We start from the raw sequence: 67806 nt of genomic DNA, 5'->3' as shown, positions 1-67806 counted from the left end.
ACCGCCGGCACCGGGCTCGGGGTGGCCAGCCCCCCAACCGCCCCACACTCCAGCTGGCTTCGCAGGGCAGGGGTAGGTGGCTGGCCCTTGCCTTTGTTGGAGGAGCCGCAGGTGCCGGGGGGCCTCCGTCGCTGCCGGGAGGGAGTGGAGTCGGGAAGGCCGGTTCCTCCTTTGAGGCGGTTTGTGTGAGCACAGTGGGGATGCACTGAGGCATAGCACCAGGCGAGAGGGGACAAGGGTTCCTCTCTCATCTGATGTCTGGCTGCAGTCCTCATCCTTTTCCAAACTCTTTGTCAGGTAGCTCACATCTCTGCCGGACTGGCAGATGCTAAAAATAATTTGAGTGACAAACAGGTATTTATTTATTTTTTCGCTTAGCAGCCAGCATTTCTGTATCTTGCTTCCGGCACTCTCACTGAAAGTCAAAGAATCAGAAAATGCTCAGAGAGCAGAGCCGTAGCTTGGGCACACTGTTGTAACTCAAATGGCTTCTCTTCCACGGGCTTTGCTGCCTGCCTTGATTTATAGCTGCGTTTATGGCTGAAGTTATAAAAAAGCTGTGATATCACTGCTGCAGGGGGACAGTAACCACAGCAAACTCACTGTACTCTTTAAAAATGAGAATGCAAGGAGGTGATCAGCCAGATTGCAACTCTGCTGTATTCAGCAGGCTTTTGTTTGCTCTGTGCTTAAACTGCGCTCTGTGGACTCTGTATGTACCTGAAAAGCTCAAGTCTTTCTGCTGTTGCCAGGCTATTTTTGTGCCCTCCCTGGACCAGTATGTTGGTTTTCCACTGGACCTGTCCAGTTAACATGGTGCAGAGGAGGTATGATGAGCCAACGGTAGCATTTCTTGCCTCAGGGATGGATGGACAACTAACAGGCATAGCTGGGTTCTGTAGTAACGGTATTTTTCTCTTTGTTTTTCTATACCACAGTCCCTGAGAGCTACAGGTCTCTGAACTCTGTGTAAAATGATGCTGCAGGTGCTGCAGAGATTGTGTTTTGTAAAGCAGCTGGCCAAATCCTTATCTCCTTACTCAATCTGTACTCATTTCTCACTTGAGCAAATCTCCTTCTGAAGTCCTGAGGAAGTAAATGAGTGCTGTGTTGAGTAAGGGATTCAGGAATTTGTCCAGGAAGAGGTGGGTGAGCGGGATGGAGAGGCAGCTCATAAGAAGTAGCACGTATTCTGGGGATTAGGCATTGCTACACCCATGAAGGTGATTTAGGCCTGTAAAATTCACTCCACCCCTCAAGTTACTGCAATTAAAATCTGGCATACCAGGAAGCACTGCAAAATAATCAGGTTAGAGAGCAGAGAGACAACTCAGCTGCAGACTTGAGTCAGTTCTTGATGCTGAATGTCCACCATGCCTGTGACAAATGTGAATATGAGGCTTTCTTCTGCCCTCTCTGAATAGATGTTCAGATTGTCACTCACTCAGTACCAACCACCGAGACCAGTTTTCCAAAAAAAGAGCTGAGCTACTCTTCCAGCACTTCAGTAACATCCATATTTTCAAAGGAGAGCTGCTAGGGTAAAATTTCGGGATGTGTTCCTTAAAGTGCAACGTGTATGCAAGCCAGGAAGAGAGATCCAGCTGTGCTGGCGGAAGAGATTAATGCCCTCGCTTGCTCATCAGTGCCAGAGATCTCATCCATCTGCCACTGGAACAGTTCGTGTAAGCACTCCCTTAATCTTTAGCTTTAAACCATTTAAATTGTCGGTCTGAACTGACCTAGTTTGTTTTGCCTTTAACATATTAGGAAGTGCTCACGCAAACCACTGCACCAGCAGATTGAGTCTGGCCCCAGCTCCTACCTGCTGTTGGAAAAGGTCCTGGTGAGGGCTAGTCTTGCCTTTCAGGTCTCGGGTCTGCACCCCGTGGCCAGGTCCCAGGTGGGACACGTCTTGCCTGACATTCAGACCCCTCCCTAGGACGGCCCTTTTGTATCTGGAAAATATCACTGTTCTGAAGGGTGAGTGTAAAAAGAGTAATTCTGGGAAAATATCTTCTGCTTATTGAATCTCTCTCTGTGAACATAACTGTTTTTCTAGCATGGAGGGCTTGTAGTCTCTTCCCATGGAATCATTTTAATTCTCTGATTCTAAGATGGAAACCAGCCCTTATTTTATATGAGTATGGCTTTTGCTTCCTTCTTATGGCTGCCTTCTTTGTAGGAGCTGCAATTTTTTTTTTTTATTTACACTTGTCTTTTAGAGCCGGCTTGTGCTTTGTTTTGTGTTATATAAGAAAAGTTAAATGTTGTAATTTATGTAGAATGACTTTTGAACAGCATGATTCAGCGTTGGGATACCCCAGAACCTGTAAAGATAACGTTACTGTTTTACGTGTGTGCAGTAACCCTGGTCCTTAAAGGGACAGATGTGTTAATGATCCTTCTGCTTACGTGAGCTCTGCAGTACATTGTCTTCATTTCGGGCACCTCTGACTAACAGAACCGAGCACTTCTGCACCTCAGAGAGAATTGATCCCAATCTTTTATGGCCAGGTCTGAAAGATTGTTCCTAATGGCCGTCTGGTCCTGAACAGCCTGTGAAGAGGGGCAACCCTCTGATTCCCCAAGCGAATCCCACAGCATCCGCAAAGGCCGGTGTGACTTCATGTCTGAAAGACTCAGGAGATTTTCAGTTATGGTCAAGAGCAAGTCTACAGATAGTCCTGTTGGTCCTGGGGTAGAATAGAATGAAAATGTCATTTCTCTGTATTTTTACTTTTGTTTTGGCACAGTAAGTAGGCAGACCTGTTTTCTAAGGAGGTTAAAACTCTCTGAGTGCAAGGTGCAGGAAAGCGTTTCACTTACAAGTAGAGTCAGGGTGCAGGGTGGATTGCACTCCACTTTTTTGTGGTGGTACCATTTGACAGACCGAGACAGTTGTAACCTCTCAATTCTCATCTCCTGAGAAGGTAAGATCTTCCTTGAGCAGGCAGAGTGCTGCTCAAGTCGGTACTAATTTACACCAGCTGAAGATGAGAGTCCTTTACTTCCATTGAACTACATCCCGAATGCGTACATTCCTGGGTGTGTACAACCCAGGAATGGTGGGCTCCAGTGCCTGAACAGGCAGACTCTCTGGGTGGTACTGTGGCACAAACAGTAAGCTATAATTGAGTATAACCATAAACTTCTATTACAAAAAGCCAGGAATTGACAAAAAGCCAGGATAAAAGCTAATCCCTCAGCCCTACAGGTTCTTCCTTCCAGCCAGAGTCCAGGTCTTTTTGGCAGGGCCACGCAGGGAACCGTGCACTCCGCCTGCTGGCTCGGCAGCACAAGAAAAGACTCTGGTCTTCAGGGCTGCGTGCCCAGCTGCCTGCCTGCACGCTGAATTCACACGCGCTGTCTGAGAGCGAACTACTCATGCAAAGCAGAGAAAGGCCCACATTTCAGAAAGCGTTGATTTCGGGTGTCTTTAAAAGGGTGGCAGTCTCTGGGGTCAAGGTCTGGGTGCAGTGGAATGCCTATTGTCAAACCTAAAGACCAAAGCGAACACTACATATTGTGGACCCGAATGCAGCTGGCACAAACCAAAAATGTGCATGTGAGTGCCTTTCTAAGTACCCAGTAATCCTCCAGGGCAAAATGAGGATTAGGTCTCTCTCACAGACAAAGAGGGAGTTCATTTTCTCAAAGATCCCTTGGCCAATACCAAATGAAGTGAGGAACCCAAATGAATGCGAATACTTCTTTCAGATCTCTGCTTGCAAACAGGTACGGCGCCGAAGCAGCTTGTTTGTGCGTTTGTGTGGGTCTGTGCAAACATAGTACAGCCAGATTGTGGGATTGAGGTCAGGTCAAATAAAACCCATCCAATCTCAGAGGAAAGGGAAAGCCAGAAAAACACTGGACAAGTGGGACTAGACGGTATTGCACAGTCAAAATGCGGTCTCCTTTCTGCAGATTTTTTCTTGGTGGACCTGAAGGTCAGTGCTCATTGAAGTTGTTTAAGTTGGAGTTGCCTAAGTGAAGAGCCCTCCTAGTAGGAAAGCTGTGAGTCTGAATTAATTCCAAGTGACTTCTCGGCCTCTGTGTTTCTTTGCCCTGAAATACCACGTGCTTGGCATGACCACGTAGGAGCCCTTAGATTGAAAGTGATGGGTGCTTGAATGTGAGATGTATCCATCTAAAATTTGCCATTCCAGCACAGCTCTGTGATTTCTTAGCCCTTTAATTTGCCTTCAAGCAGTGGCCTGTGCATTTAGAAAAGCACAAGCCACGTCTGCTCTGTTCCTGGAAAATTTCTTCTTTTCCCTTTTGGTGATTGGCTTATGGCACAAAGATCCGCTCTAGTAATCCTGTCTTAACAGACATCAACGTGCATGTGCCTGTGATGCATACAAAAAAATTTGTATTAAATAGTCCTGTTTCTTAGAAGCAGCAGCCAGCAGCACTCTGAATGGTTTTGAGTTGTGTGGGTTTTTTCCCTGAGCTTTACTGACCCATCTGAATCCAAGACATGATATTATTGTTTCTACTCGAGACTTGGATCTTGCTGCAGAACTCTGGGAAGAATACCTAATTCAGTCCCAAAATTCATGTGCTCAATGAGGCTTATTGAGATTTCAAAACCTGTCTTGCTCTGCATTAGGATGAAAAAGTCCTTCCAGGGGCTTTCACAGAGCCTGTTGCGTTTTGAGGTGTCCATGAAAGGGCCTTGAACTCCTTACCTGCCTCATTAGACTGTGCACTTGAACCTGACTCTTCCCCATCTCAGGTGAGTGTCCTAAGTGGCAGGCTGGAGATTTTACCCAGGAACTGAGAGACTTTTTCCAGCAAAAGCCTTAGCCCAAACTGCATGCCCTCCGGGGAGAAGTTTCAGTACAATTTATGAGAATTTTTCTGATGAAAAAATTGTTTTGTCCACATATTTCCAGCTGGTCCTGGCTCTTTTTCTGGCTTGGGGGTCCCATGAGCACAGACTAACAAACCCGAGCAGACGTTGCCACTACCAGCTAAGACCCGCATGTGCTCTGACCAGGAGAGGACCTGGGCCTTTGTGCTCTGGGCACAGGGCACTTCCACTTCAGCTAAAGGAGATTCTGTGAGCGTGACAGATAGGTGGATTACAGGCTATTTCTGGACCAGCCACAGGAGGTAACAAAATAAGAAATACGTAAGCAATCCGGTCTTTTCACTTCAGGCGGAGCGGGAGGATCTGCAAAACAGCATGCCCACTGGCGAGTACAAGGTCGGTGCCCAGGATGAGCGTGGTCTCTCTCCCCTTCTGCAGCCCTGCTCGGGGGATCCCTCTCCTTAACAGCGTGGAGGAGGCAGGAAGGCTTGCTGTTTGCCGAGAGATGGGGAACTGTTGTGGAGGCGGCATTTTCATTCACAAGGAGACATAATTCCAGCTCATCAGCTACTGAGAGCTTGCCTGTAGCCTGCAGGATGAGGATAGCCAGAGGTGAAGCTGCCGAACTGTCCTTATGTCACTTGGCTGAGCTGGGGATCTCAGGACGCCCTGTGACATTGTGTAATGTGGGGTGCTATAAGGATAAAACAGCAGCCTTAACTCCTTCGTCTCCTTCCTTGCAGGGTTGACTGAGCCGAGTTCTGCTTTGTTGCTGTTTCTCCTTATTTTTGTGTCTGTGCTGTGCTGTTGGCTGTTTCTGTAGTGGAGGAGGGTTGCCTCTTACGTTCTGATTTAAGACAAAGGGAAAAAATACCAGCAAATGCCTACAAATCACTGTAGAACTCGGAAGACGAGTTCCTTGCTCTAATCTCAATTTCAGAAGCATGAGTGTGTGAGCAGTTATTTTTCTAGGAAAGCTTTTAATTCTGATAGTGGTTATAAACCCTCCTGTTGATCCTGAATGATTTAAAAATGAGAATTTAAGCTCCATCCTCTCTTCTAGGAATAACACTGGGCTTAGAGGTAATGAGACATTAAAAATTACTAAACCTATTAACATTTGGGGGTTTGATCCTCTGGGACTTAGGTTTTCTATTACCGTGGCAGCAAACCTGGCATTAGTTTAGAATAAGTAATCGTGACTCCAAGAGGTGGAACCATTAGAAAAATACCCGTTTCGAAAAATTTAAAAAAACCTTTAATCATTTTTAAACATCGTTCCAGGTGCTGTTTATGGATGGTCTCAGCCGTATCCTACCTGGAACTACAGACAGCTAAGCAGAAAAGCAGACTATGGGATGGTAGTGCAGACAGAAGAATTGTAAGGCTGATGTGCTGGAGAACAAATGCTATGAGCAGACAAAACTTCAGAAGCTTGGTTTTGTACAGCTTCCCTGTGTAAAATCTCTCTCCTCTTTGGGAATTGTAGCCAGGCAGCTGAGATCACACGGCAGCGTTTCCTTGATGAGAGCAATGATTTATGCTACTTCCATTACTCAGGGAACTATTTTTATGAAACATGAAGTTTAGTTCATTGAGAATAATATCTCTGCAGACCCTGGCTGAAATTGGTCAGCTGGTTCAGACATAATTGTTGGGGGATCTGCTGGGCAGAGGCACGCACCCCCACTTACTGTCTAGGCTTGATTTAGGAAACCAATCTGTCCTGGAATGTGGAGATTATAAATAAGGATAAGGAAGACCAAAGAAAGTGAGAAAGAAGAGCCAAGAGCCCAAAAGGTTAAGATAAATGGTATGAAACGTTTCAAGTATGCAGGTAATGGGAGGTCAGCGCAGGAGGCAGATAAGACGGCCAGAGGAGGTCAGAGTCGTGTATGGTCAGAAGCAAAGGATCTCCCTAAAACACCAAAGGAGTTCTGCAGGGATTATGGCAGCTTGGGAAGGACATGAAACATCGGATGGCAGCAACAGGCAAACCAGTCTTGTAGGGAGCTGATTAATGTAAAATAAGGCCACCCGTGCTTTCTTGTAGAGCTCTGAAACGGGTGGTAAAAACTAGGGGAACCTTTCGCAGATGTCTGCTTCAGAAAAGGCAGTGCTGGATGTGCAGAGGAGATACTGCTGCGTAGGTTAAGAGGTGCTGCCTCTTTCTTCTGGCGGCTGGTGCTCTCTGCACAAGGCAGAGGCAACCAAGCTGTGGGGCAATAAAACTTCTGAGGAGAAGGCTTTTCTTTAAAAAAGGCTTAAATCTGTACTACTGTATTCTTTCACTGTTTGTTGAGCAAGCGTCAAGAAAAAAATCCTAGCAGGCCATATTTTTAGATGAGGGAAAAGCTGAGCAGAGTGTCTTTGTACAGCTACTCATTAACATGTGTGGTATTAAATACCAAAGGCACCATGGAAGCAGCAAGTATAAATAACAATTCATAATTAAACATGAACTTTGCAGAAAAGGAAGGATTTCAGAGGCAGCTGCCAGCCTCAGGTGGGAGGTAAAGGAGTTTTAAATAGACTGCGCTAGGTTTCCTGTCTCCCGCTTGCGAGCTTTAGAAACAACGTGATAACAAAAAGAACAACTGCAGGCCACTCCTTGCCGGGGATACTTTTTAGCTATGCAATTGTGAGGAGGCACTTTGCAACATCCCGGAATAAAATGCAGCCCCAGCCTTAAAGAGCATCCCAGCGGGCTGGGTGCTGTTGCAGAGAGCCGGCACGCGGCACCGTCGGGGGGCAGCTCGGGCTTTAGGAGAACGGTCACCCTAAGGAGAAGGCTTGAGTGGCGACAGTCAAGACGCAAGGTAGGCCCTCAGCGTCTTTGCGCGAGGGTGGCTGTTTCCACGTTACGGTTGAAGAAGTATCTTTATAGAGATTAGCACACTCCTGATCGGTAGATTGAGCTGCCTTAGAAAATGATTTAGAAATTACTTAGAATATCTTCCGGGATAAGCAGTCAGATCGCTTGACTGAATATGAGGCAGAAAGCTGCAAGGGGAAGAAAGGTGCTGGGTTTTTGGGTCCTGGTCGGAGGAGGTCTCCACCTCTGCAGCTGCAGCCCTGATGCTGGCCTCAGGTGTTTTCCCTGCTCAGCCAGCTGTGCTCGCTGGAGGCACCCCTGCATGGGTGTCGTCCTCTCTGGCAAAGCACCCGGCGGTGGCCACTGCTGCAGGGCTGCTGTGCTCCATCCCTGATGTGTGTGTGCTTCACTGGTGGAAGGATCCTCACCTCTTGTGTTCCCCACTGGGCTTGATTAATGGTGTTTTTTATAGACTGGCTGATTAGTTTTCAATGTCTTACTGAGCCCGCCGTTCCACACAGAGCTCAGTAATTATAGTTTTTTAAGAGGCTCGGGAAAAACTCAGTTGCATTTCCTTCTTACCCCCGAACAACAACCCCAGAGCCCATGCAGACACTAATTAACGTTTCTTTGTCTCTGTGAGGTAAACCCCAAAGTTATGCATGCTGGCAAGCACGGGTTTCTCACTGTGCGAGGGGGAACACCCAAGCTGCTTACCCTCCCGCTGCTTGTAGCCACTGATTGTGAGGGTCGGATCTGTGTGGAACCACATGGGAACGCTTGGAAGTGACTTATACTTAGAAAGCTCTGCTCGCAGCAGAGTTTAGGGTCTGTGTTGTCTCTTGCTTTCTTCACATGTTTTGAAAGCTGTTTTTTAAAAAAAAAAAAGACCCTAAGTGCTGAAAGTTCACTAGGCTCTGGTGATGGGGAAGCCGTAGGCACTTACTCCTTTATATCAGTTTCTCAGGCTGCTTACTCTTTTTTTCTGTATTTGGCACAGGGACAATTTCCCAGTCTTAAATATTGTTATTGGCTACTTCGGAGATAGCTGACCAGAGAGAAGACATGAGCAGCTTTACTCACTGCAGGAGTACAGCTATTGTCTAGCCTGGGAGAGCCAAAGTCTGCTATTTAGGAAACGAATAGGGAGGTTACGACCGAGCACTGCCAGAGGTGTGTTAGGCAAGTTCATTGCTGATCCAAGGCATCTCCTATGAACATTGGGCAAAGATCATCTTCTACTGTGTCAGTATCTCCTTTCAAATAGGTTGAAACAGCACTCTTAAGAATTGTCTCAAAGAAATCGCCTTGACTTTGTACGTGTTTCGGTGGTGCAATGAGGTTTATAGCGCTGTGGCAGTTGGCGACGCTTTGGGACATCCAGATGCACTTTCCAAAAGGGCTCAGCACCTGCATCGCCCCTTAAAATCAGCAGGAGGAGCCACAGGTATCGGCACTTCTGCAAATACAGCTGCTGGGCCAGCCTCCAATTTTGACCCACCAGTTCTGACTCATGCAAGGGTTACCCCGAATCAATGAGGCAGGTACTTGGCACAGCCAAGTGCTTGTTCTCTCCTTTAAACTAAGGTCGTGTCACCCCAACATGGTACTGTCTGTGAAGGATCTTCAGGTAAACGCTATCTTCTCTTCATGGCCCCGTTAGCAAACCAGGGAGGTGTAAGGGCTGGTAGTTCCCTGCGTGGGAAATGAGGCCTGAGTAGGGAGGTCAGGATTTACCCCGGAGTTAAGACAAGTGCCTCTGCTGAGATCCTTTCCCCTCTAATGGGATCCTGCCATGACGCTGTCAGCGAGACACCTCATTAGGCTTCAGCACGATACGCAGCAGCCTTGCCATGAATTTGAGCTGTGCTTAAACGCTCCCAGGGGCTTTGTGGGGCCCCTCATCACAGAATTCTCTCAGCAGCAGTGTTGTAGGGACGGAAGTGCAGTTCTTTGTGGCTGGGACCATCTCTCCGGTGTTTCCATACAAAGTCTTAAACGGGGGACTTTGTCCTCTAAACACTACAGCCGTAAATATATTTTGCTTACAAAATTTTATACCTCTTTGTATATATAAAATGTTTATGTACAATCTTTTAAATCCTAATGGGTAGCAGGCCTTCTGTCCTTTCTCTATCTTGCAGTGAAATCGCCTCTAAAAATCAGTAATTTTTCATGGCAAACTCGGTAAGCAAAGAGAATTAGAGCAGTTAACGGTATTGGCACTTCACAGGGCTGCAGTAAAGGAGTATATAGCAAGGCTGGGACAGGAGCAGGGAGAGAGATCTTTCTAGTTTGATGAGAGGCTTGACATCGTCTCAGAGGAGAGGGGTGGCAGAGACAAAGCAGAACGGGATTTGGCACACGGAAAGAAAAGGCAGCTAAGGCAGGATTTGGGGTAAAATTTGGATGAAGATAAGCAGGACAAGCAAAAAGGCCGTTCCGGACCAGTCGCTTTCCCTAATCTAGGTGAAAGTGCTGCTGCGCTTCCCTGGTATATCTCATCCGCAATGTGAGGCTTAACATTCCTGCCTGGCACGTGGGGGCTTGGGGAGGGAGTGTGGGGGAGGACCCAGCCGGACACAAAGACGGCTGCCCTCTCACCGGAATGGCATCCAAGCCATCTCAGCTATCCAAAGCCCCAGATGCCGGCATGTGCGCTCAGCCTGCAGCCCGCTAAGCACACAACAAGAGGCAATTACAGCGCACCTCGGGCCACGGCCCGCTGCGGGCCGAGGGAGGCACGGAGGGGGTCCTTTCAGACGCGCTTTTATTCAGCGTGGGGGTTCCTTGAACAAGCAGAAATTTCAAATCTCTCCCGCGTTTCAGTGCTAAAAATGGAAGCAAGTGGGAATACTGACTCGTTTCAGGCTCTCCTGTGCCTGGGGGAAGGAAGGAGCTGAAGTGATGGTTACACGATGTTTGTGTGACTTCTGCATGCGTGTGATGAAGCGGGGTAAATATTTGTTTGCTAACTTTGTGGAAATATCAGTAAAGGGGGGGATAGGCTTCTCTTTCTGGCTCTCACTGTGTGGACCTTTCTCTTAGCTTTTCTCTTGTGTGTTCAGAGCGTTCCCTGAGCTCTCGTAAGGTGGTTAGGTGTGGAAAGGGCATATCCCACAGTGGAACCCCTGAACTCCACACTTAGGGATTTAGAGTCCCAAAATGAAGATGTAGGATAATGAGTTTTGTGCTGTGGATGCTGGAGCTGATCTCTCTCCTGCGTGCCGAGAAGCGGTGCTGCGGTATTGTGCAGCTCCTCCAAAATGGTTGTGAGGGGCACCCGCAGGGGCTGAGCACTGCCTAGGTATAAAGGAGAGCAAAATCTCACTCTTATAGCCCGCCTGGACAAAAACATAGAGAAGAAAAGGGATACATGTGGCTTTCTGTGACACTTTTTAAAAACTAGACTGATGCCCCTGCCTTGCCCCTGGGTCTGTGTATTGCCTTCTTTCCTAAAATCCTTATTAAATGTAGGATACAAGGTCTGAGTTTTTTGTGTGTTGATGTTGACGTGGCCTTGGTTTCTTTTGACAGGGACACACATGCAGCAAAGGGATGCACCGACCTGTCTCCCAACCAACTCAGTCCGGACTGCGTGACCACTGACTTTCAGCCCATCAAAACCACGTGGTCAGGAGGAGTTAAGTTACGGCTGAAGACCAGGTGAGAATGCATGTATCTGTGTCCCTGTCTGCTGTGTGTGTCTTGTGGCTGCTGCTCTTGGAGAGCGGCTGGCAAACTCCACTTCCCTCTTGTGGGAGTGAGGGCAGCAGTAATGCTGGAGCAGAGCAGTGTGAATCCCCAGCGCCTGCAGCGTTAGGTGGTGGAGGAGGTCCAGGACAGTTTCTTAACCTCCTGCCCACCTTTTCCCAAGGCTTCCTTGCCCTCAGCATGGTGCCAGGGAAGTGAATTCACCTTTTGGGCCTTGAGTCAAGCATCAACGTTGCTGGATGTCAGTAATATCTACATAGGGCTGGGTGTAAAATAGTTACTGCGTTGGCTGCCAGTATGCCTGAGGGTGACTCACTGAGAAGGAGTCCTGGAGGAGGTGTCCTTTCTTCTCAAAAACTTTTGTCAGCGGTGGTAAAGGTCATCAGAGGTGCCGGACCAAAATATCTCCACAGAAGTGGTGTAAGCCTGCTGTGGCTCCCCAGCTTTAGGTGCCTGGCTTTCCAAAATCACCTGGCTTCTTCCGAGTCTGTGAGTTTCAGTGGGAGTTTGGCATTCATGACAACCCTGCTGAGTGCCTATCTGCATTTTTAAATGATTAAATGTCTTCAGAAGTCAATTTCCTGAATTGCTCTGGATCGGCCAGTGTTGTGGCAGAGCCTGCTTTCCTGCCTTTGTCCATGCAGTTTAGGACCAAATCCTACAGCATTTACTCAGGCAAAGCTTTTGCTGGCATTAAAAGAGCCTCTTACATCAGTCAGATGGTAATCTGGATGACCTCATAGGTTTTTGTGTCTCAGTCTCCTGAGATTTGCACCATGAAGTCAAAGCAGTGACTTTTATTGGCTACATTGCATTCAGGCTAGACCTTGACTTATTTGAAGTCGAGAAGCTACACTGATTTCCTTATAGCTGAAGGAAATGTGGCCCAGTGCCTGTTAGTGAGCAGCTGAGAAGGGAATGTGACATGTGAAATCACGTTCTGATCTTATCAGCAAGGATGCACTTCTGGAGCAAACTCACTGACCTTAGTGGAGTTGCTCCAGCTTTTAGCCACTGCAAACAGTTACGGATGCTGACCCTGCACAGCCTGGGTGGCTGCAAAAGGAGGAGAAAGGGCTCAGCTCTTCTGCCAGTGTTCATATGTGTAACCTCACTAAATTTGTGTTGCTTTCCTCCCGATGAGGATTTGCACCGTAAATGATATCTCTCTTGGATGGAGCAGATTTTAGAGGCTGAAATCTCTCTTCAAGCTAGTTTTATCAGGGAGAGATTTACCTCTGACTGGGATGTGGGACTCTGCAGTTCCTGAGGTATGTGACCCACAGAGAATTTGGGAAAGGAGCTCCCATACATCCACCACCTTCCTATAGCAATGAGTTATTCAGCATACGCCCTCTGTAAATCCCTCTAGTAGCAGATCTTTGCAGAAGCTCCAAAGTTTAGCGTTTCACTTGGATTAATTTCTCTTTGGATGCAGAGCCAATGTTTTGCTTTACTTTTCCGGCAATGTCGGAGACTGTGTCTGCATATCTCAGTTTAACTCGGGCTGAAGCTTTGGTTACAAACAGGAAGTTGCTTTAATGTATAAGAATTTGAGTGTGGGAGCGTATTTCAGACTCAGCAGCCTTTGCTTTGGCCATAGCACCGGGTGCAATTCCCCTGCTTGTTTACTTTCCGCAGACTCACCCTAGGCGATGAAGGCGATGGGCTGTCAGCAGTCCCGATCAGTTTCTGAAATTTGGGGTGATGAATGAATGTCCTTACTCAAAGGGGACATCCAGAGCTCAGGACCAGTTTCTCAGGTGTTGCAATTGAGCATCTATGGAAAGGAGCAGCAGAGCACCAGTCTGCAGTTCACCCTCCCGAGTGTACACGCAACGATTACTCACTGAAGCTTGCCTCATTTCCTCCGCTGCGCAAAATAAACAAGGCCAGGGTGGTATTGCCAGCCAGTGCAGCCGTGTTACTACAGCTCTACCCGTCGGTAAAGGGCAATCTGAGGTGAGAAGGAGGGAAGATTTAGGTCTAGAAATTTAGATGCAGGGGTGTCTTTCACCAAAAAAATGTTTATTACCAAAGTGATTAAAAGTTTCCCTGAGGGAGAGGACAGGTTCGTTAGCTGTTCTGTGGCTTGAGTTGTGTTAGATCACTGCAGATTTGCTATTTCACTCACCCCACTGGTGTAAGTCCCAGTGATAGACTCAAGGATGGCCACCTATCCCACCTGCTCCCTGCAGGAACAGCGGGAAGGTGAATTCCCAGCTGGGAGTAAATCAGGAGTTCACCTGACTAGCTAAAAGTTTAAACTCCCCTTGGTACCCTTTGCCTTTTTTTCTCCTTGCAGTACCTCAGCAAGCAGTCTGTTTGCGAACAGATCTCCCCTCCCCCCCCCAAGTGTGTGTATACATGTACATAGATTCAGTGCACGCACCTAAAGGACCTTCTTCTTCTCTTCCGTTCGTCATTTCTACATTAGCACTTTGGTGTTGAGTTTACTAGCGTTGCTTGTGATTTGTAACCCCGTAACTCAGAGGAGAACCCAGCTACTGTCTGAAACGCTTGCCCTCAAAATCCCCTTGGTTACCTGCCGTGACTCATTGTCCACGTTACGTTTGGATAATCAGGCTCACAGGGCAGCGTTTCTGCTGCCAGCCACCGAGTTCCTCCTAAGCACTGAACGAGACTAGGAAAACACATTCCTTCCATTGTTTCTAAGTCTCTCCTGTTGCAAGTTGCTGTGTGTTTGATATCAGGGTGCGAAAGAATCTAAACTATGCTTGTTTTTCTGTCTTTTTAACTAATTTACTGACTGGAGAAGAATGGGGAAAAATTATTTGAATTAAGCCCGTTGGGCCAATTCATCAATACGGATAAATCAATGCAGCTCTGTGACTTCTGCAAAGCCACGGGCAGGGGAAGCCACTGTAGGGTCTGGCTGCTGAGATTTTCTGCCTGTGCTCTGAGAGATGATGTGAACGCATGGAGAAGATAGGAAATAATAGGGTCCTTCTCAAAGACTGTAAGTTAGTCAGCTGTCTCTTTTCCATATCTGTTTTTTCTTCCTCTTTTTCCAGCAAAGGAAACAGAGTAAAATTGTAGCAAGAAGAGGAATGTTGCAGAGGGTCTTCAATCCAGTGCTCACCAGCTCCTCATTCCAGCCTACACATGTTCTAAGTACCAGGCAGGAGGCTGTCTTGGCTTCCACGTGTCTAAGCCACAGTCCTGTGCGAACGGCGCAGATGGACTATCCTGGCGGGCAGTACTTTCTCAAAATAGAGATCTGAAATACTCTTTATTTTGCAATTTAAATCATACTTACCGTGTTGCTTGGTAATGCTTTCTTTAAAAAAGAAAGCTGTCAGAAGATCCCAGTAGGACAAAGTCCATGAATCCAGTAATCAACCAGAATGAAGCTTGTATACATCACCTCTCACACTAATAACCAAAGCCCCGCTGTTCCTATTCAAGTCTGTTGTCTGGTTAGTGTCAGAGAATGTCAGTGGCACCCTTTCTTTCTGTAGGGCAAAGTCTTCAATCTAAATATTGGCTGTCAGACATATGCTTGGGCAAAGGGAAAATGAAGCAGCAGTGCACGGCCCAGTTCCTAGCAGTGCGCTCTGCGGTAGGCCCGTTGGGTGATTTTGTGTAAGTCACTTCACCTCTCGAGGCCTTTGTTTCCTTTTCTGGAAAATGGATAAATACCCCTTTCTTGGATAAGACAGCCTGGGGGTTACCAAAGAAATGTGATAACACAGAGGTGTGACGTGCAAGACCAATAATCATTAATTACAATGTTTGACTGTTCCTGAGTTCAACTAAGGAGTGACCGTTGCTCACAGCTGCCATCACCTCTGAGCGATCCCAGCACTTCCTTCTGCAGCCTGGGGTGGAGAGCGTTTCTTTCAAGAAAAGCCATCTTTGGTCTCCTGCAAACTCTGGCAAATTTTGCTGCAGCACTTGACGCTTTCAAGTATCCTCGGCCATCCACCCCTTGCCCCTTACCAGAGGCAGCGTGATGAACATTGCTGTGCCCTTGGTCATTCCCATCCACGAAATAATCTTTCTGCACCATTTTTCTCTGCCTGCTTTTGGTGCCAGGGAGAGAAGAGGAGGAAGAGAGACAGGCTGTTTCCTGCATGTGGAGTTGAGAAGAATGGTAGAAAAAATCTGTAGGTACATCCACATACATGGTTGTCATCTCTGCTTTCACACAGAGCTTTTCTTTCCAGTGGTATGGTGGGGAGTTCTTCCCGAAGAGTTGGCGATGGTAATGGTAGGAAATCTGAGCAGAAGCCTCTGATTCTCTGCTTCCTCGCCGCAGAGAGACTTTAGGGAGCTCGGTACCTGTCTCCCAGTTCTGACGTGGCACTCAGGGCCTGGTCTGATGCAACCCAGACATCCCAAGTGATGCTCATCAAAGGGGAAAAACAGCACCTGACACGTCAACTGACACTCAGGGCCTGGTCTGATGCAACCCAGATATCCCAAGTGGTGCTCATCAAAGGGGAAAAACAGCATCTGACACGTCAGCTGGAAACAACACACAGGCATGACATCTGCCTATGCCACTGGGAGAGGGACCAGAGAGAGAAATGAGGCCAGACTGGTCTGGGGTAGAGCCCTGAACTTCGCTGGGGTATTTTTCTCAAGGTTTTTTCTTTTTTTTTTTTCGAAGACTGAGACTGCTAAAAACTGAGAGATACTCTGAAGGGATTCACTGGTTGGGGAGTTGTCCTCTAGAAGTTGCAGAGATTAACATATTGTGGAATAGAAGGTTGTGTACTGTTATGAGAATATTCACACGTTTCACCTAAGTGTTCTGAAGTGAGGGGGTTTTTAGTGTGTTTTTTACTTGGGGAAAGTTTTAATCTGAGCATAGAGAGGGGTGGGGGGGTGCGACTCTCCTTTCCTTTATAGGTGAGGAGACACTCTTGCCCAAGATCCGTGACAGGAAATATCATTTCATATTCTTCAGGTCTTTCTAACGAGCTCTGCTTCTTTTTAGTCAAAATTGTGAAGGAACAGAGCTCACTCCAGATCTCTCCTGCCCCAGAATTTACCAGAACGGCTCTGTGAGCCTAAAAAGACAGATTCAATGAAAGACACATCAAGCTGACGCCATTATGGTCCGACTTTTTTCTAATTGGCCTCGTCTGTTATGCTTATTTTTAGAACCATGACTGAACCTTAATTAAGAGCGACATTGCTTTGAGTAGATTGTGGCCTCGCTCTGTCGAAATCCTAATAGGCTTCTGAGTGCTTTAATTTTCCCTTCATCTCATGCTTAATAGCTAGGCATAGGGACTGCAGCAACGCTTTAGGATGTCTGTAGAACGCATGCTTGTTATGCTAGCACTCCTTTTAGATGTCGCCATCTTGGAGACAGGTCCGCACCAGTGAAAATTCACATCGTTGTTTATGCTTTGTGTTGATGCAGGTACTCAGTCACCCTGGGAGGGTACACATGAATTGCTATGATCAGGATCTCTCCATATAGAAAGAGCCTACTGCACCGTGCATCAGGGTGCGGCTCAGGTCATACTATCCCTGCCATATACTTTTTGTTAGGTTAGAAATATCACTAGGTTGAAATCTTAACCACTGCGAGGATGACATGGTAAAGACGGCCAGCTGCCTTCTTGGCTTTCTCTCTTGTGACTCAGTGCCTGGGATCGGATCTGAGAGGCACAAACTTTGCACTTGCATCCAAATCTTTCTTCTCTTCTACAGGAGGAGGGTCTCCGCTGCAGGGCCCCCGTCCTTTCCTACCTCCCCAGATGAACAGGCCAGGCCATGGCTATTCCTTCCAGCTCCGGGAACCTCCCACATAGCCACCTGGACCACACGGCTGCTGGGGGAAAGCACATCCACAGGGATTGCGGTGGCACAGAGTGACCCTCTTGGCCTTAGGTCTCTTCTCTATGTCTTCCCATCTTTTTTGGGCCCATTAACACCAGCAGCTAGTCAAAACCATCCCTGCAGATCATGGAGAATGTGTCCCAGTGACTGCTGCTCCCGCCTGGAACCGCAGATGGATTCTGCTCCTTGGGGAGAGATGCTTTTCTTGAAAGGTTTTGCTGCCTTTATCTTCAGCGTTACCCGTCTCTGCTGAGGAGGATTTTTGAAGCTTGCTGGGGCAGAGAAGAAATGAGCACAAGGTCAGTGGTAAAAGAAGAATTGTTCACAAATGGTCTCTATTCAGCCATCTTGGATAATGTGTTCGACAGACGTGAGACTGATGAAAACTTAACTCCCCGCAAGCTCTGTGGGTGTGTTGCAGTAGAAATAGATCAGTTTATTGGGGCATTGATGACTCTGAGTTGCTAATTGATCAGCCACAACATCCCCTCCCCGGCTTTCACTCATTAGCTTTCTAAAAGTCTGAGTTACAGCCTGCTATTGTCTGCGAGGATAAAATTCAGTCTGTGTTTCCTAAGAGAAGGTGCTTTCCATGTGAAATCCTTCTCTTCTAGCTTCAGCAGCTTGCTTTGATACTCTCACGCTATGTCTAATCTGCACAGCAAGTACCTCCTATGATGTGCCCCAGGATCCTGCTCCGTGAAAGACCAGGATATGGCATGTGAGGGGAGGGAACTGCTTCCTTCCTGCTTCTCATCCCAACATAGAAACCAGTCCCATAAATTGGGCATAACGACAGTCATCCTTCCGCAGTTCTTGTCGTGGCAGCAGCGGTCGGTATTGCTGTATTGCTGTGCTCCTCAGCCAAAGCGTGCCGCTGGTTGCTGGCAACCTGGAGGCTGCTGTCGGAAACCTGGAGCAGAGGAGTCTGCACGGGTTATTTGAACGTCTTTTTCTCTTTTTCTTTTCTTTTTTTTTTTCCCCCCCAAAACTGGTCCATTTGGAAGTTTAATTAAAGGGAAACTTTTCTAGGCAAATATAGAAAAAATGAAAATGGCAATTTGAAGAAGCTAGGTTGTTTGCTTTGGTTAAAGACGGGCCTTTTTACACAGAAGTATCTGTACGCTCTTGGAGGACACTGGGCTGGAGTACATTTGAATTGCAAAGCACTCAGGTTGTGCATGTACTCTGGCATCAGTGAGAACAGTATGTAAAGAATGGAAATTAGACCGAATACATTGTTCTGGGAAACACTTTAGTTTGTAACCTTGGGAAAAAGATAAATCAACCTTTCAGTTATACTGTGAAGAAAGCTTCAGGTGGCTGTTCTTTAGATGCTGATTCATTTGTAGAGTTAGTGCCAAGGTATCTTTATAAAGTTCCATTACTGTTTTGCATACAAAGCATAAAAATAATCTACAGAGAAGAACACGCTCAGCTCTTCCTAATAAGAGAGAGCTAAAGAGCTATTAATGGTAAAGGGCCTCAGAAATGTCAGTATGGTACTCGCAGCCCAGACTGCATCAAGCCTTTGCCAGACTGCGTTAGAGGAGACTGCTAATGTGCCGGTCACGTTTCTGTCTGAAAATGCTGTGACTAGTATAGCAACAAGGAGCACCCAGATAACAGCAGCTGGACAAGATTAAAGACTATTCTTTTCCCTTTGCTTTTCCAGTTTACGATGTGAATTTGGCAGTATCTGGTACGTAATCAGTGTTACAGCTGCCGTGGAGCCTATTTAGATGCCAGCATGGCAGCAAGGTCCACTGGCTTCTCTGGTATCTTGCTCTGAGGCATTTGTCATGGTGCCAACCTGAGCTGGATGCCCAGGTTATCTGATCACTGGAGGTGTCCATGAGGAACCGGGATTCTCTTTTCCAGCCTTGGCATTTACAACAGAGGGATCACTTTCTCCGTTTTCTGAAGTGGAGAATTTTTCAGTAATAAGATTGTCCAGATGCTTTCGCGACTATGGTACAGGTGCAGCCCTTGAGGAACTAGTGTAAAGGATAAGGGGATGAGGTCATTTTGTTATTGTTGTTATTGTTGTTGTTATTATTATTATTACAGTCTTGCATTTGGAAATCCTACAACCTCCTGGAACAAAGTGTCAGCTGTTGCCCCTGGTTTTGTTGAAGGCTGAGCTACTGAGCTACACCAAATTTGTACCAGTTAAAGATCTAATGATTTATTTGTCTTTACTCAAGTCAGGAATTAGCTGCTGCATTTGCAAGTTTTATCACTCAGCCAGTTTGTCTGGGATGAATCAGGATCTGACGTTGTGGGCTTTACAAAAACAGTTCTGCCCCACTTGCCAAAAAGAGTTTAATCTTGCACTGGTTTTTATTGCTTCCCTATTGTGCTCTGCAGTAAAATAAGTGTAACCAAAAGCTGTTGCAAAATTGGCAGATTAAACATGTCCAGCTCCCCCTCCATCTGTAACAGGAGACAGCTGTTCTCCTTTAGACACTGTGGTGCTCACTGTCATATCGCACTCCAGTTCCAGTCCTTTTCCCTAATAATAATTATAAACTAAGCTTAAGGAAGTAGGGTGAAGAAAGGTGCTACTTTCAGGTGTTACAGAAGGCTGAAGCTAGGAACTTCTTGGTGTTCCCCGAACACCCACACACAGGCAGTGGCAGCATCGGCTGTGCCTTTCTTTTACAACCTCCGCGCTCCATCTCAAGGAGAGTCTTTCAGTTGATTCAGTGGAGACTGGATCAGGCCCCCTGTTCTCTGCCTTTCGGTGCACGCGTGTGCGCAGAGATCCTCCATACTTCCATCCTGCCGCCTCCTTGGAGATCACCTGCGTGAGTCTGCAACATTAGCTGGAGATCATGTGTACCGCAACGCTTCCTCTCTTGGCTTAAGCTCGGCTAAGATTCGGTTACCCTTAATCCACATTTCCAGGATCAGGTAGGTGTGGAAACAATGCAAGGTTATCCTGCACTGAGCTGGTACGGCATGTCTTCTGACTTAAATTCATAGCTTTGCTGTCCACGTGTTGTATTATTACAAGGATGTCGACCAAAAGGGTTTAAAATACCTGTGGCTCGGAAGATTGGCTACGCAGCTCCCTTGCAGCTTTTTACGGATCAAATCAAGGGATAACGTGTTTTGCTTGTGATCATTCAGTGTGCTTTCCCAAGCAAAAAAATAGTGCTGGGGGCTCGTACTACTTGAAAATACAAAGAAAGTCTTTAAATCTCTGCAACGGAAAAGGCAAGAATGCGGGTTATTCTTAATAAACAGTTTTGTCAACTTCCCATCCGGCAGCGTTCAGCTTCCTTGTTTCTCTGGGCAAGGAACTTAACAAAAGAGCTCTGTTTTAAACACATCTACACATGTAATGGTAAAACGGTGCTCGGTTCAGCTCGCCCTCTGTAAACCTCCAGTTCAGATTTCCTTAAGACAATCCTGTCACAACAAATGTTAAAAGGAAAAGAATGTCCCTTTTTCTTTCTTCCTTTAGCTGGTGATGAGAGAATGACCTGTGCTTCTGAAATCTGTATGGAAAACCTACTGGTGAAATGGTTCTACCTCTCACTTTCTGCCAGTGCTTTTCCGTGTTGTAGAACATCAGCTGGTGCCAGTGATAACTTGTGCTAATAAAGGATCTGACCCTAACAATCATTTTTTTTACTTTCTACATTTTCCTGTATCGTTTCCTTTCACAGTCTTAGGCAGTACTAGGAGAGTCCCCTTTTGGTCTCTGGTTTACATCTGCAGAGAGCATTTTAATCTATTTACTGAGTTGTTCAGGACGTGCTGTGCTGTGAAATTTTCAGTGAGACAAAGACTTTAAAGATGCATCATATCCTCCTTTCGCATTTATGCTTTATAGGTAGTCAAGGTTGTCCTGCAGGCGTCTTCAGCGGTACACAGGTCCAGTGCTGCTCCTTGTTCTCACAGGAGGAGTTAGAAACTGCGGAGATGAGTGCTGGAGCAGGGGGAGAGATGCCCCTTGGAAAGCAGAGGGAGGATTAAGGACAAGCCCAAAGACTGGGGCGAAGGACAGTCTGTGTGGCATGTTCAGGGTACTTGATCGCTAATCCCCTGCTTTGACTTTCCATTGCACCATTATATGCTTTAAATAAGGTTGTAAGTGTGTTTTTTTTCTCCTAAGAGCTGACGGAGGCCTTCCTTAGCGTTGGTGACTGAAGCAACCGAAGGCCAGCCGTGCCGTGCCTGGGGACGCACCCAGGCTCACATGCTGCAGGGGGACAGCTGGCCGGCTGCAAGGCCCTGGGGGATGCGAAGGACGCACATTGCTGGCACTTGGTTGTCACGTCTCTTCCTGCATTTTTATCAGCACTGAGGAGAGATCAAAACAGCATTGTGCGGGCTTCCACCCCCTCATGGTACTTGATTCTTTAGATGACTTTGCCAGCCGTCACTTTAAAATGAAGGGAACCTTTTGAGAAAAGCGTTCCTTCAGCATCTGTAAGAATCACACGCAGCCGCCCCGCTTGGTGCATCGTGTGGGAGTCCACACGCAGCCCAGCCTGTAAAGTGATCCCTGTGAATGGGCCCCCAGGCTCGTCCCTGAGGGGTAAGGCTTCTGGCTGGGAGGTAGAGGGGAAGACCCCCCGCATTCAGCGATAACCCGCTTGTCTGCCCATGCCTGTTGCCTTGCAGATATGAGGGGGAGCGTGTTGTGTGAATGTCAGGAACTGTGCATGATTACTTCTTGATTTGCTTGGAAGAGACAAGAACATAGCAGCGAAACAGAAGTGAGCACGAGCAATTTTAAATGTGGCTTTTGGTGTTACTTCACATTCATCTTCCTTGGAAGAGCTGACCTATTGCTGATGTGCAAAATCCTTCTGCTTTTACCTAGGCGGAGTGAAACTCCAGGCCGACCTCACTCCTGGCATTCGAGCAAACTTGCGGAGAACCAACCCGATCCCAGCATGATGCAAATATCTCAGGGTATGCTTGGCACCCCTTGGCATCAGTCCTACCACTCCAGGTAAGCGCTACACAGCTGTGGTCCTATGCTGCGTCAGCAGAGATATAAAGCAGTGTCCATTTTGGATTTAGTATCATTTGCCTTGTTTTGATACATCTCGCACGGGTGCAGAAATCAGGCTCCCAAGCTAGCACGCCTTTAAACTAGTCCCCCAGTCCTATGTCCTTCCTTGTTTCCAGTGTCATGCTAGCTTCAGGAAGGCTCTGCGTCATGCCCAAGGATGTGCCTTGATGGTACTGACTACAAGATCAGGGCCTAAATCGAGAGCACAGGAGTGAAGGAAAGGGACAAAAGATGTGGTGGAAAAATGTTAGCAGTCGCCTCCGTACAGTTGAACAGGTTTACAAACAGCCAGGGTTAGGATTAGAGTTAGGAAGGCTTCGGTTCCTATTTGGTTACCCAGATAAAGTGGCTGTGTTTTCCTCTTTTAAATGCCCTGTGAGGTGATTAACAGCTAGGAAATGAATTGCTTTAAAAATCCCTCTTCCTACCAAATGGGAGCCCGCTGTCAGGACATGAACGCAGCTTTCTGTGGCCCTGGATGCAGGAACTGGAGTCCTGCTCTGCATCCTGCGGCTTGCCCCCATGTAGAAACACAGCCTGGTTGTTTCCCCAGCAAAGGAAAAGAAATCCAAAGTCAAAATTAGCCTATTAAAAAAAAAATAAGGAAGAAAAGGGTGTAGGTAGCAGGGCAACTGTGCCCATCAGCATAACTGAGCCACTCTCAGGAGTAGCTGATAGTAGTGCGTCACCAACGATACTCCCAGGGTAAGAAATTCAGCAAGGGATTTCCTGGTTTTGGCAATCGCTTTCTGCAGAGGTCAGCTTTATCATAGGTGTATGTGCATGGCTGTTTCTCTAAGAAGTTAGTGCAGCGGTTTATCAGTCCCCAAAGGCTAAACTGTGTGCTGTTAAAAGAAGGCAGTATGAGGCACCTCTGATTTTGGCTCTGGACCGTGGCAGATTGGAAGCAGTGATGCGGTCCCAGTGAGTTGGGCCTGTTTCCGTGAGGCCAGGCAGTGTGGTGAGTACGGGGAGGAGAGCTGCCTAGGGCAGACATACCTCTCAGCTACCCTGAGCAGCCCCTTGGTGGTAAGCCCTGGGGCAGCTTGAGGGGGGACAAGTTTAAATTCTGCCCGTGGAGGATTTTCCCTGGAAAGGCAGAAGCGTTTCAGGAGCAGGAAACTCTCCTTATAGCCACTGGGGTTTAAACATTTCTTCTATAGGCGAGACTGAGCCTTGGCAGAGGGGAGAAAAAAGAAAACAGAGCATTAAAAAAAGTGAGGAGATGGCTGCAGGAAAAATGTATGTTCATCTCTGTCCTTCAGCACAGATCATGCTGTAGCATATTCATTTCCCACCGAGGGGCTTTGCTTCCCAGCCACAGCTCCTGGCAGAGCCTTTGGCAGCGCAGCTCTGTCTCCTGAGTGCTTGAAGAGGAGCACGGGGAACATCTAGTGGCCAGCTGGCCAGGGCTGCGCTGGGCATTGCCAGGGAGATATTTATTTCAAACTAAAATAGAGTGGTGCATTTAAATGAGTAAACCAGCTTTATCCTGAGATTTGCCATATCTCTTTCTGCCTGTCTCTGTGTTCCTCTGCAGAGCTGCTGCTTTTTCCCGTCGCAGGCAGGATTCTTTCTGCCTTTCCTCGTCCTTAGCAGCCTTCTCCCCCTGGTCTGTCCTTTGGGCTTGAGGGTGTTAATCCAGCAGAGTGGAAATGACTGCGGCTGGAATATGATCTGGAGCAAGCCTAGGCTCTTCAGCAGACACTTGTTAGGGAGGGGGCTATTACCAAACACACCTGCTGCCTCCTTGATTCCCAGGGTTGCTGTGCATCCCCAGCTCGCCCGCTGCGTGGAGCAGGTTTAGTTTTGTTATCCCAGTGGAGCAAAGCATGCAGATATGGAGCTTGCCTTTCCCTGTGCCAGTTGAGGCTGCAGCTTGCGCCCTGGCAAACCCGGGCTCCTCTCCTTTCCTGCTTCCAGCTCTGAGCCTTGTCTTGCCGCCCTTCGCGTGGGACAGCAGTCTTTCCTTTACTGGTGCTTTCTTGTGGCTCTGCCAGGACAGCGTGTGTAGCCGCACAGGGAACTAGAGGAAGCGATATCTAAGGGAGGGGAGCTGGGAACAGAGGGAAGGAAAGTGAAATCCTCGGGCTACACTCCCCAGTCCTCAGTGTATTTGTTTGAATCTGGGAGGAGAGATTAGCCAGGGGAAGCTCCGCATAAATTTGTGATATCCCCGTGTGAGGTGTAAAAAGAACTGTGGCTGGCACAAGGAGCTCCCTTCCCACTTACAGAAAGATCTCTGAATATCCTTCTTTTTGAACATATCTCTGGCGGCCACGAGTCCTTTTTTGACACACGTGTTTCTCAGAGCAGGTGCCAAGGTGTACCTGCTGAGCTGCATGAGGAGGTGGCTGTGAAGACTTCCTGCGGCATCCTCAAACTGTTGCTATTGTTGCACCCCCACTTGCCTCCACGCACAAACACATGCATCTCTTCTCTGTCTTGTCAGTTTAGTTTTCTTGCAGCAAACAAACTATCCTTGGGACAGCTGAATTTCCAGGAAGCCTGCCAGGGCATAGCCTTCATCTCCATAAAAAGAAATGAAATGGGAAAAAAAGAAAGATATTAGTTTCCCCCCAGAACGCCTCTCGTGCTCCTCTCCTCCTCCTCGGTGGCGTCGGTGCTCATTCAGCTTTCCAAGTGCTTTGGATAGGTTTGGTGGGTGGGGTTGATCCTCCCTGGCTCCAGAGATGCACTGTCTTTCTGTCTGCATTTCCCTCCCACCCTTCTGTGGTAAATAAGAGCCATGTGTTGCAATGTCAAGCAGTTCCTCTTTGTGAACTGGGATGACTGCAAACAGGGGATGGAGTAAGGCCCAAATATGGGTTTTCATCTGCACTTCTGAAAACTAAACATCTTGCTTCTGAGCTCACTTATAAGTTGTGCCTCTCCTCTGCTGACAGTGGGTTTTTACTCTTCTCTCGCTCTTCCTCAGCTCCTCAACCAGCGATCTCTCTGGCTATGAGCATGGCTATCTGAGGAGAAGTCCTGACCAGTACAGTTCCCGGGGCAGCATGGAGAGCTTGGACCACTCCTCCCCTGGCTACCACCCTTGTCACCTGTCCCCGGCCAAATCCACCAACAGCATCGACCAGCTGTCCCACCTCCACAGCAAGAGAGACTCTGCCTACAGCTCCTTCTCCACCAACTCTAGCATCCCCGAGTATCCCACTCCTCCATTCAGCAAGGAGCACTCCTGCTCCACGGACAGCATGCAGTCCCGAGGGGGCCTGCAGGAGGGGATGAGGCAAGCTGACATCAGGTATGTCAAGACAGTCTACAACGCCCAGCGAGGGATCTCCGAGGAGTATGAGGTGAAGTCCTCCGCCTTGCTTCCGAGCTGCGAGGCCCGGGCCTCACTGGACAGTCGCGGCCACAGCAGGCTCCACGGCTTCAGCCGGCACAACGCAGCTCCCTCCTGGGCGCAGCCAGGCCAGGGCTCCTCGGACAGCAAGAGCCAGCCCCCCAAGGGACCTCCCTTGCCTCCCACTCGCAGCGACAGCTACGCAGCCATCAGGCATCACGAGAGGCCCAGCTCATGTGCTGGCCTTGATCCGAACAAGCCTGGTCGAACCCAGCCGAAAGGAACGTGGCCTCCGCTTGTCAGCACCCTATCCCAGGGACCGCTGCTGAAAACCCCCTTTGGAGAAGGACATCTGCACACCGTGGTGGAGAAGAGCCCAGAGAGCAGCCCCACCGTGAAGCCCAAGCAGAGCTATTCCCAGCCAGCCCAGCCGGGGCAGCCCCTGCTGCCTACTGGTGTCTACCCAGTACCTTCCCCGGAGCCGCACTACGCCCAGGTGCCCCAGCCTTCTGCAAGCAATAATGGGACGCTTTATCCAGCTCTGGCCAAAGAAAGTGGGTACTCTCCACCTCTTCCAGTCTCTTACGACAAGGCCATAGCCAGCAGCACCCTGGGCTTTGATGAGAATGGAAACCAAAGCACTACAAACAGATCAACCATCTTCTACCAGCCCCCAGCAGCTGAGAGAAAGCACGATGCTGCAGCAAAACTTCTCCAGCAAAAGCCTCCGGGCACGGCAGGCCCAGAAGAGTGCCTGACCACGTCAAGAAAGGAGGAGGTGTTACCCCCTTACAAGGTAGCACACAGCAACCGAGAGACCGCAAGTACTGCACAGGCTTCCAAACAGAATTTTCAAGCCCAGCAGCCCCAGCCGAGGGATGCCAGTGAGAGAAAACCCCATTACCAGCCCAAAGAGGACTGGTCGGCTGAATCCCAGGAGGACAAAAATGGCAACGCACAGATAAACGAGAGAAACGCTGCTGCTAACCACCAGTGGGGTCACAGCAAGGCCAAGCAGTATGGTTTCTCCTCCTTGCAGAACATCCCAGAGAGCTCCAGGAGGCAAAGCAGCTCTGAGCTAAAAGAGATACAACCGGGCGAGGGTTATTCCAACACCAAACTGTCCTTCTTGAGCAGCAGCAGTAAGGAGGAGAAGGATCACAGGGGACAGGGGCACAAACAGTGGAGTGATGTGGACCCACAGGCCTTTGCAAGGCAGGAGGAGGAGGGCACGAGCGTGACTCCGCTCCACGCTGCCGAACCCAAGTGCGAAGAGCTCCCTTCTCCACAGCACCCAAAGACCTCTGATTTTGGGAGGAGCCGGCTCAGCTCTAGCAGCACCCAAAGCTTTCCCTATGGCAAACCAGACGCCAGCAAGCCCCGCTGCTCGGTGCTGGAGAAGGTCAGCAAGTTTGAGCAGCGAGAGCAAAGCACTCACCGGCCCCAGAGTGCTGGCGTTCCCAGCTTCGGCCAGCACTATGGGCCGAGCAGGACGAACCAGCCCTCCAGCACGAGGTGTTCTCTGCACAGCCTGGAGGACATGCGGAGCAAGCTCCGTGAGCCTGGCCAGCTGCCCAGTGAGCCGGGCAAGGTCTCCAGCCCCTCCGTCAGGAACGGGAAACTGGAAGATGCTGACTGGCGTCCCATAGAGCTGCAGATGGCGGCTTCGGCAAAGCAGGCAAGATCCAGCGAATACTACAGCCTGTGTCCTGAAACTGAGGTGCAAATAAGGGCGGCTCAGCTACCGAGGAGTAAAAGCACGTTCCAGCTGGGAGGTGAACCTGAGAAGGAGATCCTCTGGAAGGATAACATCCAGGATGCCCACGGGTCGCAGCTGGACACACCATTTAACAGGGCCTACAGGAACAGCATTAAAGATGCTCAGTCCAGGGTGCTGAGGGCCACTTCCTTCCGTCGCATCAGCCCCCCGTTCGGGAGTGCACCCAAGAGGACGACCCAGAGGCCTGCCTCGGCCCACATTGGCATGAGGAGCACGGCAGCGTCTCCCCACACCCCAAAGGAGAGGCACAGCGTCACACCAACAGAAGGCAGCCTCTCTGCCCTGGACTACACCAAGACACAGCAGATCTTGCGCATCGGGGGCCGAAAGCGGCTGACGGCAGAGCAGAAGAAGCGGTCTTACTCAGAGCCGGAGAAGATGAACGAGGTGGGCATCTCTGATGGGGAGCCATCACCGTTCTCCTTCCAGAAGAAAGGCATTCATTTTGTCTTCCCAGAGAATATGGTGGCTGACCGGCGTAAGATCTTTGAAAGGGACAGCAAAGCTTCTTCCACAGCTAGCCTCTCCAAGCCAGAGCTCAAGCAACTCCAGCAGAATGCCCTCGCCGACTACATCGAGCGCAAAACAGGGAGATGGCCATCCTCGCAAGATGTCGGACAGCTGAGGGAGCGCTCCCACAGCTCCTACCTACAGGCAGGTGGCCCAGACAGCCAGAGCCTTTCCTCCGCCTCCAGCATGAATTCCCTCCAGGACCAGAACCTTTACCGCCGGAGAGAGTCCATAGAGCGGATATCCAGAACGGGCCGAATATCTTCTACCCTTCCCCCTGGGCTGATGGGCTGCTTCGACATGAGTGGAGATGAGAAGAAAGGGCACCAGGACAGCTCGGTCATGAGCCGACTGAAAACAGAGAGGTGCTGGGATTACAGAGCCAAAACGGAGCTCACCAAAGGCACGCAGACAGACCCTCTGGGCATGCAGGGCCAGCCTCGCAACGGGAAGCAGGAGCAGGTCTTTGAAACAGCCTCCACTGCCAGGAAATCTGGGAAATCAGTGTCTGTGGAAGACTTGCTCGATAGGTACGACAATCAGACGGTCCCTGTGCATATACGTTCCAGATCGTCTCCCACAGCAGATAAGAAACACCAGGTATGTGGAAACTGGATCATGCGTACAGGCAAGCAGGGCTCTATGTGGTGTCGGAGGACAGGCTGATGTTCAGTCATGGCAATTACTCCATTGGTTAGAGAGAGGTTAAAGGCATGTTGAGTTTGAGACAGTTTATTGCGTTTAAATTACCAGGATGCTGTTTTAAATGCTTGCTGGTGCAGTACTGCTTCTGTTCAGCTTTCTTACTGCTGGGGCTATTTCAGGGATTTCAAAGATGCTGGGATTTCAGTGCATATACTGGTAGCGTGCGTGTGTTCTTGCTGCTCCTGACATCCCATCTGAGGTGTCCTGTTCTTACCTGCTTGCATCACCGGAGAAGCACGATTGCCTTTCTGGTGGGGTCTACCGTTAAAGTGGTGATACGCTGTTGCTGCTGTTCTGCCTTAGCCCACTTTCCTGATGTAAAGTAGAGACGATTAAAGGCTGCTTGAAATTGCCTTGGCTCCCACTGTGCCTGACAGTGCTGGGAAATGCTCGGCGGAGGCACTGCCAAGTAACCATTATGTTTTGCCTCCAGCCCTGGAGGGAAACATTGCAGAGAAAACTTAGCGTAGACCCTGGCCGCTCTTTCCATGTCCCCTGCTTGGCGGTTGGGAACATTGCACTGATGTCACAAATGGGGAATTCAACTGACTCTGATGATGGTAAATAGTAGAAACAGGCTAACTTCTTAAAGAACAACTGCCCAGGCCAGCTCTTCAGCTGGCTGAAATCTGTTCAGACCTATTCAGGTAACTGCAACTGGTCGAGCCGCACGGATTTACAGCAGTGGTGGGTCTGCCGCCCCATCCCCGTTTCCACGCCAGGCTCCATTCATCACGGGGAGAGGGAGGAAACAACCAAAATGTGTGGACAGGCTCCTAGCTCCAAATAGTCTAAGTGTTTGGACAGTCTCACATATTAACGGGGCAGCTGACATCCAGGACATCTCCTTCTACTCTTGCACTTGCTACCGGTCCAGAACGGATTGTCTAGGTGCAGTGACGTGGTACTGAGTCAAGTAACATAAAGGAGGCTCTGGGCAGCGTCTCAGAAACAGGCCAATCCGCGGTGCGGGGGAAGGAGCCGTCCTCCCAAACTCGTCGTGTGCTTCATTCTAAATGTCCTCCCTCGACAGACTTCAGATCCCACGCTATATTTTAAATAGAATTTAAAAAGTAGCTTGTGAATATCAAGTGACTTGTGAATATCAAGTGACTGGAATGCATTTCCATAACCACTGCTGTCTCATCCCATCATCAGTATTTTTCCACACCAGCCAGGCATCAGGCTCACCTGCGCAATTTTGTCACACTTGCCGATCATGAAGTCTTGCATTCAGTAAGAGGACGGTCCATAAGAAAGTTAGGGTGAAGGCCAAGCTGCAACTCTTTCTCTACCTCCCGGAACAGTCAGAGCAGCAACAAAAACAGGCTTCCAGAAAGAGAAAAATGACCAAAATGTGCTTTTAAAATGACAGGTTGGATGATGAGCAGCCCTAGTTCATTTTTACCCAGCCCCCTCTCTTGGGCGGGGGACATACAGGGCAGTTCTTAAGATCTTTATTTCCCCCTTGCTGGCTCATTTTTAAGCTTGCATATGTTCAGCAGCCAAACCAGAGTTTCCACCTGTTGGAAGCTGACTCAAGGAAGACGAACAGCAGTGCAGACCTGCTCACAGGGTCTCAGTTCAAGTGTAGAAGAGGGAAGAGCCGTTACTGCTGCTTCCCAGGGCAATTTAGCTGTATCCACTTCTGGAATGAGGATTTAGTCCCATAGGCAGCAAGGCACTTGTGAAAATCCTGTTCTTAAATCCTATTGCAAGAAAGCATGTTTGACTTCAAATATATACGCCAATCCATAAGTGTCTGTTTGAAAGGGAAGTATATGTTTAAGTGCTCTCTTAATTTGGTTTATTTCTGATCTGCCTCCAATACAAAACCACAGTTATAAAAGTAGCGGACAAAGCCAAAGCAACAGGGTGATTTTTTTTTTTTTAAGTTTTTTTGGCCTTTTCAGATTTTTTGCGGGAAATGTTTGTTTCCAGTTTAGCAGCAGACTTCTCTGCCTCACTGTACGTTTTTCAGGGCCTTGTGTACGGTGTCTAATGTTCCTTTCAGGCTGCATATAAATCACATTGCAATGTCACTGTAGGGATTTGTTTAAAGATATAAAGAAATTGATAGCCATGTGGAATTATTAGCACTCAGTCTTCAGAATGCATTCTCAGCCTTCCTTCCTCCCTGCTTTTTTAGTCTGTCTCAGCCTGCATACCTCCCAGCTCCCAGACTCCTAAATCAAGATCTGCACTTACCCTCCCTCTGCAGCAACACTGACCAAAAAAGCAAATTACTAAGGGTGTGGGGAAGGGGGACCCTGAAATGCTCCCTGCTGAAAAGATCGTACGGGAGAAAATACCAACCTCTTCAAAAGCAGGCTTAGCATTTGCTTTCCTGTCTCTTAATAGTCCTAAGGTGGGAGCTCTAGGGCAGCAAGAGTCACATTCACAAATGTACTTCAGCTGCAAAATTTCTCTGGTTTTAGACGACATAAGTGTCTAACAAGGAGGTAGTTCCTGCATTTTGGTTTTCAAAAGAACCAAGTGCCAGGTTTTGTCATGTTTTTCAGCACCTCTGCCTGTGGCTGGAGTTTCCAACCTTTGTGGCATTCAGCATCTCTGCAGTCCTTCAGTCCTGTTTTGGCACTGGGCTTGGGCACAGATTGTTCCCTGTTTAGCTTCCCCGGTTAAGGTTGCTTCAGTGATGTCTCATCTTCTTGCTTGCATGTAAAACGGAGGTGAACACCCGGGTCCCAGTGATACCGTTGAGCATGTTTTTAGAAGAGGCAAGGACTCGCTGAGAGGTTTTAAAAAAACATTTCTCTGAATAAGTCTGCCTGTTGGTTTACAATCCATCCTGAAAAAGGCAGACAGGTCCTCTAAGCAGGAGTAGGGTGCTGGAGGGTGGTACACCACGCTAGATTTTTTCTCCCATCTGTATATGGCACATGCTGTGCTCTCTTCTTACTAGGAAGCATCAGTGTTCTGTTACTTTGTTTTGCTTTTTGCTGGCTGCTAATACTGTCTTTGCACTCCAGGACCTGCTGAGAAGGGAAAGCAGTGAATTTGGCCCCATGGTGAGAGATCCTTTCTATGTGGTCAGCGCAGGAGCCAGGTAGGTATATGTTAATGTCCCCTTTGTCACTGCAGGATCAGCTTTTGCCATCCTGCTGCCAGCAGCATTTGTCATGCGTTGTCTATGTAAACGGATGGATCGTGACAAACTAGAGAAAACATCTGCATGGACACAGTTCTGGGTGTGCTGTGCCCAGGAGAGTTAGGAGGAGTAAGTTGCTGTGAGCTTTTTTTTTTCACTATAGACATTAATTCAGTATTGAGTCGTCCTCATGTCATCCTGGAGCATGTTTCTGCAGCAAATTTTGAATCGCATACCTTCCAAAATGTGTTTGATCTGCTGTTAGAACTCACACCCAGATGCTATCGTAACTGAAGGATTCTAAAGGAAAAAATACCTTGATGTCCCACTCTGTCTGGTTTTCTCCAGTCCAGGGTGCTGCCTCCCCAAAAGCAAGCGAACATTTGTGTGGACTAAAACCTGGAGATTTCATTTATCTTGCTGAATTGGGAGCTTGCATTTAGGCTGCTTTCCTTTGTGCAGGCAGGATATTTTGCTTAGCAACAGGGGAGAGAGAAATGTTTTTTAAAAATAGAAAAGTGTAATCATAAAACTCATAATATTAGGACTTACGTAACTATCCACTTAGCAGTGGATTGTTTTGAAGTTAACTAGAACTGAAGTTGATCTTGCTGTATTTACATTTAAATAATAAATAGATGCTTGCCCTAAGCTCTGAGTGCCCAAACAGCTAACTCATATTACAGTAAAAACCATCAAGAGGGACTAAAAGAATTATTCACAAAGAAGCTCTGTTTCTCATGAACTTGCAGTAAATGTCATCCCACTCTCTTGTCACGGTGGGAGTTAACACTGCTGTCTCCAAAGGTTTCACCGTGCAGCTCTGGGTCAGGGAGTGACAGCTAGTAGTAGAGGAAAGCTCCTGGTCTAGCTGGATCTTACTTCTGACTGGCTGGCCATTTTTGCCCCTAAGAAAACATAAATGTTGTTTTAGAGGGACTCAATCTGCCTTCAGGCACATCCTTTTATGATTATTTAAAACACACCCGTTTATTTTGATTTGGAATAACATTTTCCTTTTTTTTTCCTAAGAGAACAATACAGCTGTTTTAGTTCATCCTGCCTCCCTGTTTTTTCTAGAGATGGCATTTCATCATGCGTCTCAATAAGTACTTGCTGCTTCCTTTTTTTTTTTGCCCTCAACCTATTTTCCAAGTAACGGATTGAACACCCAGATTGAAAACAAGTTTATTGGGGCACGAAATGTAGGTTTCTCATTTTCATGCTTCACTGCACAAAGATTATTGGTATTTACAGTTTTATATTTCTGCTGCGTAGGCATCCTGCGTGCTCTGCAAGCACACTTCTGGGAGATGTGAGGTTGCCTTCCCTTATTGATCAGAATTGAGTTTACCAAAAGATAGAACGAAAGGATGGGAGAAGACAGGAAAAAGCCCTTGGCTCTGAGGACACAGGGTAGCACTACACAGGCTGCAAATCACTCCCTACGAGCCTCAGCTGCTGAGTGATTTTTCTTATATTACTGCACCTGAAATGACCTGAAAGAAAATGGGCATGAGTTTTGGAAGCCAAAGGGCTCTGATCGTGCACTGCTGAAGCCGGTAGAAGTTTTACATTTAACTCTCAGTGAGAACGAGATCTGAATCCTCCACAGCCTGAAAGGGACAGATAGACCAGGGCTTTACCCATGTGCCAATGATTCACAGAAGGAGTTCCACTATTAGGATGCTGTTGAACGTTCCCCTGCCCCAGTGTGAGTGAATATTTCACCGTCTGGGTCATACGGGATTAATGTAGCATCTTTAATCCATCCCTTAAGAGATGCAGTCTTTGTCCTGTGATTGTCAGCCCAAAATAGCTGGTTTTCTAGCCAGTCCTCTCACATCTAACCATCACCATCCTGTTGCTGTCTGCAGCGTATTCCATGCATGGGCCCTTCAGGGAAGACAATAGCAGGCAATAGGAATTATGCTTCTAGGTTTCCTTGGGACACAGCTGCTTAATGTGCTGGAGAGGAGATGGGACCATCCTGACCACCTCTCTTACTCAAAAGGAGGAAAACTGTCAAATGGTGAAGTTATGGAACCCCTGGTCAGCAATCACTTGGTCCAGTCACGTGTGCTCTGTGACTTACGCTCCGTGGTCTTACGCTACTCCCCAGTGTCATACAATAGCTGTCTCGTAAGCACTGTTGGGAACGGTTGTTGCTCCACCAGTTTTAGAATCCACAATTGCTTCCACAGTAGGAGAGATCTTTCAATTAGAGAATTACCATCTGGCGTTTCTGACAAACACTGAGCATCTGAAAAGAATACACATTGCTACTGTCCAGGAACCACAGACAATACCAAGAGCAGTCTGTCTGGGAAGTTTCCCCACCCTCAGGGAAAGGCTGCCAAATTCTATTCTCAGTTACACCAGAATAAAGCCGGAAAGACCCATGGCTTTGGCAGTTATTCTTAATTTGTACCAGTACATCTGAGAGCAAATTTGGGGCCCAAGTCTCCAACACCACAGATTGGCAGCGTTGGATTATTTGAACAATGCATCTCAAGAACAGAAAATACATTGGCAGTAGCGCTGTATTGTATTTTGTTGTTTTATGGTGTGGCCTCATGTTTTTGGGGCATCTTCTCTTGCATCCGCTAGCGCTATTATTAATGCTCATTTTGTTTTCTAGCTAAATAGCCATACGGGCAAGTAGGTTTCTGTACTGTATGTATTCTGAGCAGGATCCTCTCTTCAAAGGCCCGATGCTGTTTCTCAGACTCACATGAGAACATCTTAAAAGAGCTGGAAGGAATAATTTAATCTGCTGGCTTTGCAGCCTTAACATCCGTTTGCAGTTGAAGTGTATTGGCTTTGGTTTTTGTAACACCTGCCTATCTGAGTGGAGCTCTTTTTTCTAACAGGATTCCAAGGCTGTAAGAGGTTTTTTTATTTTTCTCCGCAGTCAAAATAGTGCGTTTTTTGGCCTCACTTTGTTCTCCGAGGCAGTTGAGTCATTTCAATGGCACCTTTCCAAAAGGAGCAGATAATGTTATGGGAATTTTTGGCCCATAAAGCTGAAATTCTTAAAATTATCAGCAATTGAGAATGGAGTTTGATGGTAGATAATGTCAAGTAGTCTTTCTTACAGCAGTTGCTACTAGCCCCACCTGTAACAAACAAAATTCAAAGCAAAGCTGGAAAGGAAGCCAGACACTTGGGTTTTCCTAAATTTTTTTCTATTAAGTGATTGCTGTGGTGCTTGCTACATGTGTGCACACGTGTGTGTGTGATCTAGCACACATTGAAAACGATGGGATCTGGCTCTGTGTCCCTAGCATTAGTAGAATGGATTTTACTACCAGTTTCAAAGCACACACTAGATCAGCAGGCGCTGACCCAGGCCTCTGATATGGTTGCATAATTTGCTCATAAGGAGGTGCACAATAGCTTTTCTTGCTCATTAATCTTATCATGGCCTGTCTCTTGGTTTTTAGGTCTTTCAGCAAGAAAGAAAGAAGCCACTCAGAAAAAATGGTGTTCACAAGTTATTATCCCCATCCTCACCACAGCAGCGAGATTGTCACCGGGTCCGCCACAGTGACCGAGAACCACAAGCTCTCAGAACTTTCCAGGCCAGATAGCAGGACTTCTGCATTTGTCCCATCCCCAACAGAGGCAAGGAGTCACTATCCTGAGCAAAAGCAAGGCTTTAAACCCTTGCTCCTTAACCTTACTCATTCTGGATCTGGCCAGTCCTGCCCTAATACGCCCACCCAGACTCCCTCGGATTTCCAGAGTGCAGGTGATGGCCAGGCTCTGAGACAGCACCATGCCAAACGAGATGCTGTTCCCCCTGAGGGAAACGCTAATATTCAGGCACAGTCTTTGGATGCTGTCCAGGATAGATCCCCCGAGACACCCACAGAAGAAATGATGTGGAGAAGGAAAGCCGGGCTGCTTCACAGATCCCTCCCACCCAAAGTGGTGTGGGCTTACTCAGTCAAAGACAATAGCTACCCAAGGGCTATGGTGTCTCCGCCAGCGGCTGGGCCAAAGTTCTCCCAGAGGTGGCAGTCCCTGCCGACACAGAGCAGCACTTCTTCTGACCCAGAGACTCCTTCTCCCCAGGGGATGACCCATCTCCGGATCTCGGAGTCAGGCCTGCAGCTCACACCCCCACCATTGCTGCAGGACGATGAAGACGACGAGGTGTTTGTCATGCCTTCCCAGCCCGGTGTCGTCGCTCCACCCTTCTCACCCCCACTGCCATCCCGTCCTCCTCCTGACCTGAGCTCTTGCACTTCTGCAAACGGCACGGAGGAATTCCCACTTCCCCCCCCACCGGCGGTGCTTGATGGGAATGGGGCAGCTGGAGACAAATCCACCAGGCTCACAGAGGAGGCCAAAGTGAGGTAAGGGAGGGCTGTAACGCGGCATTGTAGGGCCATATACAGTAAAATATGCGGGGCTCCAGACAAATGTGACTGACCTCCGCAGCTCGGCGTGCCACGACGACCCACCCACAGCTGCTAGCTGAGAGGGAAGTTTGCAGAGGAGTGCACACGTTATAAGGAGAGAGGGACAGACAGACAGACTCACTGCCGCTAGGCTTTGCTGGCTGCCAAGAGCGTTGTCAAATGATGTGGGCAGGGCACAAAGCAAGAGGCAAAATGCTTTGCAGGCCATCAGCAGATGCACTGATGCTTAGTAAGCAAGGCAAAGGGGGTTATGGGTGAGAAACTATCCTGGTCTCGTTCTTCCTGCAGTTACTGTATGGATTTCAGTGGAGTTGCTTCTTATTCCCTCCAGCATGAAGAGTTAAAATGGCTGCTGACTCCTTCCAGTTACTGGTTTTTGAGAGAGAACTACGAAAATCCATGACGTTTTTTCCAAACAGTTAGAGTTTCCCAGAATACATTTTAGACCTGGCACAAAATAATGCTGTTATGAAACAGTGACCATCTGCCAAGAAGTGACAACACAAATATGTCACAGTAACGCTGTGTAGTGAATTTTTTCCTGAGGGATAGGACTTTGGGCTAGGTGCCCAGCTGGTTTAACTCGGCACAGCTTCCTTCGCTCCCAAGGAGCGGCTCCGACTTCCATCCGGGAAGAGTCTGGCCAGGGCTGTGGTAGTGATGATTGGCTTTTCCAACATGAAAAGAACAAATGAGTATAGGCTGCTCAGGATGTTACTCCCAGGTGGTGAGACTCAATGTCCCCAGCCTATGAGCAGAAAACGAACTTGTTTGTCACTCACAAGTTCCTTCTGTGTTGGAATGACAAAACAGCAGCGTCCAGGTTGAGGGGACAATATGCTTCTGGTGCCAGTAGCTGCATACTATGGGCCTTCCCGTGTTGAAGTGACAAGAGACGAAAATAAGTGAGGGAGAAGGAAAACTTAACTTGTCTTAGGCCTTCGCCGTGTGTTCACAATGGTCCTGTGTGGTAAGTTTATCTTCATCTCACAGAATTTTTTTCTGTCCATAGCAGCTTCCAAAGCTTTCCCAAAGCCCTGGCCGAGAGGGAGATAACAGGGTTGGGCACCAGTATCGGTGAAAATAACTGGCCCCTCTCGCCACCTGCGTCAAAGAGGACTAGCTCTCCATCTGCTGTGGATAAGCAGCACCAGTTACCTGCTTCTTCTGAGGGGCCTCAAAGCGCTGATAGACAGCCCATAACTCAACCTGAAGGCAACCACAGAGAGCCAGCAGTCATCACCAGAGAGTCAGAAAATGGCAACCTGGACTCTGGGACACTCAGCGCAGCACTTCCAGTAAAGACAAAGAAAAAGACCCCAGAGGATATTAAGTCAGAGGCTCTAGCAAAAGAAATTGTCCATAAAGACAAGTCTCTGGCTGATATCCTGGATCCAGATTCCAAAATGAAGACAACCATGGACTTAATGGAAGGGCTTTTCCCCAGTGGAACCAGCTTGCTGAAGGAGAACAACATGAAAAGGAAGATGAGGCAGAAGAAAGCTAGCAGGACAGTACTCGAAGATGACACGTAAGTGCTTTTGTTTGGGTTGTGGGCTAATGTTGCAGCAGAACTTGCTGCTTGCTTGCTTTTAAGGACAATGTGCTGAATTTTTCTGCATCTGTATAGGTGGACGCTGGCGGAGAGTGAGTATCTCAGTTCCCAGGCGTGAGGACTGGCAGAGCATTTCTGAATGCCCTTTCTCATGAGCTCGGCTGTATGTGTGGCCTTTGAGCTCGCTCTCTGGGCTTGTAGAAAACGATGCTGAGCTTGGGCAGGAAATGAACCATCTCTGGAGATGTTACTTGATTGTGCTATCTTAACCTTTGTGATCTGAAGCACTTTGGTTCAAAGCACAGTAATAGAAGTATGAGAGTAAAATCAGGACCAAAACAGTGACGGGCAAAAAGATAATGAGAGGCCAAATTTTGGAAGGAGAGGTGTGGGTACCTACTTATTACAGGGGGATGCAAAGATCAGCCCAAGTCCTCCAGTGTGGAGATAGAGACTGCCAAGTGACAGCTGGAGAACCATATAGAAGTAAGTTGTAATGCATCATGCCAGATAAGATGGTCAGTCTAGCCATCACCAGCTGAGCTGTGCCGATATATCTTCAGCAAGGATCTGATCCCATACAGAGTTGTTAACCAGTCAACATTTAAACAGAGCAGCTGCGCTGTTCTGCGCAGGGGAGAGATATGAAAGCAGCTGACACGCACCCTCTGATGGCAGGAATTGGCCATTTCCTTTGTGGTTAATAACACTGGGAAGGTACCAAAGAGGGAGTGCTGGAAAACCATGGATCTAGGCATGGGAAAAAGTCAGGCTCAGACTGAGCTCCTCCTTTTTCTTCACTGTGGTGTAGGAGAGAAGAAAAGGAAGCTCCTGTAACCCTGGTCACCTGTCCTGCTTATTACAGCGTTTCAGCACCCAAAGCAGAACTGCTGAATAAAATCAAGGACTTGCCAGAAGAAGTAGGTGAGGAAGAGGAGCTGCTGGACATCAATGAGAAGAAGGTAAATTCAGCACACACCACCATTTGCTGGTTACATTCCTGAAATAATAATAAGCCCTAAAGTAAAGTGCATTTCTATTTGATGTCAGCTTTTGGCAGTCCCAAGTTGCATGGGGGCTGGGTGCATTTAGGCCACCTGTGAAGCTTCATTAGGGTGACCCAGATTGAACGAAGAGAGCTAATCTGAGTACTCACTGCAAATTTGAGTACGAATCTTGCACAACCCTGAGGCGGGCCTGTATTACGCTAAATACTGAGCGTACAGGTTGTAAGAGGCAGTCCATGTCTTGTAGCAAGGAAGGAAAAGGGAGACGTGAAGTGACCTGAGCAAGGACAGCTTGGGTTAGTAACAGGAACAGACTCCAGCTAGTGACTGCACTGTCTGAGTGCATAAGGTTTCGCCCTAGGATTTTCCTCTTCAGTGAAGCCAATTTACCCATTTTACCTGCCGTCTGCACTCCCTGCCTCCAAAGAAACATTGGTTACTCTTTTTCCCCCCCACTTCGTTGTTTCACTGACCTGCCATGTGCACCTCAGCAGCTCGGTCAACGCAACCTCGATGCGATGACTTGGGTGGGAGGAGAGCAGGCCAGGAGAGGAGGAAACACTTTCCTCTCTTATTGCGGCTACATTTCACTGAGGAATGGCCCCTGCAGTTCTTGCTGTAGGCTTGGGTGCTCTGCCTTCCAGGGCTTTTGCAGGGCCTTCTAATTTGTCCCTGTGGTTGTCGCACATTCGTTACCTGCTAATTACAGACATGTTACGAAGCTCAGAAATCCCAAGGAGCCACAAGCAGGTACTTGCCTGTCTGTGCCTCCCTTCGCACACCTACTGTCTTCATGTCAAAAGCAGCTGTGCCTGCCTGTAAATTTAAAACATCCTACATTGCACTGGACAGAGTAGCACAGCCCATATCTCATGCTGTTTGTACAACAGCAGAGTTTAAACATACTGAAGGATACAAATACTTGTGCAAGTCCCATATGCTGTAAATACAGTTCTCAATTCTTCCTGCCCTGAAATCAGGCGTGGATTTAAAGAAAGGCTCCCAAGCTCAGCCTCTCTGTCAAAGTGCAGAGAATTCATGTGTTTCTAGCACAACGCCACATTTTCTCTCTGGGTCCTCATCCCCATGCCAAGTGTAAAAAAGCAGAGAGAAGACGTGAGGCTGAGCGGTGTTTATGAGTATGCAATTTGTCCCGCCGCCCTGACTTGGAGAGCTCACCTCTCTTTTCCGTATTGCCTTACTGCTTCAGTTCTCAGCCTTTCTCTGCTAAGCAAAATCTGCTCCCTACCAGGCTTTAATACAATGACAGCTAGAATGGGACCTCCATCAAAGTGCTCTGTAACACAAATTATGAGTACTAAGTGGGTAGATTAGCCCTATTTTGTGGAGCATTTGAGGTGCACGTAGGACCCTGTCAAGTCTTCACAAGCTGTCATACCATGCCACTGGAATGGGTTAGAGACACTTGCTGTGCCTGCCGTCTCTTATTTCTGTGGTCCTACACGGATTCTGGGTAGCAGGTGTACACAGATAGATCATGCATGTGTTGCTAACCAAAAGCGTTTGCCTAAGGCCTTTGTCTGCCGCTTTAATTATCTGGCCCAAGCCATTGGTTGTGGAGCACCCAGCTTCAAAGGTAATCGCAGCCCCTGCCATGTCTGTAGCACTCGGTCGATTCTTGGGATGCTGTTCGCTTCAAAACCGGCTGCTTGCTTATACCAACGTGAAAGGTAGGGAGTGATTAAACAAGATGAGGGTGCTGCTCCAAGGAGTCGGTGGACGTGCGGCAAGTATCTGACAGGCTTGCAAGTAGATGTCCTGCCATGGAGGACAAGGCCTCAAAGGTTACATTTGCATGGAAAACAGAAATAGATGGGAGTGATTAGGCCCAGACAGCAAGATCTGCCTGGCATGTTTGTTCATGGTCTGTGTGAAATAACATTTGCATAGGCATTATCTCAGAAGGAAGCTGCTCTGAGAGGTCATTTGGATAAACTGAGCTCATTTCCATTGTAAGTATGCAAAGGAGCTATATCGGTTGGCATTTGGGATCGCAGAAGAGTCACTGATTAATGAACACAAAGCAAGTATTTCGCAGGCCCTGTCCAGCTCCCATGTCTTCAGAACAAAGGTACGTCACTCCCAGCAGTCCCATAGCCTCCTGCTACGGTTGGAGGGCAGGTCTGCACCTTGAGCAGAGCTCTCGGAGCACGGAAGAACAACTGCCAGTTCTGAGCAGCTCGGTCCTCCTGAAAACCTGTTGAGGTTAATGCCGGACTTTGTGTCCAGCCCGTAGAGACCTGCTATAGAGTTTTCCCCCGGCATCACAATCGTTGAAAATAGATCCTTTCTTTTGCTCCTCAGGATTTGGTCCAACAATCAGCTGGTAAGGACCTCGGATTTTTCTTCTGAAGGTGACATTAGCATCATAGGCACAGGGAAGGGCAAGTGCTGGTTCTTGTCTCTGGATGCTACCGGTGCTATTGAGGGGAGAATCCAAGTATAGGACTTTTGGTCGTCCCTTATCCTAGCAGGTGCGATTTAGTACCACCTTTGCTCTCCTGTCCCCCTGAACTATGCTGCTAACAAACAGTGTGACTTAGCAGTCATTCCAGCGTAAGTCTGGTAGCTGACGTTTGTTTTAAGAGAATTTTACTCGCATTTTATTCAGCCTTTGCATATATGCGGAAGCTGACAGTGGACTGTAGTGCAGCCACAAAACCATGCGCTCCAGAGGGTGCGCGCAAAGTGTACCATCTAGTGGTGTCTGCCTAAACAGTGCTGTTAACTTGCCGGCTGTGAAGCCAGCCTTGTAAACCCACCCACTCTGACAGACCAATTCAGAGCAACCCCCAGCCTGACCTGGGTTTGAAGATCATTTCTCCTTTGAAGTAGACCATCTTCCTACTTGAAATTACTGTCAGTTTTGATGGAAAGAAGGCTGTGTTAGTAAACTTTGAGAGAATATTTTCAGGCAACCTTGTGATGAACTTCTATTTCATCCTGCAGCAGCGTTTGTATGCAGAGTAGATTAACATACGTATAATGGTGCCTCAGCAGCGCATAAACTGAAGAGACTGAAAATACCCAACCCTTGTATGAAGAGCTTTTCCTGCTCTCTATGCTCTCAGTTTTGACTAAATGGAAGCAAGAATTGCAAGCCCCAGGCCACAGACTTCTGCTTTTGCATATGTCTTTCCCCTAAATCCTAACAGAAATTAGGATCTCCAGCGCATGTGCAGCACTCCTATTTCTGGAGTAACTGAACCCTGGGGGCCTCCTTTTCTTCAGCAGTGAAACAGTTGCCAGCATTTTCATAAAATGGGTGTGTGCTCTCCATGTCTTTGCTCAGTCACTAAGTAAATTTAGAGCATCTTTGCTGTAAATGGTTGCTTGATGCCTCTCTCTGTGAGGTAGTGCCTGTATTCAGACTATCACCTGGATGTGGAATTTCAGAGTTTTCTCTGTTTCCTCCTTAATGTCTTCTTTGTCAGCTGTTGCTGACTTGACCCTGCTCCTCAGGAACTGTAGCCATATCCTCTTGTTGTCGTCATCCATATGACCAGGGTGATCATGGTAATGACCGATGTGGCAATGTGTTTCCCTTCTGACAGGCTGAGCTCATCGGGAGCTTGACCCACAAACTGGAAATCCTGAAGGAAGCCAAGGAAGGCCTGCTTGCAGACATTAAGATGAATAATGCTCTTGGAGAGGAGGTGGAGCTGTTGATCAGCAGGCTATGCAAACCTAACGAGTTTGACAAGTACAAGATGTTCATTGGCGATTTGGACAAGGTGGTGAACCTCTTGCTCTCCCTCTCGGGACGCCTGGCCCGCGTAGAGAACGTTCTGAGTAGTCTAGGGGAAAATGCCAGCAGTGAAGAGCGGGTACGTATCTGCACAGCCATAGCGTCTTGGCCTCTTTCGGGGTGCGGGACAGCAGCAGTCACAAGAACGTGCTTGTATAAGCTAGGACCTCCAAAGGCTCACAGGAAGGCAGGGGTGTCCTAGTGCTTATGTATAAGCGGTAGCAAATGCGGTTCTGTGCCTGGGAATCTTGGTCCCAGTTTGTATAAACGTCTCGGATCCTGCAGCTTTTGTCTCGAAACAGAACGGCCGTGTTAGGGACAGCATGTCTGTGACCCACGGCTGGAGGAAAGGCTGCGTGGTGTTGTGCGTCGTGGAACAACCCGCTGCCTTTTGCCTCAGTTGAAGCCGCTTTTTAACATTGTTTGGGTGGTTGTGAGAGACAAAGCCAGATATTCCTGGTAGTTTTTGCTTTCAAGCCAGTTTTACTGACTTTCTTGGAGCACTTTCTGCCCCACGTTGACTAGAGCATTTGGAGTCTGATTCAGTGAGATTCACATTCAAACCGCAATGAGGAATTCGTACTCCTCCCCCAGGCTTTTGGCTGTGTGTCTGGGAGCTTAGCAGCCATCCCACCTCTCCCGGAGGTGGCAAACATGGTGTCGGGGGGAAGGAGAGGGGGGATCCGTGAGTTTGGTGCTGCTGATACTGAAGCACTCTCTCTGGTGTGTGCAGAGTTCGCTGAACGAGAAGAGGAAACTGCTGGCTGGCCAGCACGAAGATGCCCGGGAACTGAAGGAAAACCTTGACCGTCGAGAACGGGTGGTCTTGGAGATCCTGGGCAACTACCTCTCTGAGGAACAGCTCCAGGACTACCAGCACTTTGTAAAGATGAAGTCCGCGCTCCTCATAGAGCAGCGAGAGCTAGACGATAAAATCAAACTGGGTCAGGAACAGCGCAAGTGCCTGATGGAAAGCCTCCCCACAGACTTCACGCCCAGGGATGCAACAGCAGCAGCTGCCCTAGCTGCAGCACTTGCTACCTCTGCCGGGGTCAGTGGTAAAACACCTCCAGCGGTCTCTTCCTCACTCTAACCTTTCCTGGGTGGACCTGGGATACAGTCCTCCTGCTCCAGTCTATTTAATCCAAGTACTTGGCAGTTGGTTCTCTACAAAGACAATTAACAGAGACAGGTTTAAAACAAGATTTTAATGAAGGAAAAAAATAGCAATAATAAAGGTTTTATTTTCCTTTTCTTCCACCTCTGCTTCCTGGAAACTTAAATCAATGTGGAGGGAAATCTCCTCCTGCCAGAGATGAGGAAAAGTCTCACGAGAACTAAACATATTACCTTTAATAAAAAACATGACCTCCGCTTTTCCCTCCCTTTCCTGCCTACCTGGTACGTCATTAAATAATGAAGGATCTAAAAGAATGAAGCCTTAAAAATAAAACCAACCCATTCAACTGAACATTATTGATATTTATATTTTTTAAAGAACAAGACAGAATGTGTAAGTTTTTGTACATACTCTAATCAGTTACTTGGTTCTACTTTGTTCTGTATGTAGAAAAGACATTTAATTTTGTATTTTGTGAAAACCTTAACAAAAAGAGGGAACCCCAAAGATAGTCATGCATTAGCTTGGAACATCTCTTCGTGGTTTTGTTGCTGTTGTTGTTGTTTTTTTAATATAATAAAGGGCTACCAGAGGAAGCTTCAACCTGTTTCAACACATGCTGAATATACCATTAAGTGGCCTTGTGAAGGAGATTTTGACCAGGAAAATGCAATCTTTCCTCTTCTGGATCGTGTGATCCACTGATTCCGGAGTTTAAACATGCTTTTATGAGAACCTGCATCTCAGGAGTTCAAGTTTGCATGAAGTAACGAACGCAGGTCTGGACTCACTGCGGGAGCGTGGGGGAAGCCTGTCTTTGTTTTGAATAATCTAACTAATGATCTGTGTTACTGTTGCAGCCTGAATGCACTTCTGTGAGATGTGAGAGGGCTCTCTAATGACATTATTTATAGGCCTGTTATTGTGAGGGGATGATGTACACTAGGACTTTTTTCACACAGCAATAGCTTATTTGTCTGAACCCACTTCGTCAGAAGTTATTTTACAAGCTAGAAGAGGCATTATTTCTTAGTCAGGGCAACATCGCTGCAGCAGCAATTCAAGCTTCTCCTTTCTCCAGGGTGTTGCATTGTTCATCCCATCCTATCTTGCCACCAGGACCAGAGCAGAGATTTTAGTCGTGGAGTTTTTAAGTCCATTCGTTTTGAATTTCAACTCCAGCATGTAACTGAAAACTACAACATTCATTGCTTTCAGTGCTGGTTTTAAAGCCCCTTTTTTTTGAATAGCTCACATCATAACTCTTCCACAGGCAGCTTGGCAGACTAAAGAAAATGCCGGTGCCTTTCTGTCATATCAAGCATCAATTCTCCAATACGCAAAAGAAAATCTACCTGGTTTTGTAATGCTTTTTGAAGCAGCAAGCCAATTACTTGTGATGACAGCAAACATGTCCTCTTCGTTACTTCTGAGCTTGAATGCTGTTCAGGCTCGTTCAGCATTTAATGAGAACCCTAAGCAAGGGAGCTGATTTTTATGCCTTAATAGCTGAATCAAAAATAAAATTGGAGGGAAAAGTATTTTTGGGGTCACTCAAGAATAATTACTTGCTTGGGTGGAGTTTCAGGAAAACAGTGGGGGGAGCTGTTTCAAGCCAATCAAAACATTTAATTTGTCCTAAAAAAAAATCCTACACAGTACTTCAGATTAGTTTATCACATTTAAAAGTTGTTTTCATTTAGATTTTTTTTTTACAGCCACCCTCCCATCCTGCGCTTACCAAAACAAATCAGAAAGACTTGGCAAATCTGGCGGGCCTTTGTGAATGGCTTGAGACCGGTCAACAGTGCATTTTCCATTTAGTAAGTTATTTCCTGAGAAAGAAAGTCCTGCAGTCTACCCTCAGGCCAGGAAGAGCCTCCCATCCAAGCGGGGTCTGCCTGTTTGCTCCGGGAACCAGCACTGACTTCAGGGGGAGCACGTTAGGCTGTGAACGCTGCGAGGTCCAGCCACCTTCGCCCACACAGGATGCATGATTGACTACAATCGTCACTCTGCGTGCCAGCGTTAACGCTGCAAGTCAAGTGTTTCCAAGTGGCGGGCAGTTGGCCAGCCTTGTGGTGGTGGTATATAAGGTTTTACTAAATAGTGTGTAAAATAGTTTCTTTTGTCGGGTTTCCAGCTAAAAATTTTGAGGTTAAGGGTTCATGGTGGTTTACAGGAAATTCAGATGTTTGGCACGGCTCTGTGGTCCAGCCAGTTTGGGTGTTGATGATGAAAGTCCTACATGTGCTCCCACTGTACACACAAGCATCAGCTAATTAGGCAAGTGATAGTTACTTACATTTCTGTAACAGCTTAGATTTCAGGTGAAAAATGAGTTAAAGCCCATATTTCTGTTGTAAGCACTGATAAGTTTATCATTAGGGAAACAGTCTTTGCACAACAATTGCTCCCCTAACTGCAAGTTTTGCTAAGTTTGGTAGAAGCACATCTTGACATGTACTTAAAGGTAATTAAACATTGGCCAAGCCAGTAGATTTACTTCTCAGTGCCTTTGCCAAAAAGGGGAATCTATTCATTGCTCCTTATCCCACCTTGCTTTTCTCTTGTGTTTTTAAAACTAGAGTATAATGGAAACTCATTTCCCAGAGTGATGACATGATTTCATGGAACAGGAATACCATGGACAGGATTTTACACTTACTGTCTAGTCCTTGTAAACTTACTGAAACAAATCTGAATTTTGGGTCTGGCTACATGAGATTTTTAGATCGGAACCTGTAGTTGTGTGGCTGCAACGGAGAAAACCAGTAAGCTAGATATAGCGAGCGTGATTTGCATTGCTACCCCCTCCCCAAAATGCAGTGTCTCGTGCATCCCACAGCTGGGGTATTTCCCCTTGCGACTGCAGGGGCTAAACATTACAGCGTGTTAAAATCAAATGATTCAAAACACATCTTGCAAAAAACAGTGGTTCTCAACTGGTGAGCATTTTTGCTAAAAATGAGCATTATTTTTATAATTGAAACATCTGTTCAGGATACTGGATTGGAATACCCTACCTCCCACCCTGCCGCGGGGGCAGCGGCACTGGCTGAGTTCGCCGACCAGCCTGCGTGGCCTCCCTCTGTAGGTGACAATGGATGAGACTCCTCCCTAAGTCAGTTCAGAGTACCTGAGTTGAGCGCCTTCTCCAAAGCGGTCTCCAGAGAAGTCTGTCGACTGTCGAAGGATCCTGCAACAGCTACCTGGCCCGTTCAGCTGGCTACAGTCGATCCCTAGCACAGGGTGAAATGTGTAGTCTCACTTCACTAGCTTGAGGAAAAATCCTGGTAAGGACAAAGCAGTTACACTTTTCATATACATTGCCAGTTCAAAGTAAAAGCTAGTTGTACAAAAGCAACGGGGTGCCTCATTGCCTGTTATGTTACGTTGTGTTTGCACATTACAGTTAGGAACATAGCATTTTCCTGGTACTGTCTCGCTCATTTGGGAATCTGGATGTCTATTCTGCTTATTTCTTTTCTGTGCCTTTCTGGCTTAGGATGCACACCTCTGCAACTAAAGGATGTTTCTGTGTTATCTGCTTTCTCCATATTGTTCATTCTCAGTTAACATCTCACTTGCAGAGAAAACTTCCAGTTTACCCAGTGCTACTGGCTTTTGTCTTTGAGGCCAGTCAGAAAAGGCATAGGGAAGAGAGTGGGACCGTATTTTTTCCTGAGTCAGCATTCCTGAAATTGTTATCTTCAGTTTTCAGCCAGTTTCTGAGGGACCTCTCAGGAAAAATGCAGATATAAATCATCGTTCCACAGCCTCCTGCTCAGGCTGTAGCCTTGGTACTAGAGAGCTGGGGTGCACTTTTCCTGGGCTTTGAAAGTAATCAAACTGCATTGCTGTCAGAGCACCCAGACCCAGCACGGGGGAACAGAAAAAGATGGAGGCATGCACTTGCACCGTGATGCTGTCTGTTGCGCAGGATATTGAAGCAGGTCTTTTAAACCTAGCTCTCAGTAAGTACTCACATGCTTTTAGCAACATGCTGCGCCTACAGTCCGCTCTGCCATGCCATGCCACGTGATATAAGCGCCATGAAAATCTAGTCATCCGACTTACTGTTTGCCTTTTTTTATCAGAGCTCTTGGGCGATTGATGGTCACAAGGAATTAACATCAGATGCTTTCCTCAAGACTAAATCTAGTAAAGAGTGTTTACATGCTACAGTCTGTCAGTTGTAAGTTTATGCACAAGATCTTTTGTGAAGGTTACCTATAAAATCGGTCAAACACAGAGCACCAAAACAGTTTATGCATCAGGCCTGATCCATCATCTCTACAACTCAGCCACTGTCGTGATCGTTTAGACTGTTAATTAAGAGAAGCAAGCAAACCACACTGGATAGCATTTCACACTCACTCCACACAAATCCTGAATATTAACATGAGCAGTGACTTGTCGTTTGCAAAATGGGAAACAGAGCAAGCTTTTCATAGGACAGCCCATGCTTTAAATCGGTATGAGCAAACTAAGGGCGTATCTAGAGACCCGATCCCCAGGTTTCTCCATGCCTTAGTCAACCATCCACCAAGCTAGTGTTTACATCTGGACTTGATTCACGTAAGAGCTGTTTCTTCCTTTATATCCCCTCCAGAGGGGATGTATGCTGACTGTGGCATGGCATTAATGATTTGGCTGTGTTCCTACAGGACTGTTGCTCGTGCCTCTGCACATAAACTAAGTGTCGTACACCTCTCATGTATTACAGGGTTTTTCTAGCAATGCGTTACTGAACAAACATCGTTTGTGTTGTGCAACTGAATGTATTTATGTGGCCAGAGTGGTCTCAGTCTAGGAGACGGTCCTTTCCTGCCTGGTTTGGCCAGACCCCACTGTCCATCTTCAGTACAAACTCCAGAAATAGGCTGAATTCAGGTGTGTCAAGTAGTCCAGAAGGTGCTTGCCAGACGCTTATACGCGTGCAGCTTCTGCTGTTGCTTATGTGCATACAGTAACACAACCTCTCCAGCTGTAGCTCTGGCTTTTGTGCAGCTTGCTGTGCATTAGTACTAAAAATCCTTGCAAAAATCTGCTTTCTCATTGCCCGTTGCAAGATGGCGGGGAGCTGGAGCCAGCCACGCTCAGCACCCTCGGCTGGGCTTGTGGGGGGTGTCAGCACGGCTCCACCTGGATTAGGATTTGGGATTAGGAAAAAAGGTTCATTTTCTGCTACACTGTAAAGAAAACATGATGCATGTGAGCCAGGCAGCTTTTTCTTCTGTGATTTGCAGTTTAAGCCCATGTCTTTCTGCTAGGGTTGCTCTGTGAGCAGATAGCCTTCAAATGAAACGAGAAGCCAGCAGTACTTCTTCTGTTCATGTTCGTTTTAGCACTTGATGAATTTTTAGGACTGAAATGCAAAAAAAACGCCACATAATTCAGCTGGGGAGAGTAAGAGCTGATGAAAGCATGACCAAATACTGAGGAAACAGCTTATGAGGGACCCGCTTTTGCACAGCTAGTTGTGCCACAAGTGTTTTGCTGAACTAAAATAAGATTGTGATAAAAAAGGGATCCGGGCAAGCTTAGAAAGGATGGCATTTGAAAATGAGAAGCCATTGTGGGAGGGTTTGGAGGAGAAAGTGGTTTTCTGCAGCAGTTTCTCTTGGCTCTCCAAACCAGTTTTGCAGTGGGCGCCATTTTACCTCACGACGGGGCCGGGCGGGGCCGCCCCAACCGCCTCGCCATCTGTCGCTGCCACACGCTGCTGAAGGGAGCAGTGCGCAGCAAGGGGGATGCCGGGACCCCCCCCCCCAGCACCCATCCCTCACCAAAATCCCCAATAATGATAGCAGAGCTTGCTGCCCACCCCTCCAGGTGTGTTTTTACAGTTAGCACCTGTGGGGTAGTCAGGGCTAACGAGGGACAGCAGGGCTTGGGAGCAGCTCGCCAGGGTCCCACACACAAGGCACTGCAGGAGGATGCACACCTCAGCCTGAAGCCTGCTGAGAAAAGGTGAGTAAATACATATTTTCATACATTTTTTCCCTCATGTGGGAAGGTTTTGCAGCCTGTGTCTGCCTGCTTGCACCCACTGTGGAGCAGCCAGGTTGGGGTTGAGGGGGAAAAATGTCCCAGTTTGTTGGAAAACAAGCGCGCTGGGGGTTTGGTTTCTACAGGGCTTTCCTCAGAGGGAGGGCCCCGGCCTGCGGGTACATGACAGTGCACGCATCCAGGGGGTCTCAGCATGGCGTGCAGGCCCAGTAACGTCCCCCACTTGCATGGCGGGAGTTGCCCTCATCCCTTGCTCCTGTCCACAGACAGCTCACCATGGTCTCTACCTGTTTGACCCCAAGGGCCTGGTATCCCACACCAGCAGTATCCATCCTTGTGCTCACACCTCCATCACGCTACAGGAAAGGGGAATTGTGTGGTTAAGGTTTCCCATGCTCTGCACCAGAATGGGGGGCCCGTGCTCAGGTAATGCAGCTTATGGTTTGAGGCTGACTTTCTGGAAGTAAGTGACAGAAGTTCCCTTTGGTTTGTAAATGTTGAAACTGGGACCAAGGGAGCAGGAAGTGAAAGAACATGCCTATCACCACACGGCAAAGCTGGCTGGTGGTCACCTTTTCCTTTTGTACAACAGATGACGGTTAATTTCTTATGTCTATTGTTGGGAAGAAATTGTCTTGCATCTTTTTTGCTTGTCAATTCCATTGGGAAGTGACCCAGCTGGCTTCCCATTCCCCTCCACAACCTGGATCACCCATCGGCTTACCCCAGCACTCTCCTTCCACACACTGCACATACTTAGATGATGCACAATTTCTGGGTGCAGTGTCCTTCAACTGTCTTTTGAGGCTGTGCTGAACAGTGTCACATGCATGCTTGTGTAGCTACAGAGTCCTTTGGATGGCCTATTTCTGTCAAGTGAAGTTAATGTGAACTGCTCAGGGAGAAGTTATTTTTTGAGAAGACAAAGCTGCTGGTCTGTCTTAGTTATCACTCCTCTTTTAGGTCCTGCATGAGATTTTAATTCCTGTCACATCTACTCTTTCCAAACTAATCCCTTCTGCAATTGGGTCTTTGTTCTCCTCCTCCTAGACATGAGGTGATAACATACATGACTTAATTTGTGTTCATAGAATCATTTAGGCTGGAAAAGATCCTTAAGATCATCAGATCCAACCGCTAATCTAGCACTGCCAAGTCCACCACTAAACCATGTCCTTAAGCGCCACGTCTACGCTTTTTGAATACGTTCAGGGATAGTGACTCCACCACTTCCCGGGGCAGCCTGTTCCAATACTTGACAACCCTGTAGAAATTTTTCCTAATACCCAATCTAAAACTCCATGTTATAACCGAAAGCCTCCCAGTTGTTTTGCAGGGTTTCCAAGGTGCCATTTTCCCTCGCCATGATACTGTAAGGAAATAAAGTGGTGAAGCTTTGATTCCTGGTCAATAGCCAGGGATGGAGGCTGAGCACAGATTAGCAAACTCGCAGGATTCAGCAACTGCATCCCTCTCACCAGGGATCAGTTTGTTTGCCCCTTGGTTGCCTGAACACTGAGGCTGAGGTGGAGGGGTAAATTCTTCCTGTAGGCTCTTGGCTCCTGTCGGGATGTGTTGCAGGACTGCAAGACTCACTGGACACAATGCAGGATTTAAAAAAAGAAACCCCACAGCCTTAGGCCATGCTGTGGTGCTTTCTGCTCCTCTGCACAGCAAGTAGGGCTCAGGGTCCTCCCAGAGATACTGACAAGCTCAGTTCACCATGCACTTCCATGAGAGCACGCTTGGCAGCGACAAGCACTGCTATTACAATCACAGTGACCCTCTCCCTGCAGCAGGGCGTAGCGTTCTTGCTTTCCTGATCACTCTAGCAGAAGTGAAGTCTTATCTTCACTCTCGGAGCCAGCCTGGGCACTCTGCGTTTACTATGCCTGTTTACCAGTGTCACTTATAGGAACAGGAGTATTTATAGCTCTGGGACATGGGAGAACATAACTCAAGAGGCAGGAAGCGCTGGCAAAGGCATGCTTCCTTCCTACCCTTTCTCCTGTTTTGTGGTCTCCTTAGTGGTAGCTGCCAGTGTTAGAAAGCAGGATAAGCCTAATTAACTGATGTGGAAAGTACAAGAGGGGGGTGGCCCCCATGAAGGCACTGTTTGTACCCTGAGCATAGCAGTCAGGAACACTTGTGGCTAACCTACCTAGAAATCAGGGCTGCCAGCTTAACAGGCAAAAATGAGATCGGCCTTGCTCTTTTAAGTGCTGACATACATATACCTCATCTAATCAGGGCAGCCAGGAACAGAGACAGCAGAGGGACCAGCTGTAAGGTCCCTTGTGCCTCTGCAACTCAGGCCTTGTACTTTTTAAGTGCTTGTACACTTCATCATTTAGGTTACCTTCAGTCAGATAACGTAACACAGAGATAGAGGGGGAAACAAGACAAAAGCCATCCTCTTCTCCCCAACCCCCCACCCCACATACAAATAGCCTTCCAAAAAAATCTCAAGAGTTACTTGACAAGGCAAAGCATCCACAAGACTCACGCTTTGCCTAGTAAACACATCCTATCCTTTAAAAACTAACATCCCATCCTGTAAATAATGCAGTACATACAGGACAGGAATTATAAGGACCATTATCTGTGCCCCTGTCAGTGTCAAATAGAGATAGTCCTGCAGCATGCCCAGGCTCCGGTCCTACTCCCACACAGGAGATGGTTACAGCAACCCCTTCCCCACCCTCCCAGCAGGTGCACAGTGGAAACTTTTGCTGAACTTTGACACTGCAGCAGAGCCCTGTGGTGTTCCCCAGACGGAGAGGTGCCCAGAAAGCCTCCTTATTTGCACACCAAGTCCCTCGCTATCATTAGGTGCATCAGCTCTGGAGAACAAAGAGGAAGGAGGAAGCACCCTGTCTATTCACAGTCACCATGTCTGTGCCCACGGGATGACTGGCAAGACACAGCTACAATTCGCTCGCTTCTGGCAGAGCTGCAAGAAGGCCTCCATAACAAGTGTTATCAGACAGCAGAGAGAAAGGACATAAGTAAAGCAGGAGGGTCCACCCTGCAAAGCAAATCCCCCCATCACTCATGGGGATGCCCAGCTCTGGGGCAGCTGCTGCAGTACAGATCTGGACAGCATTTTGCCATGCCACAATTGTGCTGACATGAAGGCAACAGGCTTGCAGCCTGCCAGCCACTCCATAAAAAACCTTCAGATAGCTGAAATACTTTGCAGAGTAGTATTGCCTCTACCCAAGCAGCTGGCCCAACTGCTCAGCTATTCAAAGGAGCAGCAAATGCAGCCCTGGTCTGGAACAGCCCTGCTGAGAGAGATTAGCCAACAGGAGTCAAATTCCACCACTTCAGCAGCATTTGGCCAAGGAAGACCTCACCAGCACAGTCCGTTGCCAGCTGAGCTGCACTGGGGCAGCCCTGTTGTAGGTTCAGTAGTCACAGAGCCAGCCCCCAAACCTGGGCAGCCTGCCCAGGCTCCCAACTCTCGACATCAGGCAGGACTTATTTACCTTTCATCACGTCCTCAAATGCTGCAGCAGTCCCAACTCGAGCCCTGTCTTGGGTAGGCATGGCTAGCAGGCAGCTGGGGAATAGCAGTAGCAGACGCACTCCCAGGCATTGCATTAGCAGAGCAAAGAGGTTGTAAGCAGAAAAGACTGTTCAACTAAGCTTTTTTCTTTTCTTTTTGGTCTGCCTATCTGCAGCTAGTTGTGCTTGGTGTACTCAGGATTTAATACCTCTAGTAACCCTGTTTGCTACAGCCCTCAGGCTACAGCCCTCTGGAGCTTAGCTGCCAAGTGTTACAGACACCGATCTACAGGCTGCTAGATGGCTTGTCACCCATACCTGCCACATTGCTAAGCCACTGACTTCATGGTACAACACGATACTAGGTCTCTCAGAGCGTCAAGACCACACTTCATGAAGTAGCACAGACAACCTGGATCCTCTCAAGACCTCACTCCTAAGGTTTCTGACAAGCTTCACCTTACACTCCATGTCTTTTACCCTGGCAAGTGGAGTTAGCCTGATTTGCCTGCTTTTCTCTACTCCTTAAGTACACTAGCGCCAGCCTGCAACGCACCCAACTGCTGAGCTTGTTCTTGGAAAGCAAAGCTATTTGCGAGAGCACAAGCCATGCCCTGTTCCCTGTCAGTCTCCCATCCCCAGCAAGGAGATGTGAGCAGCACTTTTTGGTGAGAGACAGCACAACGCATGCCCAACATACACTTGCGTGAGCTTCCCTGGCTGGGACTAGTCCTAGAGTTTAGAAACCAAACAGCAGGGACCACTCGCTGCAGCAAACAGGGTCAAGAGAGCAACTATTGCTAAGGTAGCTTTATTCACAGTGAATCATGCTTTGCCTGGCATGTGGTCTAACTCAGTACTAGCTGCAAGGCAGCAATGTAAGTAGGCACACAGATGGATACCCCTTTCCACTGCCCACCCCTGTAGCGCACACAGGAGCAAGCAGATTAGAGCAGAAAACAGCAGAGGAAGCAGCCATTGCAAGTTTGGGTTTATTTCACTACGCAGGGGGGAGAAAAGAAAACAAACCAAGCTATAGCTGTTCGCTGAACTTAATGGCTTTGACTTTAAAGTCACCCTCCACAGCCAGGTATTCAATTTTCTCCATGCCCAGCCGATTAGGGAACTGGAACTCCGCCTCAGGCAGCTTCACCGTTGCCTCTGTTTCGTTGAAGGAGATGCAAATCTGTAGAAAGCCACAAGAAGGAAGGCTAACACATCACAGCTCACAAGCCTCACTCCCCACTACCTCCAATCTGCAGGCAGGATAGATGAGGTGGCTGCTGGTGTCAAGACTATGCTCACTAGCTCAGCCTCCTCCCTACCCAGCAGAGGCATGGAGGGGGCGGAAGCTCATTTGCTCTGCCCCAAGGTCAGCTCCGAGCCTCTGCAACTACGGGATGAGACAGTCCCAGTCTGAATCTCAGGTCAGTGTTTTAATTGCTCTTACTTGTGTGGCTTGCAAAGGAAGGCCAGAGTGGAGCACTTAACACATCTGAAATGTTGGGCATTGACTTGAGCAGAGCAGGTCTAGACAGCGGGTTGGCTTTAGCTGCCAAACTCTTCCCCTGTTGCTTAGTCCCCTTTCCATGCCTGCTTCTTTGCCACCACAGAGATACATGGCAGCATTGAACAGCTGTGCCCTTGGCCCATTAGCGGTCTGTGCCGGGGCCTAGCACACACCCCTGGGGCCTCACCTCGATCTTGTCACCATGCTGGAAGGGAAAGTCAGCCTTCCTGTCCTCCTCACCCCACGTGCCATCCTCCTTCGAATTGCATACAATGGTGTTGACATCCCCGTGGCAGTCGAAGCGAGGGTTGAAATGCAACATGAGGGTGCTGCTGTCCTTCCCTACATTCACAGCAAACCTGGGGAAACAGAGGCAGTGCGAAGGAGGCGCCTGAGCAGCAGCTCCAGCTACCCAGTGGTGACAAGCTAAACACAGCAAGAGCTCAGGCTTCCCCCAGTGCCACATCAATCCATCTTCTCACTCACCCTTTTGCATCAGACAGGATCTTCCCTTTGACCTTGATGCACTCACCAGGCTGGATGTCCAGCTGAGTAACGACCAGTCCCTGCAGGGCCAAACCACAGGAGTTAGTCCATCCCAAGGCAAGCCTACCAGCAGTGCTTGGGCCATGGGCATTAACCAGCTCTGGCAGACCCAAATATATTTGCAGTTTCATGCTAGAGGAAGGGTTGGGTCAGGCCAGCTGCCTGTCTCAGCCCTCTGCCAGGGAATCCCAGTTCACAGCCGCCACCCCATTGGGGTCTCTCACCCCACTAAGCTCCATAAACTGACAAGGAGGTGATTCAAGCCAGCATAACAAGAGTAGGGTGCAGGCACTGATTTACCAGCTGCTACAGAAGACATCCTTGCAAGCAAGCTTGCACCTTCAAGTCAGTAGTGGCCAGAGCCATTAGCATAGGATTAACATCAGTTACAAAGCTTTTCTAACACTAGGTCTGTCCCCCTTCGCTAGGTGTGTCTCCAAACGACAGGAGTCACCAAAAAAGTTTCTTGTCTTCACTTAAAGCCGCTTTCACACGAAGAGAGGGGTCAGTGGAGCCCACTTCTGGCTGCAGCCCAGTAAAGCAGAACCAACACCCCCCTGGGAAGTTCCCACTGCAGAGAAAAGGGCTTGATTCTTTCTTTGGAGCCAGGTTATTCACTCCCCCAGCCACATACCCCCAAAATAGCTTAACTTAACATCACCAGCTCAGCTACGAGGAAGATGCTTTGAGGTCAAGTGTAACTCAAATCATGCTTTGCTGCCTGTGCTCCAGGCCCAGGTGCAATGATGCTGAGCGCCACTTAACCACATGCCAGATACAGCAGGGAGACTCATTTCGAGTTAGGTATATTGTTTACTTGGGCTAGTTCTCCCTGCCTGGCTTGTGCAGGCCCATGCCCAGCAGCTGCCAGCTGCTCTGGATCCCAGTACTCCCCTAGGACTGCCACCCAGCCCCAATGGTGCTTGTCCTTCTGCCTACTCCCTGCTCTGCCCACAGCACAGACTGCTAAGGTCAGATTTCCCCCAGTCACTAAACTGCTTATCATCATGGCACTAACGCTGCTTTCTGGCTCTATTTCTAGTACAGCGCTGGAGCGCACCCTGAAACACAGCCTCAGTGCTCAGGGGGTCTTTCGAGGAAAAGCAAGTTAGGGGGGTAGGGGTAGGTCAGAATACACTGCCGTCCTGCTTTCTTCTGCTGTTGCATTTAGAGTTAGCCCTGTCCTGTACCCAAAAGGCATTTTTGTAGAAAGAAAAAGGATAAAGGATATTCCAACTGTAGAGTTGCAAGTGGTCCCATACCTTCAGAGTACTCAAAGATATAAACATGCATTAGAGCAGCTTCCCCACTTAAATAACATACTAGAGCAGAGGAGGAGAAGAAAAACGGCTGGTCAGCCCTAACTATTCCTCCCACAGCCATCTATCAGCCCAGCATTTCCTCTCAGCTAATTCTTTTCTCCTCCTACCTCTGGCACCAAGCCCAAAACCCACACGCAGCAAAACCCTAGTCCTGCTTGGCACACCGCTCCAGCTTGAAGAAGGCACTCACTTGCTCCATGCCGCAGACACCAGCCCCACCAGACAGGACACCCCCGAGCCCCTGCTCCACAGCCCAGCGTGACTCAGCTCTCAGCTCCCGCAGCTTAAATCACTTGGGCAGGACCATCACATGATGGAGGGGGGGCGAAGAAGGGGATCAATTGCAGCTGTTTGGGGCTGGAGCTTTCCCAGCCGTTTAAAGTGGGCAGCGGGAGATCTCTATTGATACTGTTCTTTGCAGGCAGGATGTGTATGATTTTAAAAGCTAGTGATTGTTTGCTTCTGCGTGATCCTAGAAATCCTTACTGTAAGCTCTTCTAGCTGCTATGCGGTGTATGTTGGCTCTTATCCCGGGAGCCCGAGCGTGGCTCTGTGCCTGCAGCGAGGTGGCTGCTTTTTGTTAAGTGATCCCTGTCTAAAATTAGGGTCGGAGTCCTCGCGTTACTGCTGCAAAGTGACTGTCTCTGAGAATATGTGTGTACGCATCCTCCCAGCCCAGCCTCATGCCTGCAAGGAGCCTGGGCTGATGGGAGCCCTGGGTGCAAATCACCACTCTTTGCAGTTAAATGAAACGCAAGGGTTTGTTGTGTTCTATGCCGGCGTTTTAAAAGTGCCTGAAAGTTAATGTTGTTTGTGCGGGGCACTATTAGATGTGAGAATTCAGGCTGCAGCTTTTGAAAAGTAGTGTGATCTCGCTGGTTCCATTCCAGTTGCAAAAGACTCCAGAGGGAAAAGAGAAATGCTTTGTTAGCGGAGGAAGAGGCCGAGCAGGGCTGAGCAGAGCCAGCAAGAAAGGAGGCTGCTTTCCCAGCTAGTCCGTAACGCCTGCTTTTCCCCTTTACTATGTCCCTTAAAAGCGCACAGCATCACTGCCCCGAGGGTCTTTGCAGGGAGGTGAAGGTGGGAGCAGCTGCGGTGCTTTCTGGGTCTGTGTGACTACATCAGCTGGTTGCTGCTTGTAGCTTTGGATTGGCTTTAGCAGGGTCCTCAAGCCTCCGTGCCTCAGTTTCCCTCATACATGAAGTGACATTAATGACACGCAGCTTCACAATCCCGCTTGTAAAGCCTCATTCAGAGCTGCTATATAAATGCAGCGTTCTACTTGTTGGTAAAGTCACAACTAGCCTGTGAGATACCTATCTGCAGATAACTTTAGGAAGGGCTGTACAGGGCAGCTTAAAAAACAGCGCAGGAATTTATGGCTAGATAGCAGGAGAAAAGATAACGCCCCGCAGGAGGCTGCTGGAACTTCATTAGAGCGTGCTCGCCGTTATACAAACAGCATCCTGACTCCTGACACCATCCTTTGGCCCGGATCTCCCCCACACCCATTTCTGAACATTCACGTGGCATTTCAGCATCCCATATGACTCCGGGTGAATCAAAGCTGAGCTGCGTTTCAACTAGAAAGTCACAAGCCTGAATTGGAGCCCTGTGACTGGGGTGTATAAAAGAGGGCAAAATGCTGACTGAAAGTACTACAGGGAAAATCCCGCACACGCTCTGGCCTCCAACTCACTCCCTGGCCATGCTACGCATACACAAGAGCCATGCTGAAGTCGGGAGTTAACTGCAGGAGCAGAGATGGTGCACATAGCTAACGCCACCGAGAGGAGGCCCCTTCACAGACAGTTCGGAGAAAGCCCAAGTAATTCCACCTTAAGTTTGCCCCAGTCTGTAGCGTGATGTTGGCTGGGATCACGTGTTATAGATAGGCTGTAGGCCTCTGCTTTCTGTGCGCCTGAGTTACTGTGCAGTTGCTCCCCTGTTTGCTGCCACGTGTGAGGGGTTGAGCAAATTCTGTTTGGTCGGTTGGGTTTTTGTATTTGTTTTCCACTCAGCTCTACGAAATCCCTGGAGACTTCTCTCCTCCTTTCAGTGCTGCAGTGTTTCTGGAGCCGGAACTGCTGGAGAGGGGAGTTGTGGTGCTGGGGCCGTACAGTGCCGTAGCACTGGCCACGCTGACTCCCCTTCTGAAGTGCACATTTCTTGTGAGCTGCTTTTTTAGCCTGAAGTCTCCTCCTCAGACCCTTTCGTTCAGACAGGAAAATACCTTCCCAATAATACATGGAGACTGCACTGTTTGTTTTCCTTGAGTGCTCTGCACTGGCAGCCTAGCTGGTTTAGCAACAAACCCTTTGGTCTTGCCCCTGATTTAAAGCACTCCTGGTCTTACGCCCTGTGAAATCAGTGAAGTGTTTATTTTCAGACCACAATGCTGAGATGCCCAGCTGCCCTCCATTTTTCCCTCGGGATTAAAGCCAATGGTGGGGACACAGAAGAAGGAACATCTTCCCTTTTGCAGTCTCCAGTGGGAAGAAGTGGGAGAAAATTCCCCAGTGGGTCTCCTTCCCTTTCAGAGAGTTTGTAGAGGGAGACAGGCTGCAAAGAAAGGCCACGCTTCCCAGCCTCACCCCATCAGGGGTAACCCCAGCCCCTCTGCACAACGTGAAGGGGAGGACACCTTGGACTGCCCGCAGAGAAGGGACTCAGCCCCGACACATTCTGCTTCCTGGGATGGGAGTTTTGTGTCTAAGGAAAAACGTAAAGCAGGCAGGCAGAGGATTAGGGTGTGCTTCAAAGGCCTTGGGGGGGAAGAGAGAGATGCTGCCGTAAGCAAGCTGCTCTTGCACCCCGGGACCAGCAGGTGATGTTCTGAGAAGAAACCCTGGGCAGGAGACAGTATGCAGAGAAGAGCCTAAGTTAGCTTTGTCTGGCTTGTAGCAAGGGATTGCAATATAAACAGGCCCTAAGAGAGAGTAGCTGGAGTGCATCCGGTGTACATGTTCCCATTTCCAGGAGTAACTGCTCTCTCACATGCTTTTGGGAAAGAGCGTGCCACCCACCAGCCACCTCTGGCAGAAGCAGGGAGAGAAGAGTCATCTCCTGCTCATCCAGAGGGTGATGCCCAGAGGAATTTTCCCCTGCGGGGAAAATTAAGGGTGCCTTCCCAGTACCTGGCCTTGCAGGCTTGCTTGAGGACATGGGGCCCTGCCCAGCACCAGGTCCCCAGCCCAAACTCTTTAATTCATCTCTTGACTTGTCCAGGCTGAAGTCAGATAACTGGGCAGTCTGATTTTCTTGTAACTGCCTAGAAATGGCCTAGGTTTGCTTTAGAAAAAAGTAAATACTAAGAGGATGCACCACGCTGCTTGTTACTCTTTTTAATCTTCCACAAGAGAAAACACACCCTAGCTCTTGGCAAGTCAATCCCCGGCTAATCGCTCCTGTCATTAGAAATGGCTTACGCCTGTTTTTGGAAGGTCTGAGAACACAGCTCTGCTGCTGGCTAACTCAAGGAGTATGATATATTCTCTAGCCTGCGTGACACAGGGTGCAGAGGCCAGCACTGCTGGCTCTTCGGTATCTGTGCCTGGTTTGTCCTGCACTGAACCCACACACACTAGTAGTTGTTGATGCTACATATCCCAAGTTATTCATTGCTGTAGCTGAAAAAGAGGCCGCACTTCTTGCTGAAAGAGCCAATAGTAGCTTTCTCCTTTAGAGATGGCATCTGGCCTCAGCTCCAGCACAGCAGTACTGTACATGCACTTCCCTGGGAGGGCACTGCTGCTTCAACCATCACGCCAGTGGGAACACACACCTGAATCACTTAGGCTGGCCAGGGAGGGAGAAAAACTGCTCCAATTCATTTTCACTAGTGCAAGGATTATTCTGGTAAAATAATAACGACACACACTCCTCGCCCTTTTGTAATGTGAACTAAAGCTTACAGTTTGCTCTAAGTTAGGAGGTTTTTTTGCACTTTCTTTAGGGAAGATTTGTTCTTGTCTCTGTAAGTTCATTCTCAGTTCCTCAAGCAAAGACAGCATCTTTCTACTGTCTTTAGGGAATATTTGTGTCAATACTGTCTGGATGGGATCCTAGTCTCAGCAATAGCCCCTGGTTACTCTTGCAACCTAAATATTATGCTGTTACAGCATAATAGATACACACATTATATATATATATATATACACACACACAAGGCTGTTTTCTACCTCCTAGAATATCTGGGGACTTTAACTTAAGCAATCCTCTGCTACTGCTCTTGATGCGTCTGATTCTTTCTGTTTTTCCTGTAGCATGTTAGTTTGTCTCATCCGAGAAGTTTCTGCCTTTTTGCTTGAATAGTCATAACCCCCTGAAGAGTTCTGTTGCACACAGTTTCTCTGGACCCTTCTGCACCAAATGTCCCTTGCATGGCTGGCTAAAACAATGCTCTCACCACCGTGGTATCTTCCAGCTCTATGCTATCCATGGGGGACACTTCAGGGTTGGTCTGGAAGCCGCAGGGGAATAGAGCCAGACTCCCAGGAAGAATCCTTAGCTTGCCCCTGAAAGACAAAGGATGACTCGAGCCACAGTCCAATTTGGCAGGAGGTTGGGAGGCCCTCCCAAAGCCTGCAGGCACCGAGCCTCCCAAAGCACTCCTTCAGAGGGAAGTTTGTGCCAGGAAGAAGGGCTGAAGGTCCAGTCCACCCTGGATGCCAGCTGGGGTTGCATGGCCACATGTCACTACAGCATTTTTATCCCACAGGGTTTCCTGTATTAAGAGGGAAGCACCTCTATTCCAGGTTAATTATAAATTAAGTTAATTACAAAGAACTTCTTGCACTATCTCTAAGTGATGAAAGCAGTTTGCTGATCCCTTCAGTGGGATTTAAATATGTCTCATCATTTTATTCCCCTCATTAACACTGACCCAAGCTGACGATCCCTGTGTTTCTCTCATCTCTCAGTGGATTAGATTGAACTAGAGCAAATCGTTAACTACCCAGGAGAACTGGGGCTTTGTTATTTTGGACTCCTTTCAGTTTGGCACCTCTCCCCATACCTTATAAGTTCGCAGGTGGCAAACACCTCTCCTCAGAGTTTATTGCCTCATCTCAAAGGAGCTGTTTGCATTTGTTCCTCATTGGAGTTCTCCGCTATTCTAAACTTAGGAATCCAGGTACCTCTTTTTTCCTCCTCTTTGCAGCTCACCAGGCAGCAGGAAGATTAATCTCTCCTCCAAAGTCATCATGCTTGCAAGAAAGCTGTAAAAAGCAGTGTGCTGCCCTGCCGCTGAACACTGCCAGGCCACTCCTTTTCCCATTTCTTGCCATGCTAGAGTGCAAGGCCCGTGTCACCTGGAACAGACCTGCCCTTGTTCCCCTGGGACACCATGCCCCAAACAGCGAGATCTTGCCCTGGAGCTGGAGGCTAAGCAGCTACCGCAGTACGAATTCATAGTAGAGACCCCAGGTTACTAACCCTTCAAGTGCATGTTTTCTAGAGGTCTGTCAACTCTGGCAGTTTTAATTATTTATTTTTCTTAACAACATTGTTGTTTACTTTACATCTATGACCACATTGCAAACTTATGCAACAGGGAACAGACCCTGGAACACTTTTCACTGGGCTATCACAGTAGGATACAGGAACACTTCCCAAGCCCTATATATTCCTGTGGTCTAGCTCCATACAAGCTGGGTTTGATTTTTAACTCGTGATCGGCTGCAACGGGACTTTTTGGGGGGAGGGGGGGAGGAGAAGGGGGAGGAAGGGAGGAGGAGGGATGGCAGGGAGATGGGGAACTGTGCCTTTCTCGATCCTTAACCAGCTGAATAAAAACTGTACAGGCCTTGAAGTTATTTACATGGTATTCAAGAGGTGAGGAAAGCTAGAAGGGAGTGCATCTGCACTGCCCTCCCCAACGTACTCAGGCAGTAGAGCTGGTTAGCTGGGTCTGGACCCCATGTGAGTGGAGCAAGAGGAGAAAGATTTCAAGTAACGTAGCATGTTCCAGTTAAAAATAAAAGGAGGGGTGTCTATGGCGAAGAATCATCACTGGAGCCTGCCTTCTAGGTAGCTTTCATCTTGAGCTATGGTGACTACACACAGGTTGGCAGTCTAGTCTTTGTTTCATTTCCTATTCACAGATCAGCTTTCACCACTTAGTGCCATCCATAAAGTTAAAGCTCCTGAGTTTTGCCAGGAAACCTGGGATGCTCTTCTGGAGCAGACTGGATCTGTGTTGTCACGGTAGACACGTCAGGAAGCATTACTTCCTCCGTTATTGTCTGACACAGGAGTGGCTTCAGCAGGGCTGGAAGGCAGAGGCAGCACTGCACTGCTCAGGTTGAAATGCTTTACTTAGTGGTGCTGAAGTCAGAAGAAGGGAATGCAGGAGTTGGAGGTTCCTGGAGCAGGTCTGGCACCTTCCAAGGCATCTGCAAATCCAAAAGCCATCTTTGGAAGGAGTGCATTCACCAAACTGCTTCCCTGGTGCATGGTCATCTGCAACAGAGGCCAGCATCACTTACCTGGTCTGCGACAGCAAGATGTGCTGTGCTCAAAGCTGAAGAGCTGTCTGCTCTGCCAGCATGGCTAACCACAAGGCCCATTTGTGGTACAGTGACACTGCCAGGACTGCACATCCTCAAGTTGTCTCGAGAGCTGCAGGGAAACTTGGGCAAGCATAACCTGGATTACTGATAAGAACAGCAGTAGTCAAGTCACCCTTTCCACCTTCTCCATGTATCGGAGATGCAGAGGGCACTGGCTATGGGTTCCCACCCCCCCAGCAGCTGACAGAAATAGTATCTGTTGGTCCTTTTATATTTTCTCCTTATGACTTTTTTAAGGCTTGATTTTCCTTATGTCCCTCTAATTATGCAAAACCTGCAAGGCAGGGGTCTCCCTTGTACTGAAGGACTGTGAAGTAATTTGTTTTGGAGCTTTGCTCAAATCAATGGGGTAAAATACCTCACAGTGCTTTTGAATAGGGTGGGACCAAGGCTTCTGCATCAAGCCCAGAGTCCATAAAAGCATTCCAGCAACCTTAAGCTGGACTGATTTAGAAAAGCTCTCTTCTAGCCTGACATATAGCACATACAACATGCCAGGATGGTTTAGAAACTCAAGCCATCTGGAGTTCTTTCCCACAAAAACATGTGTGTGCCAGAATTTGTCTCCTTTGAGCCACCCACAGTGAGAAGGGATTGTATTAAAGCTGGCTCAAATTTCTCAAAATCAATTTTAGGCAAAAGAAAATTGTCAGTAAGTATTTGGAAAATGCCTTGGAAAGAACAAGCTGATTAAAAATGTAACAACAAACTTTGCGGAAACATTAACACTGTCCATTCTGAGCCCCAAGATACTGAAGGGCCTTGAAAATTACGCTACTTGGGGTGAAGTTCCTTCCCCTTCCTGCTACCTTCTCCCTCCGTGTTTTATCAGCCAGATTTGGGCTTTACCTGAAATAAGTCCTGGGTCATGAGGGCTCCCTTGCTTCAGAAACAATCTCTGATCTTGTCTGGCTGTTGACGTGCAATAAACAAAGACACACTCAGGTTGAAAACTAACGTTACTGGATCCGTTTAATACAGCAGCCATAAATCAGTATCAAATGCAGGCAGATCATTTGATTATCTCTCATTATTGATGACAGGCTATTTCTCAGATGGCTGAAAGGTGACATCTCAGCTGATAGCTGAAGAAGAAAGAGCCAGTTAGAAATACGCACAGACACACACATGGAGAAATACACTTACAAGTGGCAGTTCAGTAAGTTCTGCTTGGAAGCAAGAGCATCATTACCAAGCTCTGTGGGCAGATCAGAAACCCGGCTCCTTAATCCCCTGCGGGCTGGGGAGCTCTCGCTTTCAGCTCCTGGGTGGGTCTGTAAAAAGATTCTGGCCACGGCATGAAGAAATGTGGCAGTGGTGGGGAGCCCTGGGCACTGCAGGATGCAAGGAAAAAGGAGGGCAGACAGGACTTCTCACACTGACAAGAAGCAGGAAAGCGGGAGAGCGTGACTCATGCCAAAGGCCTCAGCCATGACTCACAGCCATGGGCTGTGGCATGCCCTCAAGTCCTATGGGAGAGCACAAACACAACTGGCTACCTTAATGCAGCCGCCACCACATTAGTCAGCTAGAGCTGGCAGACTCCACTGAGGCATCCTCTAAGGCACCGTCCTCCCATGGTAAATGAGTCTGCAGCAAGGTGTGCTGCTAAGGCACCGTCCTCCCATGGTAAATGAGAGTCTGCAGCAAGGTGTGCTCTGCACCGGAGAGGAAACTGTCAGCTGTCCAACAGAGCTAGACTGCACATAATCCCACAGCACCTTTGGAAATCTCAGTCCAAGGACAGGCAAGCAGCACACCTGCCAAAGTCTGTAAGATACTAATATCCAAGGGAAGCACCACTGCATCTGCCCTTCCCTTTGAGCACGGGCAGGAAGAATAGGACTTTCCAGATGCTATGTCTGTATGCATGGACATCCAGATCCATGACTGACAGCTGCTCATCACCAGCACAGACCATCCGGCAGCTGAAAAGCCATCCAACATCAAATCAATAGGCAAGGGCTATGAGGAACAGCAACCTTGGACTTGTGAGGCAGCAACGAGAAACCAAGGAGAGGGGAGAGTTGCAAGATGTTTACTTAAATCATCTATTCAGTATTTATAAAGCAAAGAGATAAAAAAATCCAAATCAGATGCAAATAACTCCTGAACTGAAAGATCTGCATTTCCCTTGAGCATGCCATTCAGCAGATGACTAAACCAGTTCTATTGTTTATGCAAAGAAGAACGTGCAACTTCCCTTGACTATACCCAGCTGTGCATCTTAACCTGGAGGCAAGACTGCCAGGCTCACTGACCTCTGTAGATGGCATTTATTAAAGCCACTTGCCTGGAAGCTGCCCTGCCCTGGCAAAAGCATTTCATTGCTTTTTCCTCTCCCCTCCCCGCCCCCGCCCCCCAACACTTAAGCTGCATCTAGTCAATGAGATACACAGCTTTGTACAGTGCCATGCAGTGGCTCATCTTTTTCTGCAAGCAGATGTGTTTTGACATATACATACTATGTGTTATGAAGCAACATTGCTCATCCCCCCCCTCTCCAGAAAAGAGGCTTTATATATAGGGATTTCTGATGGGTTTTTGTCAGCTTCTTGTGCTTCCTGTGAACTAGTGTCTCCTACTGCTGTGGTACATTCCTTGCCTTTGCCTATGGACTGTAGTGACCAGGACTCAGATGGTGAGAAAAAATACAAGTTAACAGGCTTGTGGCTTATAAACCTCCAGCAAAAAAACCCATGCTAAAACCAGATTCAGGCTTTACCTTCTTTGTCACTGATGTTATGACTCAGAAGCAGAGCTGGCAACTCAGCTGATGAAGTATTTTAATACAAGACACTATCTAGGAAGAAAAAGAGCAAGATTATTTCCTAACGCAGTTGGACTGTTTTGTACATGTTTTCTTATGTAAGAGTTAATCCCCTTCCAGTGTTTGCATGGATTTGCATTTTACACTCTTCAATAATATTCAGCACATGCCTAGCAAAGGTCTTCCTGCCTTTGGGGTGACTTGATGCCCCTTGGCAGGAGCACAGGCACTGGGTAAGGGACAGGGCCTCACTCAGACACAGGATGTAATGCAATTTTGGGGGCCAAGTCAGGGTCCCACCTTGGTTGCCCAGCCTGTGTACGTGGATGCGCTTGTGGGCTGAACCAGAGGCACTGGCATAGCCAGGCAGGTGTATAAAGCAATCCACAGTGACAGGCAGGCTTTCCCTTGGGTAAAGTCACAGGGAGACTGAAGGTGCAAGAGAGGAAACAAGTGATGGTCCAGGGGAGGGCCTGTTGCTGCCCCCAAGCTCTGCATAGCCTCTACCAAAGCCCTGCAGGCTGCAAGCAAGCAGCAGCATTTGCTTTTCACTTGGGCTTTTGCTCCGAAGCCCCACTGTCCTTCCTAGCCACTAGCAGGCTTGCAAACCACCTGCGTCTGAGCACAAACCCTGCCCTCATCCCTATCAGCTCCCTGTTTTTTACTAGGGCCAGGAGAAACAAAGCACAGGACTGAGTGCTGGCTCCTGGTGGCCAAGAACAGGGTGCCAAAACAGCAAGGCTGCTGTCAGCCCTTTAGACAAAGGCTGCAGTCCCACTCACTCATTTACCTCTGATAAGAGAGCAGCCCAATCCTTGCACCTTAGATACCATCACCAGGCAGTGCAAGAAACATCAGGGAGATGAGGAGGACAAAGTGCTTGTTATTGGAGGGAGCATAGCTCTGGGTCCCTGTGGCAATAACACTTCCCATTAAGGCCTGAAAGGTATTTCTTGTCCTCTCTGTAACTGAGACTCAAGACTTTCCCGTTTCCCCTAAGCAATCTCTTCTATTTACCAGTGGCATGCAACTCCCACGCGGACTTTGGACAACCTGTGGCAACACCTGCTCTGTGCTATTTGTTCCCTGCTGAGCTACGGGACTTCTGGCCCGAGACACACACTAATGCAAATTCTTCTAATTCCCACTTTCACTAGAACATTCTGAGCTACATCAAAAACCATAAAACCCCTCTTCTGCTATCAGATTCATCAGAACGTTCCTCGAGTCTAGAGCGGTGTCTCAGGAAAACTGAAGAAAAAGACTTAAACCGGTAACTATTTTGACAGAAGCCCAGCAGACACATCTTGAAGGATTTTGGTCATTGCTTCCCATGGCACCATTAGTAATGCAAACTGAGGCCAGTCCCCACAGACTGACATGCTTGTGTGGAAGAACTTGTGAATAGTTTTGATGGGTGTTTCCTTCACAACAGAAACCATGACTTTTCAAATAAATTAGTTTTCAATAGCTTGTGGCCTTTGAACACATAGAACACATCTGCCTAGGAAACACTACCACACAGAGACAAAAGCATCAGAGGTCTTTATCAGACCAATCTGCCATGAGCAGTTCTGTGCTTTCCTTCAGTGCCATCGGAGCTAAGAAAACTAATACCAGACTAAAGGTGAATTCCACAAATACAATTTTGTTTTGCTTATATTTTATGAACAGGCTGTACAGTAGAAAAGTCCTGATAGACTTTAGGAGCTTAAGTGTCTTGACTTTGCCAAAATCTAATAATTATTTTAAGTACTACGAGCCTTAGGCTTATTTAAGCCATCCAGAAAGAAGTTTGCTCTAGCAAGTCAAATTAACTGCTCTAATGAAAAAAGCATAACCTATACAAGATCACCTATCTGTGTCTTTGTAGACAAGATATTGCACTAGAAGTTGCTGCGCTTTGGTAGGTATTTAACACGACGGTTCCTCAGCACCAAGGCTCCTATCCATAGCACTTAGTGCACCAAGCCACTATCTTACATAAAGCTGCAACTCTTGTCCCAGAGTCAGCCAAACCCCACCCTTAGGTCATACAAAGAACTGCACCACTTTTTCCCCACTTA

At 48.0% G+C, this 67806-nt stretch overlaps 2 protein-coding genes across 3 annotated transcripts; one reads left to right on the top strand and one right to left on the bottom strand.

The window, feature by feature from the left end:
* Positions 1-22015: 22015 nt before the first annotated feature.
* Positions 22016-44085, top strand: SHROOM3 (shroom family member 3). The gene is made up of 8 exons (XM_009578794.1): positions 22016-22140; positions 25142-28400; positions 31496-31572; positions 35061-35978; positions 37057-37575; positions 38411-38561; positions 42182-42454; positions 43109-44085. The coding sequence occupies exons 1-8, from the start codon at positions 22082-22084 to the stop codon at positions 43466-43468; spliced, it is 5616 nt and encodes a 1871-aa protein (XP_009577089.1). The 5' UTR covers positions 22016-22081; the 3' UTR covers positions 43469-44085.
* Positions 44086-53992: 9907 nt separating this feature from the next.
* Positions 53993-63100, bottom strand: LOC104071961 (16 kDa beta-galactoside-binding lectin). Of its 2 annotated transcripts, none has more exons than XM_009578792.1 (4): positions 63092-63100; positions 55017-55096; positions 54718-54889; positions 53993-54206 (listed from the first exon to the last, which is right to left on the bottom strand). In XM_009578792.1, exons 1-4 carry the CDS (start codon positions 63098-63100, stop codon positions 54054-54056), a joined length of 414 nt encoding a protein of 137 aa, XP_009577087.1. In that variant the 3' UTR covers positions 53993-54053. The 2 variants fall into 2 exon arrangements, with proteins under 2 accessions (XP_009577087.1, XP_009577088.1); XM_009578793.1 differs by lacking the exon at positions 63092-63100 and adding an exon at positions 56589-56608.
* Positions 63101-67806: the final 4706 nt, after the last annotated feature.

The sequence above is a fragment of the Fulmarus glacialis genome, unplaced genomic scaffold (genome assembly GCF_000690835.1).
Source record: "Fulmarus glacialis isolate BGI_N327 unplaced genomic scaffold, ASM69083v1 scaffold12495, whole genome shotgun sequence".
Taxonomy (NCBI): Eukaryota; Metazoa; Chordata; class Aves; order Procellariiformes; family Procellariidae; genus Fulmarus; species Fulmarus glacialis.
The sequence above is the reverse complement of the archived record's forward strand: the minus strand, read 5'-3'. Positions and strand labels throughout refer to the sequence as shown.

Excerpts from the sequence above, each read along its gene's own strand:
- SHROOM3 (XM_009578794.1), top strand. The coding sequence starts at position 22,082 with ATGATGCAAATATCTCAGGGTATGCTTGGCACCCCTTGGCATCAGTCC. Across the intron at positions 28,401-31,495 it reads CAGCAGATAAGAAACACCAG|GACCTGCTGAGAAGGGAAAG; the intron begins GTATGTGGAAAC and ends TTTGCACTCCAG. Across the intron at positions 37,576-38,410 it reads ACAGTACTCGAAGATGACAC|GAGAGAAGAAAAGGAAGCTC; the intron begins GTAAGTGCTTTT and ends ACTGTGGTGTAG.
- LOC104071961 (XM_009578792.1), bottom strand. Across the intron at positions 54,890-55,016 it reads ATCCTGTCTGATGCAAAAGG|GTTTGCTGTGAATGTAGGGA; the intron begins GTGAGTGAGAAG and ends CTGTTTCCCCAG. Across the intron at positions 54,207-54,717 it reads AGCATGGTGACAAGATCGAG|ATTTGCATCTCCTTCAACGA; the intron begins GTGAGGCCCCAG and ends GGCTTTCTACAG.